The 72,089-nt window shown below is 44.7% G+C and overlaps 1 protein-coding gene across 1 annotated transcript; it reads left to right on the forward strand.

Annotated features, from left to right (window-relative positions):
- The first annotated feature begins 26,074 nt into the window (after positions 1–26,074).
- Positions 26,075–57,912, forward strand: INSIG1 (insulin induced gene 1). Its single transcript, XM_069647942.1, has 6 exons — positions 26,075–26,373; positions 27,847–28,216; positions 39,152–39,276; positions 42,659–42,825; positions 54,362–54,461; positions 56,098–57,912. The coding sequence occupies exons 2-6, from the start codon at positions 27,883–27,885 to the stop codon at positions 56,125–56,127; spliced, it is 756 nt and encodes a 251-aa protein (XP_069504043.1). The 5' UTR covers positions 26,075–26,373; positions 27,847–27,882; the 3' UTR covers positions 56,128–57,912.
- Positions 57,913–72,089: the final 14,177 nt, after the last annotated feature.

A 72,089-nucleotide genomic window follows, 5' to 3' on the forward strand; every position in this document is an offset into this window, starting at 1 on the left:
AAAACGCAATCTCTGCTTGCAGGAAAATATGTTATAACAACTTTCACGCCAAGGAGACCTTTGAATCTGTTCTGTGCCACTATAGAGCTGGTGCTTAGGACACCGGTAGGCTGCCTCAGCAAAGGCACATGCGGGCACAATAATTGTTGCATGGATAATTTATGAAAGGGAAGTCTAATTAGCAGACCTCCCTTTCTGAAACCTCCCTTTCATAAACATGTACCCACTTCATTTTATATTAATACAAATTGAAAAGGCTAGGGGTTCACACCCTTGCAGATGGCCTGTCACACTGCCCACAGCCAAAAAGGTAGTCTGTGCATATGGAATCTCTGTAAAGATATGACCCAAATACCTGAACTTTGGATTCTTCTGAACTGTGGTCCAGTTTTTCCCTATTTCCATCAGCCATCTAATAAGCGAGGCCAGGAGCTGATCAACTTCTACTTAGCTCAGCTTTGCTCAGTCAGCTCCACTTCCAGATTTACAGGTGCTTGTCTAGCAAATCCCCTGCCCATCACCTCAGAACACTAGAATTGGGGGGTCCTGCCGAAACCATCTTTTCATCACTGAAAAGCTGCTGGGCAAGCAGAGGTGTGCTAACCTTTCTGTGGTACCTGCAGAGCCACAGACATGAGGCTGGTCCCCTGTCAGATTGGCTTCCTGTGGGGATCCCAAAGGAGAGAATTTCCCTTTCCTCTCACAAGATCAACCAATACGAGTTAGCGAGTTAGCAGGGTCGGATTGGCCCCTCGGCCCTAGGGAGTGGGGGTTGATTTCTGGCCATGCCTGGGCCGGTTTGGAAGAAGAAAAAATATATTTTTTTTTCTATTTTTTTTTCTTTTCAAAAAGCCTTTCATCCTTCTTAGGTCGATAAATGAGTACCAACACAGGTTGGGTGATATTGTATGCATATTTGTTCTATAAAAAAAGAGCTTAAGCGTAACTGCTATACAATAACATATTATCATTTGTCCTTGGACGTCTGCTTCACGGTAATTTAGTGTACTTAGGAACAATGTTATCTGATGCCACTTCCTGTTTTGTCAAGGGATGAAAGGTCCTGTTTCATCACTTCCCGCGATGTCACTTTGGGGTGGGGTCAAATGACAAAATTTCCGGTGATGTCATCAGAGGTCAAGGGTCCTGAGGCGAGGGGTGGGCACCTTTTTTGCGGCGAGGGGTAGGCCACTTTTTTTTGGGTGACCGGGCCTATTTCTTGTCCCAGTCCAACCTTGCGAGTTAGTGCCTGTAAGGGTTAGTGGGTGCCCTTCCTGATTTGCCAGGACTTTGGCAAGACTAAAAGGAGCACATTCTTTCCTTTACTTTTACATTCTCCTGACCAGACAGATTTTCATGAGCAAAGTCCTTTAGGAAACTCTTGGGGCCTGGGAGAACAGTGAACCCCTGGCAGCACATTGCCTCAGAATTTTGGGTCTCACTGTTTATTAACAGGCTAGGGCTCTCACCTTGTGTCTGCTCCCTTTTTATTTAGGACAGACCAGGACTCCCGCCCAACACCTGCTCTCATGTCTGCTTCTGCAGAACAGCCTGAGTGGCACAGTCCTTGCGTTCCTTACAAAAGTCAACCTGAACTGAGCATCCAACTAAGGACAACTTGCTCAGTTTGGGTAGACCCATCAGCTTTGAAAATACCTAGCCCTCCATCTCAGGATCCTTTTTTATGCCAGGCTACCCCAAATCCCATGCTACATCGTTAGATACATCAGTGGACGCTAGGCCTTCTTCAAGAGTAGGCATCTCAGGGGACTTTAAGACTGTAGTAGGAGCTACCGGTAAGAATAGTCTTTTGCACTCTCTAGCTGGAAGAACCTTAGGACCTAGGGCCTTAACAATGCTTAAATTGCTGCCTGTAGAGCTCTAGCGATAGCTGCAATTATGTCTGGATCTGGAAGGTCATTACCTAACATAGCCTACTGGAACATACTAATTAACAGCAACACAATGCAGAGGTTTTACTAAATTCTACCACTGCAATGGGACAGTAGCTAGGACCATCAACCACCCTTACCAGTTTGTTTATGCCTCGGATATACTGCTTTTCCTTCTCCCATTGTCTGACAGCAGTGACATTAGCAGCAGCGTCACACAAAGGATTTCCATTAATAACAACATTCTTAAGACAATATGTGAGTATTGGTAGGAACAGGGGCCTCCCATGGATACCTCGTACTGTTCCGACTATGGCCTCTTCCATGAGACCATCAGCCACTATGGCTTGTTTGAGTTTAACCTTGCAAGCTGGATCACCCTTCCTATATGTCAAGTTGTCACACAGAAAACATCCTTTGGATTTCTGAGTATGGGTGCCTCACTCTTCTTTTCTGTGGTGGTGGATGAGCCATGTCTCTGGGATTTCCATTAATTTTTTTGGGGCCTTTTTTAGAAGAAGGATGACAACCTCGGTTCTTACCTTCCTTAAATTTACTTTCATCAGATGCCTCTGTTTCTGCTTTGGGTGTGTTAGCCTGAGACTTCATTTGGATGCAAGTACTCACATGCCTATGGGCAGCTATTCTGAGCTCCTTAGGGTGTGTAGTGTAACTCTGCCTCTCACTTTTTAAGGACATGTTTGCATGCAACCAAATTAAGCATTCCTTCAAATGTGTTCACTTTGTTAGTAGTGACCCACCCATTCAGGTACTTCTGGGGCAAATGTCGAAACTTAATGTTTAGTTCCCCTTTCTGTGAGCTCTCTAAAGCTCCTGAGATATTCTTCTGGGGTCTGAGATAGAACTTTCTGAGGATGGTGGCCTTCATTATTGCATAAATGGACGGAGGAGTGCCTGGAGAGTGCTGTTTGGGCTGGGATCTCCCTGCTACTGCTGTTACAACATTATATCCTGTTTACACGTGGCGAAAAGAAAACGAAAGTTGTCAGTTGATTCCTATGGACACTTTGGACTTCCTCTATGCTTAAAGTATAACTCTGATCACCCGCCCACCTCCAACCTATATATTTGACGTGCAGGGAGTGCCTGGAGAGTGCTGTTTGGGCTGGGATCTCCCTGCTGCTGCCGTTACAGCATTATATTCTGTTTACACGCGGCAAAAAGAAAACAAACGGTATTGAGCACACTACAGACTTGATAAGTCGCTCTTGGATCAGCATAACATAAGACACTTATTTACATGTGTCTATTCTACACATCACTACCAACATCATCCTACGTGGCAAACTACAAAAACCTAGTGACAACTGTGATAGGCTCTTAGCACACATCTAAGTATATGATCCATACTCGTATGGTGCAGTGTGAAATTGGTTTCTTAACATCAGGTGAGACAACTAAGCCATCCTTTCAAAATGGCCACTATGAACGTCACTAAATACACAACGTCCCATTGGATACACAACCTATAGGACCCTTAATTATGCAGTCCCCTACAATTGTTTGGCACTGTAACCTCAGTACTTTTCCACCTACGTTAGCAGCACCCAGGCTGGCCTTTCAGATGCTGGTGAGCTCGTCTTAACCCCAGTTTCTGACCAACTAGCATATCAATCTATCATCACCTCAGTGGTCAGCGTAGTCAATTAGGTTTGAAGCTCAGCCTTGAGTTTGTTCTGTACTGTGGAGAATCAGGGGAGTGAAGGCACGCTCTGCCCTCATGTGTAGATGTGAGCATCTTGCTCGTCCAACTTCATCCTTCCACGTGACTGAAGACCATGATTTTGAGCAGTTACTGGGCCTCATTACAAGTACATCGGTCCGGACTTAACGCCGCCGGTATAACCATACCGGCACCGTTTCCACGTCCGCCCAATCATGACCTGCGGACCCGGAAATAGCACCACCTCCAACCGCCACCGCAGAGTTTAGGCTCCCGTAAACTCCGCCTGCACGGAAACCCCTCTGTTACCGGCTATACTAAACACCGCGAGCATCACAACTAGCGCGGACATGGAAACACCGCCTGACGTTAAAACCGTGATCACAGGGGCAGTACCGCCGCCACCGCGAACATGACGTTAAACAGTGTCTGCTGACCTGAATCAGGGCACAGGTGCACCAAATCAGCTCAGCTGGACCCAGCAGGTCACTGGGAGTCTACAAAAGGGCCACACCCAGCCCAACACAAAACAGAACCATGCAGGCAGCTGCTCTAGTAGCATTTGGACTGGGCCTACTCAACCAACAGGCAGCACTGCACATGATGGCAGTAATGGTGCAGAGGAGGAGGCGGAGGCGTAGGAGACGCAGGCGGCAACCAGCTAATCCTGTACCTATGGAAAACCCCATTGTCCAGCCGGCACCACCCCGCAGGCAGCCTGCAATACCACGCATCAGGGCCTCACCCTGAAACCTTGCCCCCGGACAGATCCACACACTATACCGGCTGGACCGTCCAACAATCCTGTACATCACCGCCATGATAGAGGACGACATCAGCAGCCACATAGACACCCCCACCGCACCCCCCCTCCTGAAGGTTGTGTCTGTTCTGCATTTCCTTGGCACCGGCACCTATCAACACATAGTTGGTGAGCTGCACGGCCTATCACAACCCTGTTTCTCCAAAGTCCTGGTACAGGTACTGGATGCCCTTTTGCACCATGTGTCGGAACAGATAGCCCTACCCCGTACCCTCTCCGAGGTCATTGCCACCAAGTTGGCCTTCCATGCATAGCAGGCATGCCAAATTGCACAGGTGCAGTCGACTGCACCCACATTGAGCTGACAATACCACGTGCAATTGAGATGGTGTTCCGCAATAGGAAACAGTACCACTCACTGAATGTACAGATGGTATGTAATGCCACACATCTGATAACACATTGATGCGCATGTTTCCCAGACTCAACCCATGACTCAATGGTACTGCGGAATTCCACATTGCCACGGTACATGGAACGCTATGCCGGACAAAGCACATGGCTATTGGGTGAGTACAGCTGTCAATGCACCGACCCTGTGGAAGTGGTGTGTGTGTGTCCAGGGCAATGATGTGAGTGTGCTGCTGTGACTGCACATGCATCACCCTCCCCGTCCATCAACTGAATAGACAGTGGAACCTAAACATCACAAAGCAACACATGACAGGTTACCACAGTGTACCCGTACACACCCTGCCACATGACACACACAGCCGATACTATCACTGTCCCGTACACCTGGAGCCACTGCAAACACCCACCCACAATATGCAACACTGCCCTCCCAATGCACATGATGCCTGTACACGAGACGTCCTGCATCGACTACTTCATCACGGTGGAGTTACTCTGCCATGTGTGCACATCACTGCACAATGCCATACTCACAAGCCAATGTCACCCGCAGGGCAGAGTACACATGCACACCAATGCGTTGGTCAATGTCCAGTTGCCAACGTCCTCTACGATGGCCAAAGAACATAACCACCCACCGATCCAACCACTGCATGCCACATTTGCATGAATGAACAATGACACAAGATTGCACTGCATCTCATGAAGACATGATACCACAAAAACATGTCCCCCCCATCTACATCCCATGTAGGTGATGCTGGATATGCACTCACGCCATGGATGATGACGCCTGTACGGAGGCCAAGGAACAGGCATGAAGAGGCGTACAACAGGGCACATGTCCGCACACGTGGCATGATTGAGAGGACATTCGGACTGCTGAAGGCCCGGTTCCCCTGTTTAAGCAGATCTGGCGGATCACTGCTGTACAGCCCAGTGAAGACGGGTAAAATCACGCTCGTTTGTGCCATGCTGCACAATCTGTGCCTGCGCAGGAACATTCCAATGCCCCCAGACGCAGATGATGAAGATGGGGATGGAGATGGGGATGGGATGGCACAACCTCCTCCTGGGGGTCCACTAGATGGACAACGAGCACGGGATGAACTGATTCGCATTTACTTTTGAGAGACAGCACATTCACAGAATTGCATGGATATGGTGATGGCAATAAATGAATTGTTGTACTGCAAATGAAATGATGGATGTCCACTCATGTATGTTTTTTTGAAATGATGCTATATTGATGAATTAACAACAGGGAAGGAGGTGCAATGGTTAGGGAAGCTGTACACCCGTGCCCACCCACCACCCAAACATACCCACCCCCAACCAGGCCCCAATATTCAAACCCCCTAATTGACCTCCGCCACCACCCAAACGTACCCACCCCTCACACCCTTAAAGTCCACATGTGTCCTGCAGTGCCCGACACATATGCCATCACTTCCGTGTGCACTTCTGTGCTTGTGCATCCTTGCCCGAGAGCCCTGTTAGCCGACTCAAGCGCCTCCGTGGACTGGCAGTGGTGGAGCTGGATGGGGTGGTCGTATTGGATGGCACAGAATCAGGAATAGGTGGCATATGTGCAAGATTTGCCTGTTGGTCAATCAACATGGACTCAATGAGCCTGGAGGTGTTGCCATTGCCCTCCCGCACATGGCGTGCCAGGGTGACTATAGTGCTGGCAAAGCGTCCAATGGACCTTGAGAGGCAACGTACTGATGTGCTCTGCAGCCTAGATTCCTGGAGCTGCCTCTCCACCAGCTGGGTGAGGGTAGCCTGCTGCTCCTCCATCCGCAGCATGCAGGAATTTAGCTCTGCCATTGAGGGGGTAGGTGACTTCATGGGACTTCGGAGTGATGTGGGGCTGAACTCCAGCTGATGGAAGGATTCCAAGTCATCCAATGTGAGCATCTCCCCCTGTGGCCCTGTATCAGACTGCACTGACGGGGCACTGTTGTCACAACATGCTGCCTCCTCTGCTGTGCAGCTGCTTTCTGTGGTGGGTTGGGTGGGCATGATGGGTGCCCGTGTCACCTGTGTTGCATCAGGCAGCGTGGAGACGGTGGGGATGTTGGCCAGCACATGTGTTGCAGTTGCTACTGGGGGCAGAGATGCCGAACTGCTGGCAGCATCCTCCTGTGCAGGGGCGCTGGCTTGGACCCGTGCCGGAGCTGATTGCCTGGGCTGTTGTGCAGTATCACTGTCACTTGATACGGCTGTGGGACACAGAGGGCATGCAATTAGTTATGTGGTGGTGCCTGATGGGTGCATCACATGCATCATACTGGTTGATCATTTAATAGTGACATTTACATGCATCTGCTTATTGGCGGAAATGCATTGTAGTGATATTGGTCACCTATATTGCTCATGATGGGTCCTTTGGCCCAGTCATGCACTGCCTGGGGTGGGGGGGGGGTTGTTAATGGGTCCTTTGGCCCAGTCATGCACTGCCTGGGGTGGGGTGGTTGTTAATGGGTCCTTTGGCCCAGTCAAGCACTGCCTGGGGGGGGGTTGTTAATGGGTCCTTTGGCCCAGTCATGCACTGCCTGGGGGGGGGGGTTTGTTAATGGGTCCTTTGGCCCAGTCATGCCCTCAACATATACTCATATGGCATTCATGTTTGCACACTTACCAGCATCTGCAGGTGGGCTCACTCCTGCCTCAGCCTCCCCGATCCCATGGATGCCCTCAAGGTGGAGGACACGGCTGCAACGTTCCTCCCATGCTTGCAGCCTCAGTGGGAAGGGTGTCCTCCACCTGTCCCACTGCTGCGTTGGCGGTGTGTGGAGATCAGGTTCCGCACTCTCAGCCTGAGGTCGTCCCACTGCTTGTGGCAGTCCTTAACACTCCTCACAGTCACGCCCACAGCGGTGCACTTGCGTGCTGCTTCCGCCCACACTTCCTTCCTCCGCTGCTGTGTGGCACGCCGTTGATCGGCACTGAACAGCATCTCAGCATGCTCCACTATGTGCTCGACCAGAACAGTTAGTTCCACCTCACTAAAGCACTGTTTGCGCTGCCTCTGGGCTGGAATCCTGGCAGACATGCTGGTGGTCCCTTTTGGCTTCTCACAGTGTGGATTCTGCTTGTGCTGACTATGGATGGCAATGGATTGTGCTTTATATGATGGCCGTCTCTGTTTCCGGTTTCAGCGATCATGGTAATTCCGGTTCCGTGTCCGTGGCGATGGTGGCGGACACTGGTTTTGCGCAACTTGTGGCGCCGCTATGTCCATTTCCGTGGGTGTATCCGTGACGGCGGTTACAACGTTTCCGCATCCGTGTGGTGCGCGCGACCAACAGCATGTAATCGGCCGGTCTTTCCGCAACCTTGCGGACGCGGAAACTTTGTTACCGCCACCGCGGAATCACTGCGGTCCGGACCAGAAAAGTTGTAATGAGGCCCACTGTCTTTAAAATACTATTTCATAATAGACCTCTGACGTTTTCCTTGTTTTGCCCATGTCTTCTGAACAGGAGCTGTTCTTTCCATTGGTTTGTATACAATGTTAGTTAACTTTAGCCTGATAAGACCTTAGCTTCTTGGCTTGGCTTCATGGCTCATCCAACCTCGCCTTTCCGAGATTGACTTGGTATTTCATTTGTTTTCTTACTGCGACACACTAGAAACAAGGCCTTCTCTCTAAAATCCAGCACTGCTATAATACGTAGTGGAAACATCCATCCTTTACTCTTTATGCATATATATATATATATATATATATATATATATATATATATATATATATATATATATATATATATATATATTTATACATATATTGGCGCATGCTGCAATCTATTCACTATAAAGCTAGCCTCAGGATTACTTTGTCTGCTTGCGTTTCTTTTGCATCTGTACACGTGTAAACTGACTTGATATCTCTACCAATTCTTTGGCATAGGTTTCTACACCTTGATCCCAAGATGTCACTTACCATTGCTTTATAGAATATCTGAATCCTCCAGTCTCTGCATCCCTTCCATGTACGTCAGCTCAGATTTGTGTGACATCACCATTTGTCTTTGCCATTCATTTGCTCTGCTTCTTCCGGAATTTCAATAAACGACCATCATATTTCCTTGTATGCAGGTACGGTTTTCTCAATGGGAACCTTGCCTCCAGGATTGTCCTAGGGATCGGTATTTTCACTGGTACTGCACAGTTTTCACTTCCGGGCTCCCAACATATAGGCAATATGGGTGAGGTGGTTGAGATGGGGGTACTTGGCTCCTCCTCTACACTCCCCACTCTGGGCGATTTATCAACCTCTTTCTCATCATCCTTCACATCCAAACATCTTGGTCTTAAGAATCGCTTCTTTGGGATCAATATTTTTATGACTCCCTTCAGGCATCCTGCGGACTTCACATGCTCATCTTTGTTTCATGTCATTATGTTGCCCTGTCCATTTGGAGTACAATAGATCCATCTTCCCACGTACTTCTTATGGTTCTTTGGATACAGGGACTTCGTCCCCTCAGGGACATGGATAATGGCCTTCACAAAGTCTCTGATTTCTTCATCTGTCAAGTCTTTGGCCTTTCATCCTGGTTCAATATCGATCATAATCTTCATCCCTATGGCTTTCTTGACTCTTTTTTTGCATCGGGAGATTATTATCTTGCTCACACAAAATCCAAGCAATATCATTAGTATCAGATCTATAAGGAATTTAAAAATGTCTGCCATCCATTCTGGAACCCAAGAGAAAAGTGATCCAAACCAGCTGTCATCCGTAATGTCTTCATTGATCATATGGACGTGGAGTTTTGTCAGCATACTTATGGCCTCCATCAAGGTTCCATTCTTGTCATCATGAGAAGATATGATTGTGCCACATGATTCTCTGATTTTTGCGCAAACACCTCCATCCATAGCTGTGATCATGTCCAGGACATATCTATTCTGATGAGTCATTAGTCGTATGGCTCTCAGCTCTTCTCTGATAGTATTGAATCCCTTTGATTGTCTGTAGTAATTCCCATCTTGTAATCTGTAGCCATTTGGTATTTGCTGCAAGCTGGACACTTGGCATGAAGATCAATGAAAACATTGAAACTGTCTGGCTAAATAGTCTGTGCTCATAAGGAATAGCATCAAAAGCCTCTATAGATTTTGCTGAGAAATAGTTCTCTTCATTCTTTTTATCAGCTCCACGGATTTCTTCTTTCTCAGGTGAGCATCTGCTTTTGGAAAACTGTCAAGGTTTAAGTCACTTTTCGGAATCACCAATGCTGGAACATGAACATTCACCAGTGAACATCGTCCTCCCCAATCCTTGGGTAGCCTCATATATGCTCTGGATCCACATGCCCAATAGTGATCCATGATTACTGTTGTTCCAAGTATCATTCCTGGTACATCAAAGATTCAACCACAGTTCTGATTCTCTCCAACTTTTCTTGTGCCATTATTTCTAAAGCACAGCTTTGCACTCTCCAAAAGGCACTATCTGCAAGGGTCCTCCTCTGTCTTCAACCCAGGTCAGTAGTTTAGCAGGTCTTTGCCATGGTGGTTTGCAACCATTCTGCACTATGTAAATGGCTGGTTTATAACAACCAATGACCACTCAGGCTCTGCAGACAACCACTCCTTCTTCCCATCCATCTGGTGACAGTACTGATCCCCAGATCTCCATTTGGCCTCTGTTCTTCCATCTACAAGTTTCTTCTGCATATTTTCCCAGACTCTCCAGTCCTTTATTTACTTCCCATCAGATTCCAGCTCCTTTCACTCCAGGTTTCTCGTACCTGATCACATGATTCTTAGTGTGAGCTCTGTTTCTTGTCTTCGTGTCTTGCACATTATAATCTTCATCTGGATCTGTCCATTCCGTTGCCCATTTGACATAGGCATCACAGCCCATAAACTGGCCTCTTGTTCGGCAAAGTGCTATATGAGAAAGATAGTGTGCTGTCTGGAGATCTATTCCAATAGCTATGAAGATCTTTCACTTCCCAATACTATAAGGCAGGAGTGCAAATACAAAGCATTCCTCCTTTGAGTGTCTTCTTCCCACTTCCTTCATATGTTGATACCATATGTTGTTTCCAAAATATGATGTACTATCCAGGTAATCATTTAGCTCAAAGTCATCTTCCCCAGTTTCTCTCTTAGGTCATATTCTTCTCTTATGATCTGCTATGATTATCTCATACAACATGTCAGCATAACTCCTTCTAACTGGACCAATCATAGGTACATCTGTCAGTGAACTGGGTGTGGTTACATGAACTTTCTTAGTAGGTTCACCGTTCAACACCCATTTCTTTTGTCTCCCTTGTAAAGCCTGTCTTTGGTTTCCAAAAAATAATCTCTAAAACACTGTTAGCATGTGACTGACTATTAGTGACATTTAGGTAACTCTTCATCATTCTTTGGAGCAGGGATAACTACATAGGGTCGTGTCTGCTTAGCAGTTGCCATGCTTACACCTTCCTTCTGCCTAGGAAGATTCTCAGGAGTTTTTGCTCCATTCATATCTATGTAATAGGTTGTTTGCACAGTGATTGAAAGCAGTATTATTATAAACAGAATGCAAGCATAAATAACACAGAGATATGAAAGTGTACAGCATCAATTTTGTACACAACATGGACATCTCTCTGGATCTGGCATGACGATATTGCTACTAATACTGCCCATTTTTATTGCCTAAGGAAGGAAAAATAAAACTTTAATATGGCAACATTATGCCCTGCTTCTGGAAACTGCTGATCTCACTTGAAAAACGTCTTTGATCCACTGATTGCTTATTGAACAATAAATACGAATTTCCAGTGGATCCCAATCGGCCTTTCACCAGATGACATGATGATATTCTTTCAGCATGAAACAAGGGTTCTTTTAGCCAGCAATCCCTTGATCTGTCCCTCGAAGGAAAACCTCACTCAGATATTAGAGTTCTCTCAGAATAAGCATTTACTTGTACTTCAATGTCTCTCAAAATCTCATTTAATGCTGCATTATTTCTCGGGTCCTTTAGAAAGGTGAAGACATCTGTGTGTCTATTAACAAGCTGCGGGCATTCTTCAATCAGGTACTAAAATACAAGACTGACCGGTCTGTGCACATTGTCAGCTGATGGGGCATTTGCACTTGCCTCACTGTATTCAGGAAGCTGCAAAACTTGCTCCATAATCGCTGTGAGCAATCTTCTTACGATCGGACCATTCTTAGGATCTTGCAGGAAAACATGTACGCTAGTAGTTCTCCCCACAATTGCAGGATATGTGTGCAACACAAAAAGAAAAACTTCAAATACGATACGTGAAACGTTGTCATTGGGTACCACCATGAGCAAATCCAAAGAGGAACTCAGTGAGGAATGAATCAGGGTAGTGTACCCTTTTCCAATTGTCGAAAACAAAATCAAGATCTGGCATATTTTTCTTCATATCAAGGCTTAAGCATGCCTCAGTCCAATGTCACAAACTCCTGTGGCTCAAGAACAGATATCTTCCCTTAACTCTTCCCCAAATTACTGAAAAGAGTGTTCGAACTAAGCCACAGTCCGATTAACTCTTTGTCTTTATTCAACAGCTTCTGCGTCATTCTTCCTCGTCATAGACCTGGTCTGCACGTGCTGAGGTTCTTCCCTGATGCTTGCTACCGAGGGGTGCAGGGGTGAAGGGGTCTTTCCAGAACAGATCTTTATGTCTCTTAGAAAAGGCCAAGCACGTCTGCCCTGCACTCTGACTGCACACAGCGTGACGTCTTCTATGATAAAAGGACTGTTGAAGCGGGGCTCGTCCAACTTTATTCTTGTATGGTTGCGGATTAGGATTGCATCTCCGGGAACACTTTAGGAATACATAGTTCTTTTAATCCACTTTTTGAAGCATCTCCTTATGTGTTCTGTACTGCCCGACAACCTTTTCGCCTTAGCTGATCTAAAATGACAGCGATACTTGAGGTCATACAGGTAAGATAGCTACGTAGCGCCATTCCTAACAGTTCTGATGTTGGCTGGGCATCACTTCTAACTCTGGATGGAGGTGTGAGGGGTGTCCTCATTCACCTCCCTGTCACTAATTCAAAGGGGGTAAGATGGTGGTCTGAACCTGGTTGGTTCCTAAATGCATATAAAGCCAGTGGTAGGCAATGCAACCACTCTTTCTTCAACTTGGCTAATCTTTCTTTAATCAAGCCATTGAGCTTCTCACAGATCCCATTTCCTTGCGGATGATAAGCCAAAGAAAACTTGTGCTTTATACCAAGATACAAACTTATTTGCTCAAAGACTGTGTTAACAAAATGAGGGCCATTATCTGATCTTAATACTTCACATACCCCATCTAGGAAACACTGCCCGCACTAAAAATGTTGCTGCACAGGTGGAATCTGGGTGCGTACACGGACCAGCCTCATCCAACGTGAAAAGGGACAAACTACTACAATCATGTATCTATACCCATTACATACTTGCAGCATATCGACATAGTCTATATGCAAATGCTGAAAGAGGCCATTAGGTCTCGGGAAAACTCCCCTAACTGTGCACAATGTATGCCCAGCAGTGAATTTTTGACAAACGATGCAATTTACTTTCTAACAAACTTGGTACAAACCAATCCTCTGCTTGTGTGTGCAATTCTCTAGTTGTGTGTGCAGGGTAGTGTAGCTGTTCCAGCGCCACCCTTAATAAGGCTACAGGGATTACTGGTTTACCAGTGCTGTCTTGTCGCCACAATGCTTCAGAGGGGTTTAAAGAACACTCTCTCTGCGTCCATAGATCCTTCTCATCTTGAGGTGCTTCTCCCTGAATCTCTATTAATTGTGTCTTCAAAAGGTTAATATAGGATTCAGACACACTCATTATCACCACCATTTTTTTATTGACATTAGGTGTATCAAATGACTTGATATCTTCTGAACATGAAACGTGTTTAGCTTCATCATCTGCTGCTTGATTTCCACATGATATAAAATCTGCCTTTTTAGTGTGATCTGCGCACTTAATGACTGCAATGGCTACTGGGAGTTGTAGAGCCATAATACGCCTTTCCAATAAGGTGGCATGTTGAACTGGAGTGCCATCAGCTCAGAGGTAGCCCCTCCTTTTCCATCGTGCTAATCCTGTGTGTACCGTCAAAGTCACATAGGTGGCATCACTGTACACTGTTACTTCCTGGTCTTCGTGATTCTCAAGCGCGACTATTAGCGCCACTAACTCTGCAGCCTGTGCTGAATAGTGAGCCGGTATTCGTACACTTACCAATGTTTGAAACTCCCCATTGGCCATATATTTTATCACAGCGGCACCTGTATATCTCTGCCCACCATTTTGGTCAATCCTTGAAGAACCGTCAACAAAAACCATGTTACACCTTGCAGCATCCTGTGCCAAGTGAGAGTGAAAGAGCAGTGAAAGAAATTGTTCAGCATTGAAGCAGAGAAGAAATTTTAATTGCTTTCTGAGCAGCTTTTGTAATATGCAGCGAGAAGAGAATCCATTTGGAAAGCCGTACCTTTTGCACCAGACAAGTTTGTGCCTGAGCAGAGAAAGAGAAAAATGCAGCAATGAGCAGGAATACGCGCTCTGAAAGCATTTCTTGCCTGATCCACGTTTGGAAAGCAGTGAAGCTTTGTTCTCTTGAGTGCTTTTGAAATTTGCTCTTGCATTCAACGTTGGCTGTCCCTCATTTGAAGAGCATGGGACTGGCTGGCATGGGACATGACAACGGCTGACAACAGCATGACCTGGCGAGAGGAAGGAGAGATTCGAAGCTGGAGATGGGCCTCTGGAGAAGGGCCAATGTGCATGAAATTGCAATGTGCATGGAATTGCACTGGAGAGTAACCATCTTGCAAACACTCTGAATGAGTGCACCTGTGCTTAAGGCCTAGGGAAAAAGGGAGCGTATGCATCAATTGGCATAAATTGAAAGTCCTGACACGCAGTTTTTCCCGGTGCTACCTTTGAAGTGAAAGGGCATATGTTGATCACCCCATGGGGACAAGTGGGGCTCATATGGTACCTGACACTTGCTTGCTCCTTGATGGAGCTCTGTGCGAAAATCTCATTTAGCTTGCTGTCATTTATCAAGCAGGCCAACCGAATTGGCTTGTACACATTTCTGCTGCCTCAACATTATTGGTTTGAACACTTTGTTGCTGTGGAGAACTTTGCTACCTGAACTTTGACCTTTTGCTGAACACTGATATGCTCTTAGTGAACACTTGATTTGTTGACATTGCATCTTTGTTGACATTCCTTGGCTGAAACCTTTTGCATTCGAATTGGTTTGTACTGACATGGAACTGTGCACGGTTGTGAGGACACACATACCTCATGTGACTTGGAAATACCTTGGACTGGAATGTAACTGAATATGACTGCATGAATAAACTGATATGTATGCATTGATCTATGAAATGTTTGGCTTGTTTGGCTACTTGACCTTTGACACCTGTGAAAGTGATTGTCATATTTTGTGCTTGAATTGGAAACACCTGTATACACAGCACTTGTGCATTGATTCTATGCATTGCATTTTCGTTTTCTGCTTTTAGAGACACTTTCACACCTTTTGGCTTATAGACACTCTGACTTCTGACTTTTGGCTTGACTTTTGACCTTTGACATTTGGCTATGTTGTTCTGTTTCTGACACATTTGCAGTTTTGCATTTGATATTTTAGCTTGCCACTGATAGAGTGAAATGCTTGCATTTTGAAAAAAGGTTTTTTCCGCATCATGAATGATATACGATTTTTCCTTTTTTCTGTAAACTTTGCTTGGTATTAGACTGCCACTATTGTTATGTTATGTATGACATATGCTATATTTTGTTATGATTATCTAAGGATAAAGGGGGAGAATTGTGGAATTGGTGAAAATGAGGAGCCTGGGATTGTTATCATTAGAAAAATCATAAGACCCAATGATAGACAAACATGCTAGACACATTTTGCCATTTGCAATAGAATGACACTTGCATATATATTTTTTTATTTTTATTTATTGTTTAGTTTATTACAAACTTTGTAACAAAATTTCAGATTTTCCATGATAAGTTTTATGTATACAAACTTCTACAAACTTCATTTCATGACCTCCTCAGCTCTAATTTTTTTGAAAAATGTTGTCCAGAAAGTTCACTACAGAGCAAGTTAGGTGCACCGAGCTCCCACTCAGAATTCGAGCCCACAAGTCCTCCATATTTCATGTTTTTGGAGCGTATTTGCTCATGTGAGCGCCTATCTTTAAGAGCTGTACATTCCATTAGTAAATGCTTTGTGCTTTCTTCATTTATTTTACAATATCTACATATATTGTCTGCTCTGTCTTCCATATGTCGCATATATAGCATTTGTTTTGATTTGTAGGCATTTATGCGCAGATGAAAGAAACCATCTCGGTGATGTCTCGAGGGAAATTGGTGCAAATAATTCGACATTTTATCCAATTTGTTCATTGACATTCCGAGATTTAGAGCTGTCGGCAGATTTTCATATTTGGACACGTTTTGGAGCCATGACCATTCTTTAAGTTTTTTTTCACAATTTGTGGTAGCATCAATAGTGTGTCCATTGTAATATTTGCTTCAACCATTATTGCTTTCACCTTTTGGGACCATGTCTGGAGCAGATCCGAATTGCCGCAATTGTGTTTTGAGGTGGAAATTTTGAATCCTGGTTCTGGGACTGGCATGGTCATTTTCCGCAGTAATAATAGTGATTTCCATAAAACAATGGTATAAAGTCCATCTAATGCTAACTCATGCCTTATTATTATCATCGAGATGTATGTTGGCAATCTCAGAACCCATCGCCAAAACATCCCTTCAAGCTGGCTCCAGATCTTACAGTGGATGTTCCACCCAGCTTCTGCTCCGAATGTGATTGCAGGTATCACTTTCTGCAGATAAAACGTGCGTGTGTGGATCATAGAGAATTTGCCATAAAGTGACTGTATGCTAAGGTCCGCATTTGTTGGCAAAGTTCCTGGACCCATCTCCATTCACGTATTGAGGTGTTGATCTTTATCCCTAGATAGCGGATTTCCTCTACCATCTCAATCTCTTTGTCGTATATTTGCCACTTGAAGTTCTTATTTTTTTGTTCCTTTGGTGGTTCCGAACTTCATGATTTTAGTTTTTCCAACATTTATTACTAGGTCGTTAATGTCCATGTAGTTTTGGAGTTCATGGAGAAGTCGTTGTAACCCGATCTGTGTTTGGTCGACCAAGACCAGGTCATCGGCATAGATTACACAACTTATTGCGGATCCATTAATCTGTGGCGCAAAGCATTTTGCCTTTGCTAGGGCAGTTGGTACATCAGCAATGAATAGTTTGAATAACGTCGCTGCCAGTGGGCACCCTTGTTTTACCCCTTTGTCTGTTACGATAGGGTCTGAGCGATCCCTTTGTTCATTTATCCGGATCCTCACCGTGGTGTTTGCATGTAGTGCTTTTATTGGAGTTAGCAGCGATTTTGGACAGTTATGCTTTTCCAATTTCATCCAGAGTTTTTTTGCATATATTTGAAGTGCTATGATTGTGCTTTAGAGACACGGTACATTTGCAGCATGACAGAGAATGATTTGCTATGCATTTATGTTTGCATTAGAAATAGCGCTTAGGATGAGAGAAACATATTGTTTGCACTAGAGCAGAACAAATTAGGCCTGGAATGACACACACAGGCATATTTGGAAATGACATGAAGAGCCATTTAGTACACATGTATGCTTTGTAGTTACACATTTAGAGACTTTCATGTATGTATGTATGTTGAGTCACTTAGAATGAGTCTGCATTATGTAGTGCTTGCATTGTGAGACAATAGCGTAAATGCTAGGAAGCATTTAACACGAGGCCTGAGCCATTTGCTGATGGAGAGACACACAGAAGTTGGTTTTGCAATGGGCCCAGTGTGGAGAATTGTTATGAATTACACTGAGAAGGAATTTGTAAACATTTGCCTGGCACACAGATAACATGAACCCTTGTCCAAGAAGGGAGCCTTATCAGCTTGGCTTCTGTGCTTCACGGAGACTGCGAGGGTGGGGGCTGCTCCATGAGCACGATGGAGAGATGGGAGAGGGGCCTTTTGCATGAGAGAGACGGGGCCTAAAAGAGCATTTTGTGATGCCAACAGAGCCTACCGTGGAGAGAATGGGGTATGAATGGGGAAATAGATGGTGTTTTTCACCGTACAGAGAATGGCCATGAAAGAAAGATATGATGTTCAGATGTCACGCTGACAGCACACGCAGTAACAGGACATGCTGTGCAAGGAACATGCAAGCAGACTGGCAAGCACTTTGCTAAACGCTGAGGGAGAGACATTCTTAGACATTCTATAGAATGTGAGTAACCATAGAGATATGTGCATCATTGGAGACTATAACCAGAAGGGCTGGAGAGAAAGGAATTAGAGATCGGGAGAGCCAGTAGTTTGCGGAGAAATTGGTTGCTGAATGCTAGTTCGAGGGAGTTCAGGAGAGTTGCAGAGGGTTGGCTGGAGATGGTGCAAGATGGAGTACAAGATGCAATAAGAGAGAAGCAGACTGAGAGGACTTGATGAGATCGATCTACCAGAGAGAGAGCTTGGCAGTTGGCAGTTACCAGATCTTGAGGCCTGCCACTGACAGAGGAGAGGCCTGGCAAAGACAGAGCTGGAAACACATGCAGAATGGGAAGTATGGTTTTGGCCTACACTAAATTGATTGATTAGGACAGACACTCACATAAGGGGAAAAGGGGAAACCAGACAGGGATTGTGTAGAGTGAGAGTGTGAAGATGGTATGGATTGCATGAAGGAGCGCTTGTATTTAGACTGCATTAGACACTACAGGCTTGTATTATAAACCTGAAAGGCTTATAGTCATTGCATGGTAGCTTTGCACCAGAAGTACAAGAGGTGCAAATTAGACATAGTATTAGTACTGCCTGCATTGTTATGCATTATGCTTAGCTGTGTGATCATAAATAAATGTATCCCATTGTTATAAATTGAATCGATTCTTTGTGTTTTCTTTGTTTTGTGTCTTATGTTATTTGATATTCTGTTACCACTAGTAAGATAGGAGTAACACAGTGCACATAGGGCTTGAGATACTACTGCAGCAAGGGGGGGTATAGTGATCCATAACCCCTTAGGGGATTGTCAAAGATTGTCTGAGACCGGAGCGAGCTTGCCCGGGAGGTCGAGGGGGGGCAAGACGACGGTTAGGGATTTTGTTTTTTTCAGACTGACAGTACATCTCATGAACAAGAGAGAGCTTTTTCAACATCGAGCCTACCCTCACCAGCAAAGGGTAGGTCCAAACTCCTGGACCCGGGCCTCAATAGGGAAACGTCATCTAAGAAACCTGATATGTGCACTTTGATGTCAGCAATAACAATTGACCTAACTCCTTTCACCAAATTATATGAGTCAATGAATGACACGTTAAAGGATCACACATCAATTCAAGCAATGATGCTAAGTAAACACATTTTTCTGGAAGGATACATTATGGCCATGGATGCAAAAGTTAAGTCAGTGTCACCATCCCTGGATCACCATTTAGCTTAAGCTTCAAATCAACAAGAACTGTCAACTTCTGACAATCAACCAATCGCTGATAAAACGTACAAGTCTGAAGGCTCACAAACCTTGCCCTTTATAGATCTGACAACAACAGCAATTTCACATGTACTAAGTAAACAACCTGTCAATAACAGGATGACTGCAAACTCAACATCGTGTGACAAGCTCCCTTTAGAACCGATTTTCCAACATCAAGTGGCAACAAAATGCAAAAAGACGACTCTAGTGCCTCTTCTGAAAGTTCCAATGGCACAAACCAGACAAAACACAATAAAGTCAATCGCCTCAACAAAAGGGGCCCGTCTGCTCCAGTGCCTCGCCGATCTCAACTGAAGACTTTCTAAGAGACACAGAGTTGATGAATATCTCTCTCCACTCAATGGAGATTACGCACTCCCCTCCTTTGGACTCCAATGTTGGCCCAGAGTTAAAAAAAAACAGCTCCTTACTCTTCTCAGCCAAGAACGGAAAGACCGACCTTAGATGTGTCGCCTTTCCTCAATCTTGAAGAAAAGTGTCGCCTTACAATACGAAAGCAAAACCAAAAGCCTTCCGAAAGGAAAAACTCCCTAGCTGAATCTGCCAACGTAAAACAATCATTTCGTACCAAAGATGACGAAAAACCACAATGCAAAAGATTACGATCTTTAGAGCCTGAACCTAAAGAGTCCTTGGTAAAGCGAGCTTACCCACGATTTGAGATAGCCAGATATAAACAGCAAGAAGCAGAAGATAAGTCCTTCAGAGGTACGCACTTTAGGTAAGAACAGAAGCTCAACGCCTAAAATTGTCTAAAGACAATCAAATCAAATGAATATTGAAACTAGAACAGATACCTGGTAACCGAGATGATGTCACACTGAATAGAAGAGCGGTTATCAAACTATTTCAATACATTCCATCGCTTCGCAAGTTAAGGTCATCCCACTTGAAAATTGTCGACCCAAGTCACTACCATCAGAAGGCGGTCTCTCATTTATACATCACTTCTCCACCAGTGAATAAACTTCTTAGAGCTGCAACAGAAGATCTACTTAGATTGGGCTACTACCTAACTGCGTTGACCAGAAAGATCAGAGAATCTTCACCAAATGATCGGAAAAGTGACCTGAAGATACAACAAAGGGCTAGTCGACAAAAAACTTCTTCTTCAGGTTATTTAAAGACGTAAAACAACTGCGTCGAATTTTTGCCTGATAGGCCCATTACTAGTTCTAAAGATTGCCGGAAATCATTTGGAGCAGGTGCCACAGCAGACGTTGGGGCATCTACAACGCCTTGTATTATTCAAGACAAATCCAAACTCAATCCTACCAAGAACGCTGCTGTAGGTGAAACTCCAACTACAAGCAACCAAATTCAAGAAATAACCACAAAATCTTCTCTGAGACTAACAAGGCAAGTCCAGAATGATCCTCACCCTGTAATGCCAAGCACTGAAAGTGGACTATCACTTCAAACCATGTGGTCATGGCTTCCAAAAGCCTTAACCCTCCAACGACAAAGATAGCCACCCATGATCCCACAGCACATTCCTGAGACAGCCAACCGACTCGACTCGAACCAACAAATGATCAGGATGTGCTCATGGAACACTAGAGGGTTTCAGCACTTAACCATGCCAGGAGACATCCAACTGGGGGATTATGATATTATATGCCTGCAAGACACACGGCTCTTGCAAATCTCGACCCTGGATGGCTATGAAATTAGTGCTGTACCAGCAAAAAAAGGCATTGCTGGCCGACCTACCTCTGGCCTCCTAATGGCAACTCGAAATGGAAGTGGCATCATTCTAACACAAAAACTTGAGGAAAAGCAACTGATGCAATCAGTAAAATTAAATTGGTCGACAACAAACGTTAAGGGGAAGAAAAAGACCACAACCAAGTACATTGTAATTATCAATGTCTACTGGAATCCTGCTGCAATTGAAACAAAGAAATTCCTCGCAATGATGGAGCACTAAATTGATGAAGCGCTGGTCACTCACCAGGTTGACCACATTATAATATGCAGTGACTTGAACGTTCAGGTACAGAAAAAAGGAGGAGTTGGAAGTATAACGATTGCTAAGAAAACGCCTTCTGAAATATGGGCCTCACTATGGATGAAGCTGATGAAATCAAGAGGTTTCCTCCATCTTGATTCCGTTTTCCCCAACACAAGTCGCATCCCTTCTTGGGAAAGCAATGATTCTTATTCAACGATCGATCACATTTTTGTGTCACGACCCCTTCTCCAATCTAATCGTAACTTTTGAAGTGGTGAGGACACCGGCCAGCGACCATAACCTTCTTCAAGTAACCTGGGCTTCACAAAGCATTTCCTATGCGAAAATGTCTGCCCGCATAGAACCCAATAATCAAGGAACAAGGTTAAAACTATCAGAGGGTGCTGTAAGAACTTTGACATCTGATTATAACAACTTGGCTAACAATGAAGATCAAACCTGGGTTGATTACACTCCTTTATTAACAGCTTATAAAGTTCAGTTGCAGAAACCTAAACAACCAGACATACAAACAAAAGACGTCTTTGATAAGTTGGTGGTAGATAGAAAGCGCGAGTCAAGGAGGTCTTTGAGATATGCCAAAAAACTAGACCCAACTTCCGCTTCAATTGCCTCTACTGAGGCCAAGAGACTATAAAGCATGGCTGCGAGAACATCGAAGCGTACTATACCAACACGACGCCGAAAGCATCCTTAAAGCCATAAATGGCAATCATGCCAAAGACTTTTGGTCTCTGCTCCGTTCAACATCTACCGGCCCTTTACCTTCTTTACAGAATGGAATAGGTGAATATATATGGGAGACCTACTTCACAAACCTCTTTTTACCACCAAATACTGAGACTCAAGGACCCAAGAGACTAGACTCGCCCTGGATACGGTTAGACAACAAATTAGACATTTTCGACCTAATAAAAAAACTAAAATCCTCCCGGGCTCCGGGACCCGATGGTATATCCAATCTTGACCTGAAAACTGACCCGGAAGCCTGGGCCGGTCTACTAAGCAAGATTTTTGGTCAATGCGCGGACTCGAGAACGATCCCGTCGTCTTGGAATACGGCAAATGTAATTCCAATCTACAAAAAGGGCAATAAGGATGATCCAGAGAACTACCGCCCTATTGCCCTTTTAGACCCAATAGGCAGAGTATTTGGATCACTACTCGCCACTTTACAACCTGGCCATCTAATGCCGCTTGCCAAGACCACCTTCAAACAGGATTCAAAAAGAACATGGGTACGGATGCCAACATTCTAATTCTGAGTACCCTAAAAAGTAATGTCTTAGAAGGCAGACCTACACTGTTTGTAGTTTTTGTGGACCTCTCCCAGGCCTTCCACCGAGTCGACAGAACCAGACTATGGTCGAAATTGTCTCGCTGGAAATGTCTGAATAACATCCTGGAGCCAATAAAATCTTTATATTCTAATACCACGATGCAAGTCCATATAAACCATCAGGGGACCCTCTCAGCGAAGATCACAACAGCCAGAGGTGTGAAACAGGTCTGCCCTCTCGCCCCAGTCTTGTTTTGGACCTACTTAGGTGATTTTCAAGACTCGGAAAAACTAATACATTCCTTTCCTCCAAAAATTGGTGGAGAGAAGATCAGTCGCCTACTTTACGCTGACAACCTAATTCTTATAGACTTTACACCAATAGGTCTGCAGCGTCAACTGAACAACCTACAGCAATATATGGCGGAGAACAACCTGGACATTAACGAAGGTAAAACCAAAATGATGATATTCGAAAAAACAAATATGAAAAAAGAAAAGACGATCCTTCGTTTGGGAACAACTACAGTTGAAAGAGTAAGCGACTTTAGATATCTAAGGGTAACCCTGAAACAACTCTGGGAAAGAAAAAGCCATGCAAAGGGCTCTCTATGATAAAACAAAAAAACGTACTGCTCAAGGGAAAGCAACTGACATCAAGTATGGCCGCTTCTCGACTATCCCGGTCCGTGACTTCTATAAAAAAGAATGTGATACCGGTTTAACCTATGGCATGGATGCTATGCCTAATTTACCTACTGACCTTTGCCAAAATTGGAAGCACATTTTTGGAGAACGGTGCTAGGCCTTCCTAAATCTACCCCACTAGCATCGATCAGACGAGCACTCAGTCTTACATCGCTGAAGACCATAGTAAATTGTTGCCGCCTTATGTTATATAGGGAATGCAGACTACCGGAGACTAGTTATGTCTATAAATTGATAAATCAGGAAATGTCATGCTCCACCTCTGTCATGCTTACCAGATTGAAGACAGAGAATCTGGCCCTTCTAGCGTATACAGAGAGTTCCGAGTAAAAACTCTTAAACAAAAAAAATAAACTTACCAAGCATCTCCCTCAGATTTTCAAAAAAACTGGACGACTTGCAGAATTATATCAAACTATTTCCAAAACAGACTGGCCCGAAATACCTTTATGAGAATTAGGCTGAATTTGCTCGAAATGAAAGAAATCGTGTCAATCAGAGGTCTAGCAGCTACAAATTCCTGCTGTTTTTGCAATGACCCGTCGATTAAAGAAACAATTCGCCACCTGCTCCTGATATGTCCAGCGACCCAAAACATCCGCTTTAAATATCTGCACGGTACTTTATCAAACTTTTCTCTCAGAGATGAAGATCTTTGCTAGCAAAAACTGATAGGAGGGGACAGAACATCATGGCTATTGGCTACTGTCACCATTATGCAACATATAGTAAAAGAGTTGTTTCCGTTTAATGCCTGCGACGCTGTAGCTACACAGAAGACTTCCTTTGAGTGTAATTACAACAAAATCAGTAGAGACACTTAAAGATCTTGCAAGTTGTCTGACATGAAACAAACTGATTTATGATCCTCAATTTGAATGAATGAACAGTTATTTTATCTTCTGCTTCTTTTTGTAAAAATCTATTGTTAGATTATATACAAATAAAAAATATATATATATATTTCCCCAATGCATTCCTATGGGGAAATTGTTGTCTCCCGATATCGAATGTTGGCATGTATGGGCCTGAGCTGGATGGTCGGTGGGTCTGTCCCTTATAGGTCTACTGCTGTCGGTCTACCAGTTCCTGTTATGTACATACCTGCAGTTGTACATATGTGACTATGTATAATAAAGTATCCTGGTTCAACCTACATGCCTCCACAGCTGGTCTGTGCAACTATGGTACGAGCCCTACACCCCATAACACTCTGTTCAGGTTCCTTCAGGCATGGCCCAGAATTTCGGAGATAGGAGCTCGAGTCCAGTAAGCCCAACGTTGTTGTTATGCCTATAAGGAGTATAGAAAGTCATGTTTCTCTCATTACGTTTGCGTTGGGAAGTGCAACATACTTGCCAACATTCTGTGACCAAAAAAATGTAGGATTTTTCAAGTTTCAAAAATAATAATCCGCTTAAAAATGACATCACAAGAAAACACAAAACATACATTGTTGGCACCATTGAAGCATTCTAAAATACACAACCCATCAAACAGCATAACATGGAAAGATATTCAAATATAAAAAATGTATAATTCTGAATGGTAGGTTAACACCAAATTCAATTACCTAACTTCACAGAAGGTAATCACACAGAGCTGGTAGGCAACATTTGCCACTGTTCTGTAGCAGCAGCCTGGGCAATTCATATTTATTCCGGCAGTGCAAGTTGAACACTGAATGACATGGAGACTAATACCCCCCTCAGTCTGATAGACAAATGCTGTGTGATGGCGTTACACTCTGCCACTTGTCTTCACTGGTGGTGATTCACCTAAGGGTTGTACCGGCAAGAGTGCTGGACAGTCATGTAGCAGTCAGGTCAGTGATTTGGTCTGAGCCCAATCAAAGTAAATCACCTACCAGCCCACTGTACAGACTGAAAAAATAATGTGTTGCATGCTTTGTCCTGCAGCCTGCCTTAGAGTCACATACATTACCTGCCCCTGTAAAAAGCAGTAGGATCTGTCACCCAAATCTGTAGGCGGTAGGACTGCTTAAAAATTAGTAGCCTACTGCCTAAATCTGTAGGGTTGGCAAGTATGAGTGCAACCTAATCAAACATCAGTTTGTCCTTTGGCCAAGGGAGTAAACATTATGTGGGAGTTTCATGTTCTCGGATAAACGTCCACTTTCAGTCTACCTACTATGCCCCCGAATAAACTACCGAAATTGCCTCCGTCTCACTCGCAATTGATGCTCTGCGGATCAATACTTGCTTAGACATCAATACCTGCGAAGTTCAGAGCAGTCCGAATTTAAATAAAAATGGGACAGGCAGGAACGAGCATCATCACAAACGAAGTGGACAGCCATTTTGAACTGGATTAATTGTCCGCTTATTGTAAAGGCAACTTCTCTCCGAATAAGGGGTCCATCGATGCTACACCATCACTTGTATAATTTGCTCTTCACGAGTTAAACTACTTTACAGACAAGTATACTAAACATTATTGAAACCTCAACGGTACCACCAAAAAGTACCTAATATTACGATTTTAAAATCGTGCTCTTTATATGTGATATATAGTACCCGTTTACAATGTACCCAGTGTGTTTCAGTGCAATCTCACTACATTCTGAAGTCCACGAGGGACACCTTTAAACTGAATTTAAACGTAACATTGCTCGGCAATAAACCTAGGCGGGTGTACTGCACATGCGCAGTCACTCTGCTATGATCGCGCGCCATCTCTGGAAGCAGTTTCGTTTTTGTAGTGTGGTGTGTCAGCGCGTCATATGGGCAGTCCTCCTCCCATTGGCCACGAGCTCTCACACCAGCCAGCGCGCTTCCCATAGGCAGGTGGCAGGCATTCCCCCCTGCCTCACCCGCAGGCCTCCCCTATCTGCCCACAGCGCCGTCTGGGCATTTGGAAAGAAAGGTGCAGGCGGTAGGGGAGGGACCTGGATGTTGCCAGTAACGTGACACAGCAGCCGCTATTTAAATCCCCCTGTAGCGACCCACCGGGGCACACTGCTGTGACAGGGTAAAGTGTATCAGCAGCATCGTCTTCCTTCTGTGTGCTTGTCCATCTCTACTAGCGACCGAGGACCAGGTAGGAACCTCACCACTCACATGGCATTACCAAGCTTTTATGTCCTGCTGATGTGCCCTGCATCTGCCTCATGGCGTGCTCGGACTAACCATTACATGACTTTACATAGAATCCCCGTATCCCTTGCATGACAAATAACTGTTAAGCACTTTTGCTATGCAATAGCTTATTACCCTTGCGCACTGCTTTGATGGCATGGTCCGACAGCTGTGTACTGCTGGCAAAGTATTGCATGTCAATGCAGCATACTGCACTCTATATGCCGGGCAACCTTCTGCATTACTCCAAGAGCATGTTCGATAACCTTCTGCATGCATGCAGTATGACTTCACGTAGACTTCTCACTAATACCATGGAATTCCTCACAGATTAGTTCCATTTCCTAACAGTAGCATGCTTGATAGTTGTCAGCACTGCTGGCATGGTATGCCAGACTGTCTGCTGCAGGCGACTGGCATTGTATGAATAATCACCGTCGTTTCTAATAATTGTGGATGCCTTCCCGAGAATCAGTTACTTATCATACCTTCCAAATGAAACGTTTATGAACAAATGGGCGTTTCCTCCTCATTTCTGTAACTGCCCTCATTACTCTAATGTGTGTGTGGTAGTTTGCCCAGCAGGTGGGCTTCTATAGCCGAGCGTGCTACACCTTGACCATGGTTTTGGTCCTGCACCGATAATTGTGGACAAGATTAGTACATACATATGTTTGCCATTGCGTGTGATTTCTTCCATGTTTCCACGAGGTATGGTTTAGCTGAAACGCATTTCCTTCTGATTTGCCATGACATTATTTTTGTTTAATTTTTCTGAAGAAGCTGAAGGTCGAAGAACGATTTGGTAAATGTTTCCGAATACGAGATGGTTTCAGTAACACCTGCTGCGTTTTTATCTATCCAGCTGGATTTCAATTGTTCATGTGAAGTCAATCGATAGAGGCTTCACATTTGCTTTCGACAATATGGTAGTTGCTATTCAGAGATATTATACTACCCAAGTCCAAACGTTTAAAATGGCCTAGTATGTAAGCAGTCAATTGAAGAAAAGTTTTGGAGTCCATCATGGTCTGGGATGGGGGAAAGTTTACATATATGGCCAATAATTTTCTTTTTAACATGTTTAGTTTATTGCAAATGCTTACTGGAAAATGGAGGGTGTCTTGGTTGATTGTGAAAAAAGAAGTGAATATTCTTAATTCCTCGCGATTGTGGGTAAGGAATCTACTAACAGTTGTATTTGTAGGTTAGGTTTGTGTGCCAAAAGGCACCTCAGGACCGCTAATCCAAGTAGTGTTGTCATGCATATTTTTTTCATGAGCAATGGCGGTGAAACTGAATGATGGAAGGTCAACTTCTTTTTACAATTCAAACTTGGTATATCTGTACCAGAATCTCTGTAACTGATGTTTTGTAGTGGGTGGTGGCAGGACTTATTACAGTGAATTAATGCTGGCCTCAATTTGCTTTTTAGGATCTCGTTTCTTTGCAGCTTTCTTGTACTAAACAAATGCCCAGATTAGAAGGACAGTGCTGGAGTTGTTCCTGCACCAGAGGGAGGCACAAGGACGGTGTGAAGAGCACCGCCTGGCTGGCATCCAAGGTTGGGGAAGCCATGACCTGGGTGAACTCCTTGCTGAGCCTGACCTGTGGGGCCCTTGGCAGCAATCGGGCCCAGAGTTTGATGCAGCGGAGCCTGGTGCTCTTCATCGTTGGCACCTTCTTGGCCCTGGTGCTGAACCTACTACAGATTCAGAGGAATGTCACTCTCTTCCCTGAAGAAGTAATTGCCACAATTTTCTCCTCTGCTTGGTGGGTGCCACCGTGTTGTGGGACAGCAGCTGGTGAGTCACAGGGGGATATATTATATTTCTTTTAAATAATGTATAATCTTATGCATTATGCCTAGTGCTGCTGTTGAATGAAATTGATGTGAACACTGCTTCTGGTCCTTCTTTAGAGGCACAGTCTCGATTACTGCTCCTAGTTTTTATTGTGTCATGCATTCACTAGAAAGTTTTTGGCATGCATTTGAGATGTAATATTTGGCAGCAGTAAGCAGGGACAAGTTTGCCAGAGCAGTTATAGGATTTGGCATGTTTGCAGTGCAATTTCCAACTTCCTATTGCTAAGCTCTTTATGAAACTCATTCTACAGACAGTTGTCAGAGCACAGCATAGTAGTCAATGGGCCTGATTCACAAAGCATTTTTTCAAAGGGCAAATCCCATTAAAAAAATCAGACCCAATGTGTAAGGGACACTAGTTTGTTTCTTCCTCCAAAATCCTCTCACATTGCCTAAAATGTATATTGTATCCCTCAAACCACTCCTTTGTTCAAGAATTAAATAATGGGTGTTTGCGCTTGGGTGTCAAGAAGCTGCATTGGGCGCTATGGATGTTTTGCAATGCCAAATTCAATGTCTTCAGTTTGTTAACAATGCTCATATTTACTCCCCAGACATCGCAGGTGTGTGTAATTGAAGTGGGATTTTCATGTACCGTTTTCAGCTATGTGGGTATGTAGAGGTCTGCAAAGAGTGAATGGGGCTGGGGTGTAGACTTGTCACCAAAAACTGGTCAGGACCTGTAACTGACAAGGGGCCTATTTAATCTACTGGGACCCGTCGCATCGCAGTCCCGTTTATTTCCGAGAGAAGGGTTCCTTACTATATATAAGCTGGTTAGTTGAAATCTTGTGGTGACCCATCACAGTCGCACTCCCTTCGGTCTTCGGTAACAAGACTGTGTTAGACTGAACCATACATTAGAATATCTTCTCACAGTAAACGGATAATGCATTGCTTTTGTTCCTTGGCCTCTGCATGGTACTCGTAGATAAATCATCCAGTAATGGTGCATTGTGTGCGTTGTTTGCATCTGCATAGCCTGCATACAGACTTAGCAGCGCAGGGGTTTGCATGCAGTTAACAGGATGTGCCCCTCGGGCAGGCTGTCGAAGCTGCCAGCGTGCGCTGCCAGACCGCATACTGCAGGTCCTGGTAACGTCACGCGGAAGCCGCCGTGCAATTGGTGCGCTCTGCAACGGGTGAGCTGTAGGATTGACTGCCGATTGGACGCTTCTACCAACACACCACCGTGCATGAGACTCGAAAACAAGGAAGTAATCATGTGTTCTTGCATCCTGCCCTGGATAGCACAAGTTAGAATCGGCATGTTTGATACTAAACCCCAGGACGATGCCGTACGTTTACCAAGAAGCAAATTATATACCAAAAGCTAAGCAGATGTTCGCATGCCCCTTTCTGCTCCATTATGATCGTTTTTCCTCATTTAACACGAGAAGACAGCACATAATAAAATGCCTATTGAGAATAATTATTGGTATAACCCTTGAAATAAATACACCGATAGTGGGCTCTCTCCCTCCATGGACTCCTTATGGATTTGATAAATGTTTTGGGCAATAGTTTAATCGGGTCCTTTACTACCCAAAAGATCACATTACATGTTTTATTTATTGTGCATTTATAATGCGTAAATGCGCAGGTGTTTCAAGCCGCCACAGATCTTTTGGGCACTAAGTAACCCATGGCTGGACCTTGGTGGGGCTACTTACTGCTTCTGAACTTTGACGGGCTGGAAGCATGTGGAAGGAGTCTCAGGTGGTGGGTCCCCGGGCATGACTCGGACGCAGTGGCGTCGCTAGGGGGGGGGGGGCGGGTGGAGCGGGGCATAGAGGGCCCGCCCCCCCTCTGAAATCCCGGGCCCTCCCTTGTGCCCTTCCCCCCCACCTCAGCTGGGCTGCTCTCTCTGTAGTGTCAATGAAACGCAACACAGGAGCTGAACAACAGGATAGTGTACCTTTGTGCAGAAATAAATAGTGAAAGGAGGCTGTCATAAGTCTTCATAAGCACTTGGCTTGACTCATAAGCACAACAATCAAAACAGTTCAGTTCCCTCTGCAGCTGAGGCCAGCCCCTCCAATCAGAATGTAGTGCACGAAATTAATCACTGAATGGTTTGTGCCTGCATTCTGATGCGAGGGGAGGTGCAGTGGGGTGTTGGTAGTTGGTGTGCACAAAAGCCTCTCTGCATCAGTGCGTATGACGTCACACATTCCCTCTCATAGCCCCCACCCCACCTTTGTCTGTGGCCCCTCTACTTTTGTCTTTGCCCCCCTCTGTGCCCCTCCTAAATTGGATTCCTGGCGACTCCACTGTCAGGGATGGACTCTTAATAGATGTCTAGGCATCAGTCCCCTAAACTTTTGTTTGTGGACTAGCGAGTGGTTATCAGGTGGCCAGCCGTAGGTGTTTGCTCGATTGGGAGTGAGGACAAAGCCTGAAACTGTCATGTGCAAGAGAGAACTTCATGCTTTAAAAAAAAATGCCTACCTTTGCATTGTGTCTCTGACCCCCTGCCAGGCACCACTTTCATTGGAGATGCAGGGATCATCACCCTCGGAGAGAGGTTGATGATCCCTCCATCTCCAGTGAAAGAGGTGCCTGGCAAGGGGTCAGCGCCACAATTAAAAGACAAGGAAACACCTGGCCTGAATGGTGCCTGTTAGGCCAGAGCCCCTGCCCTTTTGCAAAATCAAGCCGGGGCTCCTACAGGGGCATCACTGAACAGGCAGCATTCAGGTGAGGTAAGTGTTGCCTCCTAATTGTGGCACGGACCCTGTGCCATCCGCCAGGCCATACCCCCTAAGAGCCACGGCTTGAGTGTGCAAGCCACTTAAAGCACTGAGTTCAGCCTATGTCAGTGCCTAAACCAGGCCGAAGTTAATACAGCCTTTATATCAGAATTCCGCCAAATCCAATCCGAGTACCAGAAATGATTTGTTGTTGTAATACTTTATTGAATGAGTTTTAATTAAACCTTTAGAATTAATCATCCAATAATAAAACAGAATGCCCTCAGTACACAATCTAAAATGTACAGGGTTCGAAATTGAGGGGAGCTGTTTAGCTCATGCTTCTAGCATAGTATAGCCTAGTTAGGCTGAAACCAACAACTACCAGGAGCTTTGGCTCATAGGGCCACTGGTGCCTTCCAAACATGTACGTGTGATATTAACTTTGAGCATTTGAGAATGTTAAATAAGGAATTAGAACACATCTAATATGCATTTAAACACAATGGTTCTTACAAAATGGACCAAAAGTTCAACATCTCTGGTAGCTCCTGGATCCCCTGTGGTAGCGCCTGCCTACAGGGTGATGCGCAATACCCAGGAGCCAGTTTTAGCTCCTGCTCTTCGAATCTCAATTTCAAACCCTGAATTATATTAATTTACCCTTGCACCATGGCATAAAACTGCATCTTAACCTAATCAGAAACCTCAGTATCATCTCAGATTGTATCAGTATTTAACAATGTGTTTTGTTTACATATGATAAATAGCAGAGAAAAGCAATAATGAATTGAATATCTTCACCAGTTAATAAAACATAGCTGCTGCCTCCTTGGTAGCACTGTGCTTCTTAGTTATTGACCCTATGTTGGTGTTTAATAACCTTTCTGACATAAAAACAGTATATGGTCAGCTGCATCAAGTTTGCCACTATAGTAGTCAAAAATGTAATGCCTTAATCCACGCCCCTACTTTGGCCTTCTCCTTTAATTGGCCTAATATAACTTTGATGAATTGGCTGCACGATTAACGGTTTGTCAAAACATCAAAGTAAACCTGGTATCCTGTATTATTAAAGATGTTGTCATTGGCAGTCTGTGATCTTAACTATTGCCCAGTCCTCCTTTAGTAACAAATAGAAGGGCAAATCTTAAACTCTGTTAACGGGGCGATGATGATGGATTACATCTTAAATTTAAAAAAAACACATAGTTCAAAATTGCAGTCAGCGACCCTCCCTATACGCTCAGCACAGCTTTTAAATTATGTTCCAAACGGCACTTTACCAGAGAATCGTGAACAAACGCCTTTAATTTGCATACACACTTGGTCTTTCTAACCTCCATGTCACATGATATGATATGGCATTCATAACGCGCCTATACACAAGTGTTTCAAGCGCGACAGAGCAAGGGAGGAGAAACAGAGGGAAGACAGACACTGGTCCTACTAGGCCAGGTGACATTGAGATCGTCCAGGGGAGGGAGAAACAGGAAAAAGTGCGAGGGGAGAGGGCAGTGCAGTACATATAACAGTAAAATAAATAAAGATAATAAATAAAAGTGCGGCCAACTGGAGGCAAGTGCAGACATCGGGCGTCAAGTGCTAGTAGGAGCTGTAGGGATACAGAAACAGTCCCAGAGTGCAGAGGTTACCAGGGGGCAGTGCAGGTGTGCAACTGGCAGGGAGGGGACCTGGGCCCGAGATCAGAGGGTAGCCAGGTAACCAGTGCAGTTTCAGATTCAGCCAGGAGATTAGCAGGGGAGAGCAAGAGAGAAATCAGAAGCAAAGAGGAAAGTCTTGAGGCGCTTCCAGAACCGGAGATGGTTCTCAAGATTCAGAGAGGGAGGGAGGCCCCATCGAGGCCCCAGCAGAGGAAAGAGATCTACCACCAACTCACTGCTCGGTGAAGCGACTAACCCTGAGGGAGTTGGAGGCAGATGAGCGGAGAGCTCGAGAAGGAAGATATTTAGAAAGAGCGAGTTGAAGGTATTGAGGTCCCAGGCCCCAGAAGGCCTTGTGGACAATGCAGAGGGTTTTGAACTTAATCCTCGCCGCCAATGGGAGCCAGTGCAGAGATTTCAGTCCTGGAGAGATACGATCGCTGGGCTTGAGGCCAAGGATAAGTCTTGCAGTCCTGTTTTGGATGAGTTGCAGAGGGCGAAGAGTAGAGGCAGGCAAATTTAGAAACAGGCTTTTGCAGTAGTCAAGCCTAGAGAGAACCCGAGCTCTGGAGACGGTGAGTATCTGGGGGAAAGAGAGGAAAGGAAGAATACCTCTGTGGAGGTGCAGCTGGTAGTGTGACTTCTTAGAGACGTCAGAGATGTGAGGAGAGAAGGAAAGTGTGGCGTTGAAGATGACCCCAAGGTTTTTAGCCTCAGAGGTGGGAGCAGGAAGAGAACCAAGAAAGTCCGGCCAGAGAGTGACAGGAAAGGAGGGAGCAGGTGTGCCGATGAGGAGAATCTCGGTCTTACTGGCATTAAGGCAGAGATCTTTGGCAGCACACCACTCCTGGATGGCTCACAGTAAGTCAGAGATGAGAGAAGGAGAAGAGGTGGCAGAAGGGAGCCTGAAAATGAGTTGAGTATCATCCGCATAGCACTGAAAGTTGGGGCAGAGAGCAGCGATGCGGTGGGCAAGAAGTGCCAGGTATTGGTTGAACAGCCAAGGAGAGAGGTTAGACCCCTGGGGAACATCACAGGTAGAGATAGAGGAGAGGAAGGACCTCGAGTTGGACCTGCAAGGGTCGGTCGGAGAGGAAAGAGGTAAGCTAAGCCAGCGCCTGATCGGTGATACCCATGTTATTCCGGAGACGGTTGAGCAGGATGGCATGGTTGACTGTGTCAAAGGCAGAAGAGAGGTCAAGTAAGATGAGGACACAGAGGGTGTTGGAATCAAGGTTGGAGAGCAGGTCTTCATGGATGTTCAGGAGAGCAGTTTCTGTGCTTCTGGCAGCTCTGAAGCCAGACTGATGGTCATGGAGACAACCAACAAATTCAGTATGAAGGTTAAGCTGGGAGATGGCCAGTTTTCCAGGAGTTTGCCCAGGAAAGGAATGATGGAGATTGGACGATAGCTGGACAGGAAGGGCCAGATGAGGGTTTCTTAAGAAGAGGATGCACAAGGGAGTGCTTCTGGGGGAGGGGAAGACTCCAGTGGCTAAGGTGTGGTTGCAGAAATCAGCAGGAGCTAGAGCCAAAGTGTCGATGTGGTCCTTGATGGTTTTGGAGTAACAGGGCTGAACCTATTTTGATGAGACTTTCATAGATCGGACTTGTAGAGAAACCTCACCTGAGGAGAACCGGGGAAAGGCAGAGAAGGCGGGAGGAGAGGTGGCTGCAGCAGGGCCAGAGGAAGAGGGAGTAGAGGAATGAGGGGGAGAGGAAGAGAGTGAGGACAGGAGGTCCTGAGTTTTAGAGATGAAATGAGAAGCCAGGGCCGTGCAGAGGGCCTGGGAGGGGACAGGAGAGGTAGAGACTGCAGCAGGATTGGCCAGCTCCTTGCAGATTTTAAAGAGTTCAGCCGAGTTGTTAGATGCCACGTAGACGCAAGCTTGGATGTGGGCTCTCTTCTTGGTGGGGACAGAGAGACGGTATTGCCTTTGCAGCAGGCAGCAGGCCAGTTTGTCAGAGGCTGTACAGTAAGCACGCAATTTCCGCTCAGCCACCCTGCACTTGAGTTTAAGGGTGACGAGGTCTGAGTCGTACCAAGAGTTGCACTTGGCTTTGGCTATCAAGCAGATCCTCATGACAGGGGCAAGAACATTGAGAGTATCCGATACAGCAGAGTGAAGCATGGAAAGGGCTGTGTCAGGGTGTGAGGCGGTGAGAAAGTGGCAGCGAAAGCCTCAACTGACACACGCTTCATGGGTCGGATAACCGAGAAGGTAGGTGGCAGTGATGGAGTTGTCTTGGCCTGAGGGGTAGAGAGGGTGAGATGGGAGGAAAAGAGAAAGTGATCACTCCAGGAGAGAGGAGTGGTGAGAAGGATCGAGAGGGGGAGGTCTGAATTGATCAGAACATCGATGGTGTGCCCTGCAGAGTGAGTCGGGCCAGAGGGGAGAGTAGAGAGTGAGAGAGTCACAGAGGTCAATAAAGAGTCCAGTGGAATGACAGGAATCATCCAGGTGGATGTTGAAGTCTCCAAGAAGGAGGAGTTGAGTGGTTGAAACCAGGAGGGAAAAAGAGAGGTCCGCCCACTCAGGAAGGTGGAGATCTGATCAGGTGGACAATAGATGGTAGCCACAGTAAGGGACTGGCCGGAAGAGAGAGAGAGCCTGCAGACGAGGCATTTGAAAGAGGAGTAGGCCTGCGTAGGAATGACAGAGGCAGGAATCCACTCAACGAAGATCAGTGCTACACCCCCTCTGGAAAGGTTGGGTCTGGGAGTGGAGAGGATCATATAGCCCTCAGGGAGGAGAGTGTTAAAGTTTGTGACAGAGCTGGCCGTGAACCATGTCTCAGTGAGACCGAGGACATCGAGTTCCCCCAAGAGGCGGCAGATGTCAGAGTTTGACAGCTGAGCAAGAGTTAAGAGTGGCAATATGGAGAAGGTTGCCGTCCTTCAAAGACTTCCGGGGAGGGGTAGAAATCAGAGGTACGCCCTGCGGAGGTATAGTAGTGGCAAGCGGAGTGGGTGCGGGGGTGGGGCAGAAGAGGAAAGAGGAAAGGGCAAGGCATCCATGGAGGAGAAAGCAGGTGGAGGGGAGAGAGTGGACAGCAGGAGAAGACAGGAAATTGATGAGGCGCGGGGAGCGTCTATCAAAGAGGAGAAGGTTGGCTTGAGGGACTTGGACCAAGGCAGTACCATTCAAGTAAACATTAATGATGACCTTAGAGGAGTGGAAGGAGGCCAGGAGGGCCTCCCACCGGGTGCCACCATTAATGGGAGAGGATGAGAAGGGAGAGAGCACAGCAACCATATGTATAGTCCATAGGTCTGGCGAGGGAACGACCAAGAGGATGTCGGGGAAAGTTTGCCTGGTGGAGAAACTGGTATAGGTGTTAGCGATAGGGAAGCATGGATTGGAGACCAGGATGTCCTTTTTAAACTTTTTCCTACCAGATTTAGTGAGGAGAGTTTGATAGTCGATAGAGAAGCAGTTAGAAAAGATGGAAGAGACAGAGAGCACCATAGAGTGGCTAGGAAGGGGAGAGAAGAGGAAGGGAGTGGGAAGGGGAGAACAGTATGGAAGGACACAGGGCAGGGTGCAGGCTACCGGGCGGAGGGCTGCCAGGGAAGGTGGGCTAAGGCACTGAAGTAGCCACTGAAGTAGCCAATCGGGGGCGGTGGGAGGCGGGAGAGAGAAGGGATCAGAAACTGGGCAACGTGTCGGGAAGCAGGCTGCAGCGTGGGACAGGCAGGCAAAATTTCGATTGATTTAGGACAAAAAAACACAGCCCCAGGGGGGTCAACAGCAAGTACACTCACCTGTGGTGGATGGGAGCTGGAAGGGCTAGCACTGCACACAGCCATTAGTTAAGGCACAGGAGAGGAAACAGATAGCCAATCAGGGGTGGTGGGAGGGCCGGGAGGGGGGGGGGGGGAGAAGGGATCAGGAACTGGGCAACGGGTCGGGAAGCAGGCTGCAGCGTAGGACAGGTGGGCAAAATTTCAATTGGTTTAGGACAAAAACACAGCCCCATGGGGGTCAACAGCAGGGACACTCACCGTGGTGGATGGGAGCTGCAATCGCTTCCTACATATTTAAAGCGCTTCTGCCAAATTGCTGCAACTGGAATTGACCCTGTCGGGTCAATAGCCTTTTTTCTATATAGTTTGAAGGACCAATTCACAAAGAAGATTGAAGTTCAGAAGATTTAATTCAGGAATAAGTCTGAGTTACTCAAAGTAACTAATGTGTGATCAGATGCCTCTCCTGCATTTAAGTCAGAGTGAGTACGAGTTATTTGCCCTGATTTAAAAAAGCATTTTCCAATGGGATTGCGCCACTGTAAAATGCTTTTGTAAATCAGACACATTGTCTCTCAAACCGTTTGGAAACCATATATTGGTACATGCCTGCATGTGGCGATTTCTGCAATTGCTCTTTTCCCTCTTCCCTCAAGCACTGTCTTGTGCTCCCCCTCCTGGAAAATGTCCTACGCCGACACCTCATGTCCGGCTAACTACCGCACCATTTCTGTCACTGGCTTCCACGGGAAACTCCTGGAGAAGCTGGTCCCCCCCCCCAACTGACCCAGCATGCTGAGCTTGTTGGTTGCCTACACAACCATCAATCTGGATTCCGAGCATCCAGAACTGCTCTCATCTCTTGATTCTTAACTCTCCCACTGTTCCCATTCTACTTGATCTCTCCTCTACATTTGATACGGTCAACCATTTCATCCTAATAAAACAGCTCCATGATACCCTTGGTATTTCGGAGCGGGCACTGGACTTGCTGACCTCCTTCCTCATTGACCTTCCCTCCAAGGTCATCCTGGGCTCTTTCTCCTCCCCCACCTCTATCTCCATGTGTGGCACTCCCCAGGGCTCAAATCTTTCACAATGGCTCTTTAACGTCTATATCGCCCTGCTTGCTCACCTTATTTTGACTTTCTCCACCACTTCCACTGTTATGCAGACGACACCCAACTCTTCTTCAAACTTCCCTCTGATCTTCTCCCTACTTCCTCTACCATTCCTGATGGCTTATCTGCCATCTGGTGTGCCTCTAATGATCTCTGCTTCAGTGCCAACAAGACTGAGATCCTTCCTATTGGGTCTCCTGCTCCCTCTTTCCCCCCTTCACTCTGGCCACTCTCCATGGGCTCTTCTCCTTCATCTCAACCTACAAACCTTGGAGTCATCTTCGACTCCTCTCTTTTCTCCCTCACATCCTGGAAATTGCCAAGAAGGCCCATTTTTAACTCCACCTCCTTGGAGGTTTCCTTCCTTTCATCACTTTTCCCCAGAAGCTAAATGTCTCTAGAGCTCTGGTACTCTCTAAGTCGAACTCTGCAACAGCCTCTTCCTTAATCTACCCGCTTCCTTTCTCCACCCCCTCCAGCTCATCCAAAATAGGGCTATAAGACTTATCCTTGGCCTCAAGCCCAGCGACTGTATCTCTCCAGCCCTAAAATCCTTCCACTGTTTCCCGGTTGCTGCAAGGATTACATTTATATCCCTCTGCATCATCCATAAGGCTGTCTGGGACCATGGACCATACGATCTACAACTTGCTCTCACAAATTACTCTCCCTTCAGATCTTTATGCCCCTCCGGCTCCAACTCTCTACTTGTCAAGCGCTTCTCTAAACAGTGAGCTACTGGCTGATCTTTCCTCGACTGGCTCACTCATCTGGAACACCCTACTCCTTCCTCTCCACCTTGAGCCGGATATCCTCAAATTCTGGAAGCTCCTCAAGACTTTCCTCTTCGCCTCCTCCTTCCACCCCCCTCTTTCCTGTGCTAATCCTCAGTCACTGTGATTGGTGGCTAGGGCCCGTATGTGTCATTCTGGGTCCTGGCCTTTTGCCCAATCGCCTCAGCATTCCGCTCCCTGCCAGGACTGGCCCCTGGTCACCCACTGGCCGTGTTGTCTCACAGTCCTGCACTTATTTTATTGGCAGGTGATCACTCTTTACCAAGGGATCTCTGCCAGGCATTTAACTGTTGCTCGCAACAGACTCCCTGGACCGTCCCTCTGTGGAACTCATAGCCCTTACCCCCTTCCCATTCCCTTCTCTCTCACTTGCACGCTCCGAATGTTCACAAGGCCTAATAGGACGCCCTCTTTCCTGTTCATTACTTTTATTCTATTTGCCTTTTTTGTTCCCATGTGCCCACCCTGTTTGCCCTGCGGGCGCTTTGACACAATTTCTTGATGTATAAGCGCCTTACAAATGCACAATAAATACCTGAAATGCATTGTTGATTCACCAGCAAACTCCTTTGGAGAAGTCCTTATAATGGTACATGTGACACGTGCACAGATTTAAAAAAAAAATGTACTGTATGCAAACCTTTTACTCGTGTGAGGATGTACTTGAGGGGAACAAACCTGCCTGAAGTTGTCTGCCTGGCTCGGGTCATGACACCGGAACCCCAAAAGCACACCATTACCAGAAACCATTGTATTTTGTAATACTGTGCGAAAAACATCATTGACTGTTATGAACATCGAAAACCAATCCTAATCCCTTTTAACACATGCATTGTTTTTAATTATTTTACAGCTGTTGTCGGCCTGCTGTACCCTTGTATTGACAGCCATCTTGGAGAACCACACAAATTCAAAAGAGAATGGGCCAGTGTAATGCGCTGCATCGCCGTTTTTGTTGGAATTAACCATGCGAGTGCTGTATCCTTCAATTAGCTGTGAATTTATTTAAAAGTGAATACGTTCTAAGGTTCTAAATTAAAGTACATGGTTTATTTTTGAAACTATCTGGTTCTGACCCCTACACTGGTACTGACCCCTACAATTGAACAGCCTGTTGCAGGGTTCGTCACCCAGCTGGTGGGAGCTACCGCTGCGTACCCTGGTTCAAGTACCCTGCAATTCTAACTACCACATGAGATGCACATTAGGTATGATCCATTATATTTAATTGTGTCCTAATTCTTTTTTATTTACATTCCGAAACATTCAAAGTTAATATCACATATGCATGTTTGTAAGGCACCAACTGGTCTAGGGAGCCAAATGTAGCTCCTGTTAACTGTTGATTTCAATCTAACTAGGCTCTCCTAGGGTAGAAACAGGAGCTAAGTAGCTCCGAGCAATTTCGAACCCTGCTGTTGGCATGTCTTAAACGTCAACCCACCCGTCATTAAGATGTCTTATTTCAAAGCACTTCTTTGAATGGAATCATTACAATATAATGCAGTACTAACATCAGGCAGAAAAGAGAACACTGTTCCTGCTATCAAACTACTACACTGGATCAGTTGCATGGCTATGAACAAAATAAAATGGTGTAGGGTCGCTTAGCCACTAAACTTCTAGATTCGGACTAGTGACTAAATTATTGACCTGTAAATGATTTCTTATCCCCGGCTTTGTCACTTGCTCAAAAAATCGTGTGATTGAGTAAATCACTTGGCCGCCATGTTTTTAAAATTGGAACAATGCAACGAGAATCGTAAAGTCGTAAGAAAACGACTGTGCAGTGTATCCGGGTACGCCTTCATGCTCCCTATGGCATGTACCATTATTCGCTTTCACATTGCATTCTTTTTTGAAAAATCTGTTCTCAACTGAACACCACACACTATACTGTTCATTGTACAGCACCTGTTTTTTTACGATACTACTTCTATGACAGCTGCTATCTGTACAGGACTTATGTGGCTTGTTGACGTCCACAATATATCAACTGCCCTAGAAGAATATATTTGCAGACTAATTGAATTAAGTCAAAACTACACAATGTACATTACACCTTTTTGTCTCTGTCCGCCATCCTTACTGTTGTATAATGTTTGGCAATGATCTAAAAAAATGCATCCCTAAATTCAGATAACGCTCTGTGCGTTCCTAGAATGGCATTTTAATTCCTTATTGCATTTTGTACTTGCACGTTATTTAACTCGCACATCGCAGGTGATTTAAGGTCGAAGGAAACGGGGGATATCGGCATGGTTGTCATCTCTGTCCTGCTATTAATTTGGGGGATCCTAAATGATAATGCAGTATTGTAGACTTAGCTTGGTCTTTTTACATTCAGCTTTTTACATCGGCACCATTATGTTTTTTTCTCTATGAAATATACCCAAGTGTCGGGTTTAGGCTTTGCTAACTGCTGCCTTCACTCAATATAAATGAAGTGTATCACAATTGTATTTCATACAGCAAAAGATTGAAAGAAAATACTTGTGCATTTAGTATCTTTGTTTACAATTGCAGTCCCTATCTGGGAAGAAACCTACTTTCCCCTTTCTGTGCAGCGTGCACTTTGGTTGAACCCCAGGTCCAGGGAAAGACATGCGCTGAGGGATGCTGGATTGTTAAATAATAATGGTCGTTTTATTGGCTAATGATGACTTTGTAGCACTTGTCCTGGACATATATAAATGTACACTTCTACTGCCATATTACCACACTGGTAATGGCTAAACTGAGAAACACACTTGCCAAGACTTGAACATTTCATCAGTAATCCCATCTGTGATGGACAGAGGAACATATTGTGACGCCCATCTTCCCTACATTAGCAATACATTCCAATAACCTTAACATCCATAGCTGATAAAATAGCAATGGTAGCACAGACGTCCTCCTTGTGCGCCGTGGTCTAAACAGTACTGTTATAGAGTGAGTTGCTTCATATAAAGTGCACCCACAAGACACGTTTTGATTGAATAACCAGAAACATAATTGGTTTACCCTTTGCCTATGATGCAGATGGCTAAGTTGGAGGACGTTTGTTCAGCTTGTGGGACATTTGAAGTATTGAATAATTTCTGAGCCCATAATTGTTGTAAGCTTAAGGGTCTGCCTAGCACAAAGCAGTTTGTGATTTACTCTCTTGTCCTAATGGTGGTTGGGATCCTACCTTTTCCACTACATATATAGTTCATGTAGCCAGAATTCTTCTACTCCAAGCCCCTCTCCCTTCACACTGCATCATTTTTCAAGTTAATGATTCAATGTTGTTTGCCAAATGGGCTTCACCTGTCCTCACCATCTTGTACACATTACCTAGGGTAAGATCCAGCACTCAGCTCTCAAACATGAGGCCACTCGTAGAAGTGTATGTTTTGTCAGCCCCTGCTGTATCAGATCAAAACCAACATTTAATGCCCCTGTTTAATTTCTACCTTGATGCCGACTGAAATATATTGTAGCCTTATCTTTCATGACCATGGTTTCCAGGTAAGTTCTTAGACATGTGTGCCCCACTAAACGGGGTTGGCTGTGGTCTCTGTAACCGAGGAAGTGTTGCTGCACTTGTGTGCGGGTCTTGGCCATCATCAAAAGGCACCATGTGGGTATGGGATAGCAACCATTATTCTTGTATCTACTTTTGCTGGACTGCTTTTATAAATGTACAAACTCAGAAAGAATGCTTAAGCATTCCTAATTACCTCCGAGTCAGGCGAACCATGTTGTAGTTTAAGCATTCCTAATCATTGAAATGGCTCTAGTTCTGCATATAAACTGTCCCTCTGTCCAACACCTTGTTTCTTACTTTGGTTATCTTCACTTAACCCAATGAACAACCGGTTTAGTTACTGATACATTCGGATCTATGTGATTACTGCGACCCCAAGAGGTCAGCCGGCCGAAAATGCTGACTTTCATTTTTCCATTATCAACCCTCATTACGCCACATACATATTCAGGGGGCGGGGGAGACCCCCCATACCTGTATTATATCCCATTACACACCCACCCCCCATATATATATATATAAATGTGGTGTAAGGGGGGGGTTGAAAAAAAGTCAGAATTTTCGTCAGTCGGAATGCATGGGGGCGACATTTTGGTATATTTCCATACATTCTCTGTGTGTAAACTGTGTATACTTATACAATTGTTACAGTATGAATTTTAGCCTGGAAGCATAAGTGTCGTCCATTTTTGCCCACCTTCTACTTCGTCAACCCTCCACCCAATAGGTTGTGTCCAGGTATGTCGGTTCAAAGCATGCAACCAGAATCATTTTCAACATTAATCAAGAACTTGAAAAATGTCATTTTTCACAATTAAGTTGTTTCCTTAATTCTACAATAATTAGAAACTGGATTTCGCAAACAATGTGCAGCTATCACTAACTTTGGCAGCACTCTCTTTGGGCCTTTGGTGGACGTTTGACCGTTCAAGAAGTGGTCTTGGACTTGGCATTACAATAGCCTTTCTTGCCACACTGATCACTCAGTTTTTGGTGTACAATGGAGTTTACCAGTAAGTACATTTTCCAATCCGTAGGTCAAAGACTTTTTTTACTTTTAATTTCACTTTTTTTTTGTACTTGTGATTTTTGTATTGATTTTCCGAATGTTAAAGACCTTTGTACAAAGGTACATCTTATTTGTGAAACTGTTATTTGTTAAACGGTTAAGTACTGCCATAACTTCTCAAAACCGTGTCCCTTTCTGACCTGGATGCTGCATACTTTTAAAAATACATTTGTTTTTTCTTTTCCATTTATTATCCGGAGAGATCATTATAAAATAATAGGGCTCCGGCTGGTCTGTCATTTTTTTCTTTATGATCAACAGCGTGGTGGCCATTTCCAGGTATTTGGAAAAGAAGTGATCATGAGCCAGAAGCAGTTTTTAGTTTGCATCTGCAAACTGAACATGCATGGCTATGTATGGCTGTAGCAAATTATCATCCATGTTGGAATGAAGACTTTCCAAGCCTAACCAATGGTGGCTGCTCTATAGTGAAGCACCTAACAACACATTTTTTTTTAAAAAAATCATTATCATTTATCCCAATATAAAATTGAGTTGCAGCATCTAAGACACACACACATTGCCTCCATCACAGAACAGCACATACACAAACTCACCACACTACCCACCCAGAGCACTGCATACTCTAGTGCTAAACTCACACACCACTTCCAGCACTGCACAAACACTGCCCCTGCGCTGTACATTGTGCCCCCCGGGACTACACTGTTCACGATCGCCACCCAGCACTTTATGCTCTCCCACACTAAAGCAGAACACAGCAGCACACTCTGCATACACCCTCTAGCATTGCAGACACTCAGACTCAAACACAAATTCATGGCCCTAAGTTCAGTACTACAACACACACACCCACACAACACACACACCATGAATCCTCTGTATATTCCTAATCATAATCAACATATACAAACCTAAAACAATTTCAGAAATATTGTTCTAGAATTTCCTTCTGCAAAACAGGCCTTATGAATACACTTTGCTAAAGCAAATTCCCCATCATGAAATTCAGTTGGCTTACAGAATGCTTTATCAGAATCAGAAATTAAATACCATACTTATTTAAACATTGTTTAAAGGATTCCCCGGCAAATATTGTCAGTGTGCCAAAGAGATACCCTGTGGCCATAGCGAAGGGCGCATAGGCTACTATTCAATGATGACTGCTAATCATCATTTGCTTTGTTTTGGATGCCTCCCTCTCTTTTCTCTTGGTGTCCTTTTCAGTAGACTCAGAGGGCACTCCATAGAGCTGGCATGCCAATCGCATAGCCAGCTCTTTAACATGTTTAATCTAGATTAAAGATGTTCTTTCTAGGCACTTCGTTGTAACCAATGGTTCATCCCTTAAATCCACTAATAGTTGGTTTGCCCAAAGGCGAACCTAGTTAAGTAAAGGTTTAAGATTTGCTTTGTCTTTTATACTTATTACATCAAGTTCATGATGCATGGCAACAGTAGGAGCACATTTTGGGAGGCATAAACCTTTCTTAAGAAAATATTATTGGTGCATATCCCATTCGGAGTCATGGAGCCACCCCACAACTCTGCACCATATAAGGCTGCAGCAACGGGCTGCACTTATAAATTAATAAAGTTGTTTTTTTTATCTGTTGACTATCGAATATCCCAAAACATAGTCTTTGAACAAGCTTGCATTAGAGCAGCTTTACTTTTTTCTGCATGTTCATCCCCTTTTTTTCTGCCCTATTAGAGCATAGGCCAGTATAATGGAGAAGCTTTACTTCTTAAATCTCAGCCTCTGCAAAGTTCAAATTACAAACCACATTTTTCGCAGGAGCGCAGACCAACTTATTTTTTGTTCAATCTCCATCGCTTTATTGCAACGAATCTTCTAAAATGTACCAAACTATTAACTGAGGCTCATTGAAGACTTGGCGACAAGGACAGCATTGTCTCCATAAAGAAGAATGTCAAGCTTCTGGCTTCTAAGAGTTGGTGCATCAGCCTGTAATGCAGAGATGCATTCTGCAAGTTTGTTAAACAGTGCTCAAGGAAGGTAAGCAGCCTTGTCATAGAACATTTCCCAATAGAGAAAGGTTTGTTTCCTCCCGCAGGGCATAACATGACCAAGGCCATATTGTTGCTCTATTAATTCACTGTAGCTCTAAGAATCGGTAGTGGAACGTTATACCTAACCAAACATTTCAAGTTCAGCTCGTGGAACACTGTCAAACAGATTCCAAATCAATGAAAGTACATATAAACCTTTCTTTCACTGTGTTTCATATCTATTAGTACATCTAAAAGCTTGATCGACAGTGCTCGGCCTCCTTTGGAAACCAACTTCCTGGGCACCCCGAAGTCCTCTTTCAAGGCTTACAAGTGATTTAGCAACACCTTCCCACATACTTTGTATGGGCTCGTATCAATTAGCAAATGGGTCGGTAACTTCTTGCGTCTCCTCTACCTCCCTTTTGGTTCTGGTGAATATTTGTGGTGCTTGTGCCACAAAATTGCCACAACCATTGTTACAGAAGAGAGGGAGAGAGAAGGGAGATTCTGAACTGAGAATATCTGGTTGCCATAGCAGCCGGCAATGCCATGGCATGGACATGCCAACTCACTAGTTTGTTTCCAAACTCGTCCACCGTACTAAACAACGAGGAGTTCCCTAACACTATTTGCTCCAATTAGCAGCTTTGTAAGAAGCAAGTCTGTACTAGGCTTTCCACCTCCCTCAGTAATTTGATATTGGGCTATTTCACGTACAATGTATGTGCTACCTTTGGTGGCAGATCTATTTTTTTTTTGTCCTCCTGAGCTGCTGCTCTACCTCCCCACTCACCCACCCCAAGCCCACTCTCTCTACCTCACCCATCCCATTCCTACTCTCACTGCCCCATTCTACACCCATTACATGTGCTGATTGGGTTTTGTTTGGGCTGCTTTTGAAGAGTCCTCCCTAGGCTGCTTTGTTCTTTGTTTTCTGCCCCCAAGCACCACACCAATGGAGCATGGTCGGTGACCAACGTAAACTTCCTTCCTAACAGATAGTATCTCAGAGAATCAATCGCCCACTTTATGGCCAAGCACTCCTTCTCGATCGTGGCATACTTCATCTCATGGGGCAACAGCTTCCTACTAATAAACAAGATGGGCCTTTCCTCTTCTCCTTTGTTCTGGAAGAGAACAGCCCTGAGTCCCGAACCAGATGCGTCCGTGTGTAGATAAAAAGGCATTTGAAAATCCGGACAATGTAGAATAGCCTTATCTGATAGAGCTTTCTTGAGGGTGATGAATGCCTCCTCTGTTTGAACATTTCTCCAATCAGACTTATTTGGAGCATTAGACTTCAAAAGATTTGTCAAAGGTGTCGCTATAGTTGAAAAATGTGGTATAAATCATCAATAGTATCCCACGAAACCAAGAAAGGCCCTAACCTGTCTGGTATCTGATGGAAACTGTAGTTGACGTATGGCCTCTATCTTTTCCTGCTGTGGCCTGATGGTCCCTTGTCCAACAAAATATCCTAAATACTTGGTATATGAATTTGCCAGATTTGTCTTCTTAGGGTTTATGTGTAACCCTTCCTTCTTCAAGGTTCGAAAAATTGCAGACAGATATTTTACATGATGTGACCAACTTTGACTGAATAGCACAATGTCGTCTAAGTATGCACCCACATAGGCCTCATGACCTTTTATCAAGTAATTCATCAGTCTTTGAAAAGTGGCTGGGGCACCATGTAGGCCGAACGGAAGGACAGTAAATTGGAACAAACCACCTGGTGAGGTAAAGGCAGTTTTTTCTTTATCCGAAGGAAACAGGGGTATTTGCCAATATCCTTTTGTTAAATCAATTGTTTATAAAAACTTGGCTTTACCCAGTTGCTCCAGAAGGTCGTCAATCCTGGGCATAGGATAGGCATCAAATTTTGATACTTCATTTAATTTTCTGAAATCCATGCAAAAACGGATACTCCCGTCTGGTTTCGGAACCAAGACCAAAGGAGAACACCAGTCAATATGTGACGGCTCTATTACACCCAAGCGTAGCATCTCCTTGATCTCCTTCTCTACATCTCTCAATCTGGCTTCAGGAATCCTATATGGGCAGATTCTCACCTTCGACCCTGGATTGGTTTGAATGTGATGACATGTCAGAGAAGTCTTCCCTGGTATTGATGAAAAAATACTTGCAAATTGTTCCAGTAACCTAGAAAGTTCTTCCTTCTGAATAGGATCCAATGCCGGGTTTATGTTCAAAGCTTCTTTTCCTATTGGTTTATCCATTGTTGGTAGATACTCTGTAGATGTTTCCTCGATATTAATCCTAGCCACTGGTACTTTTGGTTCTGTCCATTTTTTTAGCAGATTAACATGATACGTCTGAAGAGGAATTTTACTCTCAGGTTGGCGAACCATATAGGTTACAGGACCCAGCACCTCTTCGATTGTATATGGACCCTTCCATGAGGCCAGCATTTTATTTTCGGACGTAGGAAGCAATACAAGGACTTTGTCCCCTACTTGGAAACTTCTTACTCGTGATTTTTGGTTGTAATATTTCTCTTGTCTTCCTACAGCTTGCTGGAGATGTAATTGTGCCACTGACTGAAGTTTTTCCATTCTTGACTTTAACTGAGATGCATATTCGGACAATGCGATCTTTTGGTCCGACTGCTCTTCCCAAGACTCTTTCAATATGTCCAATAGAGTCCTTACTGGTCTTCCAAATAACAGCTCAAACGGTGCAAACCTAGTAGAAGATTGCGGAGTATTCCTTAGTGTCATTGAAATCCATGGTAACACCCTATCCCAATTTCGTTCTCCCGGTTGGATGGTTTTTCTTAGCATCTGCTTAATCGTCTGGTTGTATCTCTCAACCAGACCATCTGTTTGGGGATGATACACTGCAGTCTTAATCTGGGAAATGTGCAAAGTTTCGCATACCTGTTTTAACACCGCTGACATGAAGTTAGTCCCCTTATCTGTGACTATGTCCTTCAGTATGCCCACTCGGGATATGAATGGAACTAGGACATCACATATTTGTTGAGCGGTCGTGAAGCGTAAGGGAAAATCCTCCGGATATCTGGTTGCGTAATCTACAATTACTGGCAAATACTCGTGTCCTCTAGACAACGCTTCTAATGAACCCACGATATCCATTCCAATTAGTTGAAAAGGTTTGATTGGTTTATTTATAGAGCGCTTTGCACCAAAGCGCTGTGCATTGGAACAACAAATACACAGAAATAACAACAAATTAACAGTGTGAGCAAAAAATTACAACTTGAATCATTCCATAAAACAGTGTAAAGAGCAATTACTTGAGGGAGGGAGAAGTGGAGTGGAAGTTGGAGAGTTAAGGGGACCAGGAGAAGGATTGAAAAAGTGTACAATGGAGAGAGAGAGAGTAAAGGGAGAGGGGGGAGAGGAATCGAAGAGGGGAAGTCAGGGGGGTGGATATGAGAGGGCAGGATGGGGCTTCACGGGGGGATGGAGAAGAAGGGATTTAAGGGAGGTGCGAAATGAGGTGAGGGTGGTAGAAGATCGGATTAGGAGGGGTAGAGAGTTCCAGTGCAGAGGGGCAAGAAGATGGAAAGAGCGGAACCGGGAAGAAGCGCAGGGGGAAGGGGGTACAGTGAGAAGGAAGTGGTCAACTGAACGAAGGGAGCAAGGGGGGGTGTAGAAGGAGAGAAGGGAGGAGAGATAAGGAGGAGCAAGACCATGGAGGGATTTGAAAACAAGGCAGAGAAAGTGGCATTTTAGTTGTAGGTGGAAAGGTAGCCAGCCAAGGTGAGAGAGCGAAGAGGAGATAGAATCACGGGGCGTAAGGAGACAAAGGGTACGAATAGCAGAGTGGCAAATAGATTTAAGAGGGGCAAGAAGAGAAGAGGGAAGTCAGCAGAGAAGAGTGGAACAGTAGAAGAGACGGGTAAAGATGAGTGAGGAGACTAGGAGTTTAGTAGCGTGTAAAGTTAGGGAGGGACGGATTTTGCGAATGTTGTAGAGGTGGTATCGGCAGGAGCGGGAGGTGAGTGAGATGTGTTGCGAGAAGTTAAGAGAGGAGTCAAAAAGAATGCCTCGATTGCGAGCATGGGTGGAGATGGGGAGATCAGAAGGAGGAAAATGGATAAAAGGGGGAGGAGAGGAAGGGGGAAGAGTATTAGAGGGGAAGAAAAGGACTTTGGTTTTATCAGTGTTGAGAGAGAGAAAGCAGGAGGACATCCAGTTCTTGATGGCCGTGGGACAAGAGGAGAGCTTAAGATGGATGTCAGGTGTGAAGGAGGAGAAAGAGAGAAAGAGTTGAGTATCATCCGCATAAAAATGATGGGAAATGCCAAAGGAGGAGATAACAGGGGCAATGCGAGAGGTGTAAAGAGAGAAGAGGGCCAAGTACAGAGCCTTGAGGAACACCGTGAGTTAGAGGGAAGGAAGGAGAGGTCTGGCCTCTCCATGAGACTGTAAAGGAACAGGCGGAAAGGTAGGAGGATAGCCATTTTAGAACAGGGCCTTTGAACCCGAAGGAGGAGAGAGTATGGAGCAGGAGCGGGTGATAGACAGTGTCAAAAGCGGCAGAGAGATCAAGGAGGATAAGAATAGAGGATTGCTTAGCGTGACGAGCAGACAGGAGCGAGTTGAGAATGGAGGTGAGAGCAGTTTCAGTGGAATGTTTAGGACGGAAGCCAGATTGAAAAGGAGCAAGGAGAGAGGAAGTAGAGACTAAGGAAGAGAGTTGAGGGTAGGCAAGGCGTTCAAGGATTTTAGAGAGGAAAGGCAGATGAGAAATAGGTCTGTAGTTAGCAGTGAGCAGAGGAAGAATAGGAATAATCGTTGCATGTTTGAAAACAGAGGGAAAGGTAGATGAGGATAGGCAGGAGTTGAAGAAAGTGGTGAGGTAAGGGAGAATAAGAGGGTAGATCTTAGGGATGAGAATAGAGGAGAGAGGGTCAGAGGGGGCGGACGTGGGGTGGGCTTTAGATAAAAGAGAGGAGATATTAGAAGGGGAAACAGATGAGAAGACAGACATGATGGAAGATGAGGGAGAGGGGGTAGGAGGAGAGGAGGAGTCTGAGAGGGAGATACGTTTTTGCCTGAGAGATGATTTTAGAGGAAAAGTAATTGGCAAAGTCAGGGGGAGAAAGTGAGGAATTGGATGAGGGATCAGGAGTCGAAGTAGAGAGAAGAAGGGAAAGAGTTTGAAAGATCCGACGAGGATGGGAGGCTTGAGACTGAAGAAGGTTAGAGTAGTAGGAGGATTTGGCAGTCGCAAGACAAGAATTGTAAAGTGCATGGTAGGAGAAGTAAGAGGTTTGATTAGAGAGCGAGGGAGTTTTGAGCCAAAGTCTCTCAGGTCGCCTGAGAAGACGCTGCATAGAGCGGAGATGGGAAGTAACCCAAGGTTAAGAAGGTTTTTGAGTAGGGCGGAAGAGAGAAAGGGGGTAGAGTTGGTCAAGAGTAGTACTGATAGAAGATGAAAGGGAGGAGAGAGCATCATCGGGAGAGAGTAGTGCAAAGTCTTGGTGAGATGGGAGAGAAGAAGAGCAATTGTGGGAGAAGAGGGTAGGATCGTAATTACGCAAGTCGCGACGTGAGAAGATTGGTGGGGAGGGATCAGTATTAGTGGAGGGTGAGAGAGGAGAGAGTAAGGTATGATCAGAGAGATAAACAGGAAGAGAAGAGACCGGGGAAGAGGGGTAGGAGGAGTTAAAGATGAGGTCAAGAGTTGAACCAGAGAAGTGCGTAGGGGATGAAGGAAGGGGGAGAGGAGGTAGGAATCAAGAATGGAGAGGTTCTAATATCAACGGCATTGGTTGGAGAGGTGCCTTGGGTACAGCTGCTCGATTCTTCTTCTGACACTCGGCACATTGATGACAGAATCGGCTACCTGGCCATAGAGTCCCGGCCAATAGAATCTTGCAAGAATCTTCTGTGTTGTCTTTTCCACGCCGAGGTTACCCTCTCCCACTTGCAGATGTGCTACTTCAAGGACAGGACGATAATACTTGCTGGGTACCAACAACTGTCGGATAGTTTTATTGTCCGGACCAACAGACATGCAATAATATAAACCTTTGTCTGTGATAAAATGTGGTGACTTGCCTGTTGTACCCCAGTGACTGTGACTCTTGCATGTTTCAAAAGGGGGTCGAGTTCCTGAGCCATGCGGAAACTATCTCCTCCTTTGTCTAATCTCCAATCTACAGCTACAGGGTACATATTTCTTTCAAGCCAATGATGTTTTTCAAGTTTCTTCACATTTCTACTCTTCTTCAGTTTACTGGCTTGTCCCATGATTTCTTCATTACAAAAAGGAGCTTCCTCTAACCATTGTTCTTCTACCTTCTTGATGAGTCGAGGAAGATCAGATATATCAGAGCCAATTAATATGGGTTCGGGAAATGCTGGCATTATGGCTGCTCTTACTTTCATTTGTTCCCCCGCCACTTTTATCCTTACATCCTTGAGGGGGAATACTTTAACGTCACCATGCACACAGCGGATAGAAATATTCTCATTAGAAATCTTCACTCCACCTACCAGGTCTAGGATCACTGCTGTCTGCAAGCTTCCTGAATCCAGCATTGCCTTGGTAGGATGACCTTCCACCTCAGCTTCACAGTTATATGGATATGTGGGCTTAGGACTTGGAGAAACTCCCGCCTGGTTGACTTATTTTGCTGGTTCAAGGTTCCCCACATCCATCGGTTCTGGCTTGGTTCTCCTTGGACCTAATCTTGCGAGGTGGCCCCACTCACCACATTCAAAACATTGAGGGCCCCGAGCACTGAGACTAGGTGGTCGGAGAACCTGTGACGTTCCTGCCCCTTCACTGCTAGGGCAACTCCTAGCTCCTTCCCATTCCGATCTCCGGATCATTGAGTTTGGTCAGCGTGAAGAAGAGTTTGGTCGATTTCCTATCCCTGCAGGACTTCCTCCTACTCTGGGAGTGGAGGGGTATACCATCAGCTTTGCCTGTCCGGCCTTTTGATATGCAGAGGCGATATTGACTGCCTCGACCAGGGTGGGTCTATGGTGTTGTCTGACCCACCTCTGCATGGGCAAAGGCAATGCATCCACAAACTGCTCTAGAATCACTTTTTCAGCCATCTCATGAGTCGTTGCGGAAGTACTCTGTAGCCATTTTTCTCCTAACTCCTTTATGCGGTAGAAGAGTTGGCGTGGAGTTTCTTCTGGCGAAAGCTTAGTGTCCCTGAATTTGATCCTATACGCCTCATCGTCGTGGCCGAGGTGCTCCAATACTACTGCTTCATGTCTTGATAGCCAGTATCTCCTGCAGAGTTGGCGGCCTGATAGGCGCTCTGCATCTCCCCGGTCATGAGGGGTGCGATTTAGTGGCACCACCTCTCGACTGGCCATTGGGCGTTTTTAGCAACTCTTTCGAAGTTGATGAAGAAATGAGCGGGATCTTCGTCGGTGGTAAACTTCTGAAGTACTGAGGCTGGCACTGATGTATGATTTCTCACGTTGGTGGCTTCCAACAGTTGTGCCTGCTGAAGTTGTAGAGCCTGCTGAAAGGCCTGTCTGTCCGCCTGGGCCTGCTGACTTTGAAGCTGTAGGGCTTGCTGTAAGAGCTGTTGTCCCTCGCTCAGTGTTTTTATGAGCTCCTCAATTGTGTTTCGCTCTATCGCACCGCTGCCACCAAATGTGATAGAGCATGTGGAAACAGAACTCGCAGCACTCAAACTGGCTTGAACCTTCTTTATTAAAAATTATGAACTATCATGTATATCGATGCAATCAACAGATCTTAACCTTCTTTATCTCGGTAGCTTCTTCAGCTGTCTCTCACCACCCTTGTAATACATACAGTCTTTAGGTTTTGGAGTGGTAGAAGCGCTCTTTTCTTTGTTGTGTCCTTATTATGCACTTTCTGAGAACACACACTTCTCTTAAGAAATCAGAAATGGTCTTAGGCTTATGCCGGTTTTTCTCCTTCTCACCTCACACGGGTTGGTGCTTGCAGGGTTAATGACGTTTACCAACCATCTCGACTCTTAATAGCAATCAGTTGTGTTATGTAGATCATCCCCCTTTAGGCTTTTACTGGACGTCTTTTAGTTTCTCTTTTGTAAGTAAGGACAGTCCCTTTATACATTTCTTTCATCATGAAGACATCATCTCACCTTCATTCGTTATTTCTTTTCGGGGTTAAGTTCCGTTTCGAGTCAGATCCTGGCTCGTCTCCCCTCTGATACGCCTTGCAGTGCAGCGCCACCAGAGCCGCTCCTGTAGCCCCGCCCCTGCAACGGTGGGGGCTGCATGGGAGTTAGGCGTCTCTCCACAGCTGACTCTCCGGCACTGACAGCTGACTCACGAAGCTGCTCCCGTAGCCCCGCCTCTGCAGTGGTGGGGGCCGGCTGGGAGCTCCACGTCTCTCCACAGCTGACTCTTCGGCACTGACAGCTCACTCACGTCCCTCTCTTCGGCTCAAGGGGAGGCCTCCAGTGTTTCGGGCGGACCATAGGTCTGACCTGGAAGGCTTCCTCCTTTTTGTTTTTCTTTTAACAGCGCTGCTAACGGGAAAGCGTCTCGACAACCACTCGACCCTTCTAGCGACATCTTCGGCATCCCACAGCAAACTTCTCCGTTTTCTCGAACAAACTTAGTAACAGCTTCACGAGATGCTCAACAGGAGCGGATCTCGTCTTAACTCTTGGGCCACTTCTCATTAATATGCCCACTCGTAAACTATCTCTTCTTCATAGGGTACGCATTCCTCTTCCCTCCGATCAGCACTCTGTGAAAACCAAAACCAAACATAAAAGTCCAGTATTAAAGAAGAGCACCTTTGTTAAGTCTCAGCTCATTTCTCATTGGTTTACTCTCATGTCATAGAGAGAGAGATCCCTCCCATCCAGTCATTTATGACATCACTCCATCAGTACATACCAGTGAATTCATTATTTAATTGGCTCTGATAAACTTATCCTCCTTTGCTTCATCACAGGCTCGAATGGGGATCTACCGGCTCTGGCACCCGTGAAAGGGCAATTACCGGTTCTGGAATACCCCGGTAATTGCCCATTCATGGGTGCCAGACTTTCTTGCAAGTTTGGAGGTAGCCTTGCCGGTTTTACCGGCAAGGCTACCTCCGACCTTGTAATGAGGCCCGTTGTCTTTGTCACTGTTAGTTTATTTTTTTGTTTAATTTCAAAACTGTTGCATTTATGATAATGGGAGAGTACAACCTTGTGCTTGCTGCAACATTGTTTCGAAATTGATAGTTAATATATTCATATTTCAGCTCTAAGCAAGTGGCGGAATCTCAATTTTCCCTTCGGCAAATGCCAAGTAGCCTTCTCTATCCAGATCTGGATTAATGCATTGTGTTTGTTTGGAGTAAATTGCAGACAGTTGAATATCCTCTTTCTGACCAGAAGTGCCCCCTGAAGTCAATGAAAACAGTCTGCTGCAAGTCATTTATGACTTTAGATTCCTTTGCGGTGGAATGTTAGAAACCATAAATATTTTCCATTGTGTTAGAGGAAAAACAGTACAAATGGTTCGACTTTTTTTTTTTTTTAGGTACACATCGCCAGATTTTATGTACATCAGATCATGGTTGCCATGTATATTTTTCTCAGGAGGTGTGACAGTAGGAAACATAGGACGGCAGCTGGCAATGGTAAGTATCTGTCAAAGGTTATGTTTTAATATTGAAGTCTTGTTAAAATGCTGCATGCCGAGCTTCAAGAAAACTAGAAAGTGGGTGTATGGAGGGGTATTTGTTCATAAATCCCATGATTTATGGAATCCATGTGGCTGACACATGTAGCATACTGCCTTATCTTTTACTTTGGAGCATCTGAAGTGGCAGCAGAAAGAGACAGAACCAGTGTTTTCTTCTGTGTACTGCTAAATATCTTTAAACGTAAAGTAACAGTTTACATGAATAGGGAAGGTCACTGAGAGATTATGGTTATGTTATGCTTGCGACGTTTGTCTGACCTAACAAGATATTTCCAGCATCACTGAGCTCTCACCCTGTGGATGCAAATACGGTACACCGTTCATTCAACACCCTGTTTTTTTTTGTCTGAGTTTTCTGCTGCAAAATGTAGGCTGAAAAATGTAGGCTGAAAAATATGGGGGGGAGGGTAGTGGGTAAGGGCATATAAGGGGAAGGTGTGGTGGGAAGATGGAGAATAATAAAAGGGAAGGGAGTTTTGTGGGTAACCCCTTAAATAAAATAAAAAAGAAATGTGAGTTTGTTCGGCAAAACACTCTGCAAAAACAAATCCGGGGATGAATGACGATAGAACCCCCGAATACATTTTGACATAGTTTGATGCATAAATCATTTTTTAATTAATATGTTTGCTATGCTCGGCTGGGTTGTCCCCTGTGGAAGCAGTATCAATATAGAATCCTGGTCGCTTTGATGCATTTGCCCAACCTCCTATTTTGCTGTGGAATTTTGGACTGTGGATGCACCTTTCTCTTAAATAGCATCATTTCTAGGAGGTCCGGGTTGGGATTTAGTTTGCAAACACTGAGCACTTTGTTCTTTAATCGCTCCCATCATTGTGTAAGTGAATTAACCCTACCAATGTGTGTCCAATTAATTAACTGTTCGGGCTGTATAGAAGGGGAGAATAGTGGCATCGGGGCACAGCATATGTAGGTTCTGTTATTTATTTTCGTATGTTATGTTTTATTCTCATTCAATATTGAAAGGTAGCAGTGTTGAGAAACGTCAAAATCAGACTAATGAAACTACTCGATTTTGAAAAATGCTAATTTAAATATGAATTGGGAAAACTCTAGTATAATATTCAGAATTCCTTTGCCCACCTCGATATAACGCTTTGGGCCTGTTTCATTTAATATTTGCCTGGTTCAAAGTGACTTTGCACTGCCGACACAAACCCGATGCGTGGAACTGTGCAAAGTATTGGCAAAGTCATTTTGTACTGAAAAATGACTATGCTCTGACTTTGCCTGGACTTTGCACTGCAAAAATACACTTTGCACAGTCCATGAATCAGGGTTTGTGTCGCCAGTGCAAAGTCAATTTTCAGCGAGGCAAATTCACTTTGAACCGGGCAACTATTCCATGAATCGGGTCCTTTTTGTGTCTGGAGAGAAGTAAGCATGTGTTTGTGCATCCTGATAGATACCAGTCGACCGCAGTACTAATTTGTTCTTGCTCATCCATAATTCCGATTTGCCCATGCAGAAGTCTTCCATTGCCAGTTTGTAAATAGGAACTTGAAATGTTTTGTAATCTGGAATGTAATGTGATTTTCATATCATTTTAGGGCCTCCCTGAAAAAACGCACAAGGACTGAATAATTTGCACGCAATACTAGAGACTTTGTATCGGTGTCAAAGCAAGAAAGATCAGAAGACAGCTTTGTTCATTTTGATGGAGGATTTTCTTGGACCTTCGTATAGGATCACCTCAATGCTGAGCTGTGGAAGGGAAAATCAATAATACATTTTAAGATAGCCAAATCAGGTTAACTGCTTCGCTTGATCTTTTCTTGGCAACTCATTGCAAACGTATGTGCATCCCGCTGCATACAGGTAGGATTTCCCATTGTACTATGTACAATGTATTGGGGTCCAGTTACAGCCTTCCAAGTATTAGATTTTGTTGTAAGTAACCAAAATAGTTGCCAATGTGAAAGGCCGGGATACATAAGTGTGTTTGCAAACAATCGCTATGTGTGGGTGCTCCTAGGACGGGCAAGAGAGGCTGGAAACATGAGTATACTTTAATAGGAACAGCGTTTATCTAAAAGTTAAAGCAGGGCTCTGTAAAATAAATTTAAAAGGGTGTAAACTATGACAAAAATATGCGAACTGTGACCAGCATTCAAACAACAAACTTTCCTTATATCTGCTTTTTTTTTTTAAAGAAGGTCTTTAGATCATGCATTTCATTGGAACAAAAATGAGATGCCAATACTCTCGAACCTTGATTGTAAGAAAAGTCTGATGTAAGGAATGCAAATTGAAATATTTGAAGTCCCAAATTCATAGTCCACATTTTAGTCATGGACGATGTACTGTTTTGGGAACTAAAACCAATTGTCACCTATTCTGTTACCCAGTCACTAAGTATTACGGTAACTTTGTATTTGGTGGCACCACCATTTACGTAGTCTATTTTTAAAAGTCCTGTTTGAATTTTGCAATCTGTGATTGCCTTGTATAAAGGAGAGTGATTATGTCACTGCATTAAACATGTATTATTTCTAAATGTTATATTGTGAGCACATTGTACACATTTGTTAGTATAGATCACATTTGACCCGAGTAGCAAGTATTGGGTCTTAAACCTCAAAGTGCAATCTACCTGGAAAAAATGATCTGAGCCTTGTGTTCTCCTTTTTGTTTTTGTTTTATTGCCTACAGATGTTGGGGAAGGGTTCTGATTTTAGTTTAATGCTCCATGGAGGAACCGTTCAGCAATAATTTTGTTTTCTTGCAGAGTTGCTATACTGTTTCCACGGCTAGCATTACTTTTCTAAATACTCCAGTTGTGTGATGCGGAAGTAGATGTAATTTTTTTTTTTCTTTTCTGAATTTGCCTTTTGGATTATTCAATGAAATAGTTGTGGTTGCATATCTTGCTGAACAAGTGTGTTTTATTTAATATCAGAGACAATTTGGCTTTCCAGTCACCTCTGTTATGTATTTTCTCTTTTTTGTGAGGAAAACATATTAAAACATGTTTGGCACATCTTTACGAATCCTAGAATCTGTTCATCTGGAACTGTTCCTGACTTTCTTAGGACGCTTCACTATAAACAGAAGTTTGAACAGTTTGCATGATAGATGGTTCAAGGACTCATTGTTTTTCAACCTGATTTACTTTCTAAGCATTTTCTGTATGCTGCTTTGGAAACGTTTGTTTCTGTTAATTTTGAAGGTATGCAAGTCAACTGTTGCCAAAACCTATTGCAAGAATGTGAGCCAAAAAGGTCTGAGTTTCTACATGTTTTGGAAGCAAATTTGCACTGTATGGGGTCAAGCATTTACATGGATTTACATGTTCATAGTCATGCTTTAAATGCTATGCTGAGTTTTCCATTTTCTTTTTTACTTTATTAAATATTGCAGCTGAATTGGCTGTCTGTTTCCTTCATTAAGAAATTGAAGTACTCCTTTCCATTGTGTGGAATGGAAAAAAATCATAAAATATTCTATATGTTGTCATCCACAAAATCATTGCCCCATTTAAAACAAAACAAAAAATACAGCTGATAAATGATGATATACATCTTCAAAGTGTTTTGATGAGGAAGCGCATACATTTCTATTTAATCTGCTACTTTGGAAGTGTCTTGTGCAAGTTAAATTAAAAAAAATATATACTAGCTTTGTTGCTAGTATTCATGGAAAGTTATTCTCTTCAGCCCAAATGGACTGCGTTCTCAATTATAAGTATGCATCTTCAATTATGCACGACGTCCTATAAACCCATTTATTTGGGGTCCAGTTGGTTTTAGTATTATATTTCAGTTGTGTGTTAGTATGGAGACTAACCTGTGCAAATCGACCCATGTATCAGGATAGAAATGTATATCTTGACCTGTAATTAAATAACACAAGTTAAATACAATGTGCTCTGGAAAAAGGTCTCAGAGTTGCATTGAAAATGCCGACAGGGATGTAAAGTCTGAGTGTGCACCCGTTCGGACTCTCGATCCTGAGTCCAGATGCTTTGCTGGGGGGTGGGGGGTGGGTCAGAACCCCTTATGGTGGGCCTTGACTCCAGATATCACTAACTTGCAGTTATCCGAAGGCCTGAGGGATGAGATCATAAAAATATTAGATGAAACATGTATCTAACATGGTCTGGCCTGGCTCAAAGCTTTATACCCCTACCTGGGGTCACCCCATGGGCACTGCTAGTCGTCTGTTGCCTACAGATCCAATTACACTTCGTGTTGATGTCTGTATTTACAATCCTAACAAGACCTCTGATGCCCAAAAGAAGGCTTAAGTGTACATAGAATGAATAGTGGAGATTACCAAGGAAGGGTGAAGAGTTAAATAAGGATTTATCTTGGCTTGCTAATGAAGGAGTTGAAATTATGATTATGAAATTATGAATAGTAAGCTTTGATAATGTATAACACTTATTCTCCTGCATTCCCTGCTGTACTGACAGGGGACCCTGCTCACAAGACCTGTGGCCACTGTAGAGCAGTCATCTATGTCAAGTGAAATCCCTGTGTATAACTAGAGTTGTTGAACACTGACTGTGGTACTGAGGGAGCAAAGTGGCAGGATAACCCTTATCTGATGTTCTGAAATCAAAGAAGCACACCACCAAAGTTATTGTCCTCCTTGAAATAACACAAATCAGATCCTATCAAAGACCTTGTCTCTTTGCATCTGGGCTTAAAATCACATGTTTAAACCCTGAGTGCATTTCATTTCCTGCAACGGTAGGAACACCTTGCCTGCTGTATGAGCAGATCCCCAGGCACTGAAATTTGAAAACAACGTTGAACCGATTTCTATTCCCCTTCAGAGAAGCTCCAGGCAACACACCCTCACTGCCAGCTAGTAGGTGTCTGGAGGATCTGTGATATCAGAATCACCACATATTCTACATGCTGCCCAGGGCATCTTAGCCTGGATTTCTTCCATCATATGTGAGCCACACAAACGGGGCCCCTTTGGCAAACTATGTTTAGTCATGATAAGACATGATCATAGCTAGTAACCTTTCCTGCCCCAGGTAAAAGTCTACCATGCCACCAGCACTTAATTACACATATCCGCAACCCTGCAGCCTAAAACAAAAGAACATCACCAATCCACAAAATACCCTTTTAACCAAATAAATGCCGCATTTATTCATTTGCATTTTTATAGCGCACAACTGCCTAGGGCATTGTGGCGCTGTTACAGACAGCTCACTTGACAAGGCATAGTATTGACATTCGACTAGGTACAATATTGAGGACACAGTAAAAAGGATTGGTTGCAGACATTGCTCATGTTCCAAGGTTACATGGGAACAGTGGGGCTGGTAACTGTTATTTGAATAAAGTGGTCTTCAGTGCCTTTCCGAAGGCCAGGAGAGATGTTTCTGTTGTGAAGTGCTTGTTGGTGAATGTTGTGTGGTTGTGCGTCATTGGAAAGGAAGATGTGTTGTGAAGTGCTTGCTTGTGAATGAGAGACCCTGTGATGTCATGTGGAATGTTGATGTGTGAATGCTGTATGAGTGTTCTACCTGAGGTCATTTAAGCCTGGGCGATGGGACCCAGTGGTTATCCTTATATGTAGCTTAATGTAACTATGTAATAAAGTATATGTAAGAAGCCCAAGAAGACCCCTGAAGTTACATTATTACACTGACGACGAGGATTACTGAAACAAAGAAGACTGCGGAGAGGGGAGCAGCAGAGGAAGGCAAGGAACCACTGCCCCCCAAAGATAAGAAGTCAGTCACATCACCCAGGGGTGCAGAGCGCAAGGTTCATAGAAGTAAAGAAGGCTCCAGCGTAGGCCCAGGGCTCAAATAAAGAGGAAGGGGCAGCCCACCGCAGAAGTAAAGGGATTGTGAAGTAAAGAAAGCCCCAGCTCAGGCCCAGGGCACAAGTAAAGAGGAATAGGAAGCCCAGCGCAGAAGCAGAGAGGTTAAGTCTTGAAGTGAAGCCCCAAATAGTAAAGCAGGCCCCAAGGAGAAGTATTGAAGCTTGAAGTAAAAGCTGCAGCAAAGTGACTGGGGAAAGTGAAGCCCCAATAGCGAAGCCGACCCCAAATGTGTGAAGTGTGAAGCAGAGGCAAGGTGCAGTGTTATGAAGATAAGCACCTGCGCTGTGATATCTTGAAGCAGAAGCAGGCTACAAAGGACAGAAGTAGAAGCAAAGCGAAGGGAGAACTAAAATCAGGAAGAAGGTCCGCAAAAGGAAGATTTGGGAAAGCAGATGCAGCATGGTAACCAAAGGTGTGAAGAAGTCGCTGCAGTGTTGAGCTCAGTGAAGTTCCCGTAGTGAAGGGAGGAAGAAATAAGTGGGAAGGACCTTTGAGCAATGAGAAATGCTTGTTTTGTTTTGGCAGAAGCGCTATAGAGCGAAGTGAAACCAAATGACTTTGGGGGATTTGATGCAGTATAACTTCCCCAAACTTTCTCAGGCCAGACTAAAAGAAGTGATGGGCATGAAGAAGGAGCGCCATTATATGAGGCGTCATCATAGGCATGTTTCCTTTAAAGTTATGAACTTTACGGATGATTTGTATTTTAGTAGAGTCATGTTATTAAGGCTACATTAATGCAAGAAGATACTGTATTCTTATGAGGATGCAAATGATAGTGAGAATATGCATATGTGGTCTACAAGTATTGAACTTTAAAAGTTACTGATTGAAGCCTAACCTTTTGAGGGTTTGAAGCTATAACTGGACTTTTATGTACTTTATAGAGTACAGTTATTGTCTTAAGTGAGAAAGTTGGAGGTGCATGATGCATGCCTGGAGTTGCAAGAAAGAGAGCTTGAGTGAGCTAGAAGTAACCTTTTGAGGCATTTCAGGGTTATGTTATCCAGTGCAACATGGACTTATCGAAGTTTAGAGGTATGCACATGAAGCAAAAATAGGCTGCATGGACTTTTAGAGAGTCATAGATTTGCAGATTGTACTGTAATAAGATATTGAAATTCAAAATGTCCTATTTTAGAAGTGGGTCACCATTGTTGAAGGTTGGTATGAAGTGCAAATATACCAGAAGTGTGATGGTGCAAATATATCAGAAGTGTGATAGTTGAAGTGAAGTGTAGGGATAACGTTGCCAATAGAGGAATAACGCCTTCCCTTTTTAGTGAAGTGTGGGGTGAAGAGTAGGGATAGCGTCCCCAATGGAGGAGGGTAGTGCCTCCAATCAGCAGTGAAGTATAGGGATAGCGTTCCCAATATAGGAAGGTGGCGCCTTCTATGATAAGTGAAGTGTAGGGATAGTGTCACTTTCAACGTGAAGTGAAGTGATGAGTAGGGATAGTGTCCGGCAATGGAGTTATAGCATCCCGCAGCAGAGTAGGCATAGTGTCCCGCAGCAGAGTAGGATTAGCATCCCGCAGCAGAGTAGGGATAGCGTCCCGCATCAGAGTAAGGGACAGCGTCCCTCATCAGAGTTGGGGTAGTGACCCGGACCGGTATAGGGATCCCTGAGTAGAGTAGGGATAGCTACCCTCATCAAAGTAGGGATAGCGTCTCGCATCAGAGTAGGGATAGCGTCTCAAATCAGAGTAGGGATAGCGTCCCTGAGTAGAGTGTGGATAGCGTCCCTCATCAGAGTAGGGGTAGCGCCCCGCATCAATATAGGGATAGCGTTTCGCATCAGAGTAGGGATAGCGTCCCTGAGCAGAGTAGGGATAGCGTCCCGCAGCAGTATGGGGATAGCGTCCCTGAGATATTTTCTTTAGAGTTGCATCTCTCTATAAAAAGATGCATGGTGTGGATGTCCTGTATGAGTACCCTGTATGTGTTGTCTTTCCCAGGCCAGTGGTGGTTGTAAAAAAGGAAAGGGATGTGCTGTGATGTGTTCGTTGGTGTGGTGTGGGAAAGGAAGGAGGTGTTGTGAAGTGCTTGCTTGTGAATGAGAGACCCTGTGATGTCATGTGGAATGTTAATGTATGAATGCTGTATGAGTGTTCTACCAGAGGTCATTTAAGCCTGGGTGATGGGACCCAGTGGTTATCCTTATATGTAGCTTAATGTAACTATGTAATAAAGTATATGTAAGAAGCCCAAGAAGACCCCTGAAGTTACATTATTACAGTTTCAGATCTCAATTTAGGTGGTAGTGAGTTCCAATATTTTGGAGCTGGAACTTCAAAGCTTTACCCACCGACTTTAGTTCTGTTGAAGGTAGGAATTGAGAGAGAGAGTGTGTGTACATGTCCCGTTTTTGGTCTGAGTGTTTGCACTTGGTGTATTCGTCCAGTTAGATAGATTGGAGCAGATTGGGATAGGCATCTGCGGGTGACAGTGAGAGTCTTAAACAAGATACGGTCTTTGACTGGGAGCCAGTGGGCTTTATGTCTTGCTTGGGAGATATGCTCCCTCCTGGGGATACTGAGCTCTGCTCTCGGTGCGTTATTCTGTGTAATTTGTAATCTGTTAATGTTTTGCATAAGGGACACTCTTCACCCTCGGCCATTAACAGAGCACCCGTGCCACAAATATCAATGGGGATGATGCTGCACACAGGATACACTCCTGCATCATCACTACCAGATGAGTCATTACACATGCCCACATGACCTCATCCCTATCAGAGAACTGGTCATATGTCACTGTTGTGGTTTCTCGGCAACGTCCCCTGAGGTCTTGTGCATGGAAGGCCATGCACAGAAGGTCAAGTCCAGTACTTGGGTCTTTAAAACCTGGACGGAAGCTGTAAGAGTGCGCTGAATTTAAGTTCGGGGAAGTAGGGAGCGGTGTTGTGGTCAGGGCCATGCATCGGGAATAGTCTCGGTGGGGTGGGACCCTTTAACCTCAAATTGTAGGGGGTACGAGCAGGGAGGCACAAGACCGACCTTGCGGGCATGTGGATCCAGCCTTTGCAGCTGCATTCTGCAGACAGCCTATCAATTGTGTGTTTTAGATCACAAAGCACTTAATCAGACACTTGGTCACAGACTCCTCTATCCCCAATTTCGATGGCATATCTAGCTAATACTGAATCTGCCAAGCTGACCGAACAATTAGATGAGGCACAGGGATGGTCCTCCGTCACAGGACATTGCAACCCATCTTTCCTACAAATGCCCCCACATTGGTAGCGGTGTCCCCCTGATACCTGGAAACACATTACCTGCATCACGTTGATTGCCAATTCAAAAAACTATTTACAAACATCTTAACCTGCCTGAAATGCATTACCCTCTCCTGAACACCTCACTGCTGGAAATGTCCATGTGCTGATCTAAAGAATTTCTTGTAACCTGGAAGGACCTACAGTTAGCACTTCGAACACAACCAACGACCCTTCCCACAAAGGACAGTCAGGAATTACTTCAATTGTCTCCCTGTCAACTGATGGAACCATAGGATTCTCCTACTCTCATTAAGCTACTAATACCACCTGGACCCATTAACTGAGGAATCACCTGGTTCCATTCTAGCAGAAAACTCCTATAAAGCCAATTCAATAATTCCCTAAAAGAGAACCTAGAGCAACTGGACCCGAATTTTAACACAGACCGGCTCCTTGTTTTCTTAAACAGCATATAACACCCTATATGATCCAGCACACTACTACAGAGAGGGAATACATTACTGACAAACCACTGGTTCCCAGAAACACTTAAACTCAAAGCTGTGTCAAGGTGAAAATGACCTGGCTGAAGTCCATATTCAACTGGAACATACCACAAAGCAATCTTCAACGCCAAAATGAGTATTTCTCTGGTTGAATTAAAAAAAAATGCCATAAATAGCCCAATGGAGCTGTACAAAATAGTATAGAAATTCATCTAATTTAAATGTACCACATTCTCAACCACACAAAACCAAGATCTCTGCGACAGAGTTCCTTCCTTCATAGAAAAGATGCAGTAAATTACCATCAAATGCCCACAGTAACCAATCTGTTTACCCAACCAGTGTAAAATACATCTAATGGCTTCACATTCTCCGATGTATACACCACTGATTCTCCCCCACGAGGAGCTCATACGAGGATAGCACTTGGGTAACCCATGTCCCGCAGCCATTACTGCAGTCTGCTTTGACATCCTGTGGAAATGCCAATACTGCAGTCATCAACAGCTCACTACAGACAGGACGTGAACTAAACGCCCTAAAACGCTCCATGTTTGCACCTTGCTAAAAGAAAGCATCCTAGGATAGCTAGGACCACACACATTACTCTCCTGTTACATGGTTGCAGTGAGACCCCCTAGAGTGTAGAAAACCTTACCAAGATTATAAAAAATCTTCACTGCAAAACCACAGTGACACAAATAATCTAACACATTGGACACACGCCACTCAAGACTCTACCCTCACCATGGAACCGAAATCACACTGATCTGAGTATGGGAAAAGTCATGTCTAACAAACCAAGGCTCTCGGCATGCTGATCATGCTTAACGAAAGTTGCCTTTGGTACCGTGGTCCACTTCATCCCTATCTACAGCACATTGCCAATGTCTCACCTGCTGCACTGTTGTGCTGCAATTCCTTCTTGCTTGATCCTAGCCGAACTGTACAACTAGGAAACCAATTGCCCAACGCCAATACCATGGACTGTGGAGTACTTTAAGGCATGCCCCCCCCCAAAAGCCCCCTACCTTTCAACATATATGTCAATCGAATTATGTTTCTAATATCGAAATCCTAGTCCTTGGACCTTACTCAAAGAAACCTTCAAACTATGTCCCACTCCTTAGGAGTGAGCTTTTGTGCAAAACCCAAAGTACCCAATTTAGGCTTCATCTTTCAAATGGAACTCCTAAAAAGAATCCGACCCTACATAGCAAAAGAACATCACCCAGTGGTATAACAGGCACTTGCAAAGTCATGGCTGGACTACTGAAATGCCTTGTTTGCCAGCCTCCCCACCTTTCAACTCAAATGGCTGTAAAAGGTCCAGAAAACTGTGGGCATCCTCATATTATTGTTACATAAAGGCCAACCACTCACCACCCAACACCAAAACCTACATTGACTTCTGGTGCAGGCCGGGATCTCCTTCAAGATCCTGTTCATCATTTCAGAAGATTACGAAGACTTTGTACCATACTACCTGAAAGAAAATATCTCACAATATTGGCCCAACAGTCTGCAAATAATACATTTGGCCTGCAAGACCCGAGGGGAAAGACATGTAGCTAAAATCTTACCCTACCTCTGGAAGAACCACACAGACGTAAGACTGCCTCCCAACACACCAGCTATCTGTTCTAATGTGATACTTGGGTTGAACCATTGCTATAATATGCAAAAGTGCGCACTTAAGTTATGCAGTGAGGACACAGTAAATAAACATTTGAGGAACAGGTGGTGGCATAAACATTCAATTATGAACCTGCAAAAATATCAATGCATATTAGCTCACATTAGTCCATGGTAATTCTTTTCACCTCTAATTAGCACCCCTTCTCCCACAGCCACTTGTTTCTATTGTGAGAAACCTGACAGTGTCTCCCTAGCTAGCCCCCAGGGATCTGCCATCTACGTGGCCAGAACACGGCCATCGCTATTGGATCCAGTTCCTGGGGGTGGACCAGTGAGGGAGGATCACTTGGATGGGGGTCCTTGGGGAGTGGGAGTGGGACACCTAAGGGCGTGACACGGTATCCCCCTTCTTTCAACACCTTTTCTCCATCCTACCATGTAGGATCTTCCAAAACACTGCCCCCCCCCCTTTTCCACACTAACACTTTAACACAACACGAAAGAGGACTGACTAACACCAGAACCATTTACCTGACGTGTCCCATTACCAGGGTCAGGAAAAGTCAGGCAGTTGACCAGAATCACACACGCCTGACGGCCATTTCCCTTCCCCACAGGGATAAAGGGTGGAGCAAAAGAGTATGGGACGAGCAAGGCAGATGGTACTATGTAAGTGCTAACTCAACACGGCAGTCCAAGAGGAGTAGAAAGACGGCGAAGACCGAACGGGAAACAAGGAGAGTCGACCTTGCCCTTTGGGACCTCCGCAGAAGGAACGATAAGTCTGCAAAAAATAGCCAACGTGTATTGCAACAGATGTGCCCGGTATGCGAATCCCTCCTCCACTGATTACCAAGCCAGGGGGGGGGGCGTGGGGAGAAACGCTGGTCTCAGTGGTACACACCTTGACACCAAGACATCAGAAAGCAAAGCAGTTCATCACAGCCGTTGGGTCGAGGGGAGTGGTGTTATGAAACCGAACTGTGTTGAATGAAAAGTAGCAGAGGGATAAATTGAACTTTGATAGCAAAAGGATACTATTGAGAAGGAGAGGGGGAAACCAGATACATAGGAGTCCGGCACCACGTGGGTGTACACGCAGGAAACTCTGGGCGATTACCCAACAGTAAAAAGACTACCGTAACCAGAAAGCCTTGCGAAGAGCGGTCAAAGTGGTCATACAGGGGTCTCGTAAAATCCCATGTATCGTCGAAAGTCTCCTTGTTTTCTAGGATCCGAGCCCAGCTGAGGGAGCTCCAGAGGTGGAAAGTTCCCACCCAAAGTTCGCTGACAAAGGAACTGTCTTGTTCATTTGTTGAATATGTCTTCTGAGGGGTCGGTGCCCAGAAGAGGGGGACCAATGGATGAAGCCATCATCCAAAGTGTTTGTAGACCAGAACTTTGTGTTTTTTTGTATCAGGCCTCGAAGGCAAGAGACTTGTCATTATAAAGAGACTTAACCATTGAATAACCTGATAGCTGATACAGTACTGTTCACTCGTGCTGGAAAGGCTCGAGCGTGTGCTGTGCTCTAAAGTCCCACCTTGTCCCATGCTAAAAACGTGGGGAAGGGAGACCTCAAGGCAATCACATCCTGACTTATGATTTGAGAACCCTTTCTTTATATGATATTGTATCCCACACTTTTTGTAGTTAGTTGTAAGGATTTGGCAATCGGTTTTACTTAGCATAGGCCCTTTTATTTTGACACTACGCCACTGGGACTGCTTTATTTTTCATTTGATGGTCGACGCTTGCTCCCATCTTAGATTTAGGTTTATTTTAGCCATTTTTCCACCCTGCATTTATAGTTCAATAAACACCCTTGAACTGTGATCACTTGTATCTACCTTCACTGTTGTCACCATGAGTTCCGTACACTGTACAAAATGTAAGTATGCCTATTTAAAAACTTTGCTGATAACTAGTACCGGTCTAACAAGACACATGCTGGATCAACATGCGTATTTATCGCCACAGTGGCATTAGATGGTAACATGTTACCTTGCACTTATTTCTGCAATTATGATAGGATTAAAGAACTGTTACCAAATAAATATATATATGTTCATATTTTAACGAATCGAGGGAATTAGTCCCTTCTCCCCAAGGGTGAACCCCCCCCAATGAGGCTAGGAAGGCGAGCCTGCTCTGCATTACCCGACCTAGGGGTCGAGCAAATCGGACCTTTCCAGGAGAGACTCCCCCTAAGGGGACAAGGACTCCCGTTCCTGTGAGGAAAAATAATACCATGGCCTACATGAAATGCCCCATAATGCCAGAGACTAACACCAAGACGGGGACAAAGAAACACTTGATAGACATCATTATCACATAAGAAAATAATTCACTTCACTGAAACAAGTACGTTAAATAATATATACTCTGAGACCTGGAGAAAGAGTGGAAGATAAGACGTAGATGTGACTTGTTTAACAACCAGAGTGAGAACGCTTAGGTGGCAAGGGAAGACCCTGAGCCGCATAACACCTGCAGGAAGCAGAGTGAGCATACGCGTGACAGCTCATACCTTTCATACTCGCCCGATACCAGAGAGCGGGACGCCAGAGCTACGACGAGTCTTGAGCGAGAGAAGCCGGGGAGAGCGGCATCCAGAAGAGGGGGGTGGCGAGACCACAAAGGATTTGTGGGGGACAAGCAGCCCAAAAACCATTGCTGATACCATCACAGGTATCTCACAACAGGGTTTGCAGTCAGCCAATGAAACACTGAGACCCTAAGAGGAGAAAAGGAAATCTGAGCAAGAGGAAGCTGGCAGAGACAAGCCGAAAGCAGAGAGAAACCAGAGAGGTGCTCCCCGGGCTACCAGGCTCCCAAGGACATTGGTCTTCACATGTGAAGGTAACAGGGAGAACAAGAAGAACGGGAGGCCCAGAGGGAATCATTATGCTGTGCAAGCCATTTGTCTCGGTGCAAATAATGAGACGGAGTTCAATCTGAAACTGATGAACTTAAAGTGTGACGATACAAGAGAAAGGATTACTCAAGTGTTGAATATATAGAGAGAACAACAGTGGATAATAATACCCTAGGAAAAGGGGAAAGATACTCGACATTAGGTGCAAGAAGCACATAATAGAGAAGAGAGAAAACATTATGAGACAAAGGTCAATGAAAGTAGTCAATTATATCAAACACAGAATCAAGTAGAACAGAACAAGTGGAATGACAAATCCCCAGGATGGAGAGCCTACCAGAGGATTAGTATTCTGCAAACATCTGATCTGCTGAAACCAGCAGCCCGGAAAATAGATATTGTAACCAATCGCCAAAAGGAAATCCCAAAGAGAAGGAAAAAGGCAAGAATCCATTTGAAGAGTTACAGAAATTGATCCAAGTAATCACAAGCAACTATTTAAGGATTGTCTATTAATCAAGAATCCAACAGACTGATACTAGAAGTATCCCCAGGAGACGGGAGTCATTCTCCTGGTATAAGTTAGTTCTAATAGTGTGTAACGAATCTCAGGATGTTGTTGCTGCTTTCGTATGGGGAGCCCATTCCCATGAGGCTGCTATCCAATAGTCCCCTTGGGGGTGGTACACAGCGTGTGGATCTCATGGGAGGGGAACCCCTTATGGGACCAGTGACAACTATAGTGGGAGAACACAGTATCCACCTTGTACCCCCACTTCTCCTTCACCCACACTCTACTCACCCCTACCCTCCTAGCCTATACACCTGTAGTTTGCAAGAGGTAAGAAGGACTGAGACAAGGAAGAATAGGGATGAATACAATGAAGCGAGGAAGAGGCATGGAGCTGCGTGGATCACTCAGAGGAATCTATCAGAAAGGTCTAGTCTCTATTCACAAAGCTTACTGGTTAGTAGGATAAAGACTGACAATGGACTAACCCGATTGTCGGACTCTCCGGAGAGTAACCATGAGAGGGAGCAAAGCTTGCATAGAAGGCTGGCAAGAGCAGACCCAGGCACGGGGACGCTACATGGCTGATCTCCACTAGAACCGCTTAAAAAAAAGAGAGGCTGGCTCTGGGAAGTGTGAGCAGAGCAGCCCAACAGGAACAAATGGTCCGGCAAAGACGGAGACGCCGAAGAGGTGCTGGAGCCGTGGAGCTGCTGCAGCAAGCCGGCAAGAATGTCTGAGCAAAGCAGAAAAGAACACAGGGAACCCAGCAACCAACCAGAGGGCTACAGCCGAGACCTTGGAGGTAACTGGGTGGCTGAGCCTGTGGTTGGCAGTCCCCAGATGATGAAGGAAACCCTTAAAAGCATAACATATGAAAAGTGGGGGAAAGAAGGCAGCTCCTAAGCAATCCTAAGGGACAGTTTACCAAGATATGGTAACAAGGGAAACTGGGTTGGGACCCTTCTGAGAGAAGGACATATCAAGTGCAAAGAAGGCATAATCTTCTTCGTAGCAGTACTTGGGGGGAAGGTGACCTAGGACTGTCATATAAGAGAAACCATAAAGAGAACTGTCAGAGCAATGTATCTGAAGACAGTACTTGGCAGGGGAGTAAACAAAGTTTGTATGTGACAACAAGAAACAAAAGAACTGTGACAACAATACAACGGAATACACAGCTTGGCAGGCGAGGAAACCAAGTCTGTGTTTGAAACTAAGATACCGGAGGAAATAGGAAACCAGGTCTGCCAACCATGGTCAGGGACCCACCACAGCTTGGTGGGGCATCCAAGCCACGCTTCTTCGTCACAGTACCTGGTAGGAGGAGGCCAGGTCTGCTAATTAGGGTCATGGACCCACCACAGCTTGGAGGAGCATCCAAGCCACTCTTCTTCATCGAGGTAGTTGGTAAAAGGAAGCCAGGTCTTCCAACCAGAGTTAGGTACCTACCACGGTTTGTAGACTTATCCAAACTCCCCAGAGACTGAGAAGAAGCCTGAGAACAGCCAATTGGGGAACAGAGATATTTCACCACCAATTGATGAACTGTGTTGCAATCCTGACGAAGGCTGGGGAAGGCAGACATCCCCAGCAGTTGATGAACTGCACCAGAAGCCTAGGTATGGCTGGGGAAGAGAGACATTCCCCCACCACTTAAAGGATCTAACAAACCCAGAACTGTCTTTTTGTCCAGGAGAAGAGAGTCATTCCTCTGGGCCAGGAAGACCTCTTTTTTTAATTTAGTTTAACTTACAGTGTGAGGGACAGAGCTTGGATTCTGACAATGAGACATTTCGCTTTTGACATCCTGTCAGTGACATTAGTTATTTTGGTTGAAGCAGGGAACCCCTTTTAGAGTTGGAGTAAGATAAGCTTTTCTTTTCATTTTCGCAATATATTATAAAGGGTTATGCCAACCACTATGACCCCGCCGTGTCCAAGTCTTAATACTGCACCCTTGCAAGTGGTAGTGTCAGTGATGTTAGCTTTGGACAGTGGACTAATTTCTTTCGACATTCACGCATTACTGGTGAGCACCTTAGTCAGTAACATAGGCAGGGACCCCCCCATAGTGATAGGGAGAGATAGGCCTTATTCTTTTATTTTTAATAAAACAGCTCTGGGTGAACACAAATGGTGTCAGGAGTGGAATCTATACCAGCTGATAGAAGTTGTGGACCCATAACATACACAAAACTGAGTCCCAAGGCCAAAGACCCCACGGTAGCCACAGCAGAATCCATAGGGTTTGACCTTCAAAGTACAGAACAAATTGAAATACCACCGGTTGAAAGACCTCTGATCCTCACTAGTGTAAAATTAACCCCTCCAGCAGCTCACCATGGAGTTGGCTAAACCCAGAACCAAATAATGCCCAGGTCCTATTGTCCCGGTGTCTTTGCTCGCATCAAGAATTCTATAGACACTTGTGAGATCTGTCAGAAAACGGCCAACACTTCTGTACCACCCACCCCTTTTGGAACCTTTACCCATAATTGAGGTACTGTTTTCAAGGATTGCCATGGATATAGTGGGACCCCTAGAAACCTCAAAGCTGGGGATCTGCTTCATCCTCGTAATCCTTGATTATGCCACTTGTTATCTGGAAGCTTTCCCTCTGTGCAACAATACTATGCAACACATTTTAAAACACATGTTACCTTTCCTATCCAGAGTAGGGTTTCCAAAAGAAATCCTTACGGATAAAGGTACCACCTTTATGTCCTACCTAATGCAAAAGGTAAAAGATACTGAATCAGGCATCAGTGTATCATCCCCAGACTGACTGTCTCTTACAGCGCTTCAACCAAACACTAAAAAGAATATTACGGAAGCTGGTGGAGACTAACGGGAAGAATTTGGATTTGATGATACCAAGGGCCCTCTTTGCAGTCAGAAAACACCCCCTAACCGTCCCTGGGATATTCTCCATTTGAGCTTCTGTATTGAAGTGAACCCTGCAATATCTTAGGCATGCGAAAGGAGACCTGGGG

The sequence above is a fragment of the Ambystoma mexicanum genome, chromosome 2q (genome assembly GCF_040938575.1).
Source record: "Ambystoma mexicanum isolate Mex_15411 chromosome 2q, UKY_AmexF1_1, whole genome shotgun sequence".
In the NCBI taxonomy this organism is placed as follows: Eukaryota; Metazoa; Chordata; class Amphibia; order Caudata; family Ambystomatidae; genus Ambystoma; species Ambystoma mexicanum.

Bases quoted from the DNA above. Each gene is read 5' to 3' on its own strand.
- INSIG1 (XM_069647942.1), top strand. From the start codon at position 27,883: ATGCCCAGATTAGAAGGACAGTGCTGGAGTTGTTCCTGCACCAGAGGG. The intron at 28,217-39,151 runs GTGAGTCACAGG...ATTATTTTACAG, and splicing joins GTGTTGTGGGACAGCAGCTG to CTGTTGTCGGCCTGCTGTAC. The intron at 42,826-54,361 runs GTAAGTACATTT...TTTTTTTTTTAG, and splicing joins GTGTACAATGGAGTTTACCA to GTACACATCGCCAGATTTTA.